Source organism: Dendrobates tinctorius, unplaced genomic scaffold (genome assembly GCF_039654945.1).
Source record: "Dendrobates tinctorius isolate UK_male_01 unplaced genomic scaffold, ASM3965494v1 ptg000099l, whole genome shotgun sequence".
Classification (NCBI taxonomy): Eukaryota; Metazoa; Chordata; class Amphibia; order Anura; family Dendrobatidae; genus Dendrobates; species Dendrobates tinctorius.
In genome coordinates this window covers 6,301,738-6,365,875 of record NW_027361767.1, presented here as the reverse complement: position 1 = coordinate 6,365,875, position 64,138 = coordinate 6,301,738, and the positions used below count along the sequence as shown (strand labels likewise).

The 64,138-nt window shown below is 46.0% G+C and overlaps 2 protein-coding genes across 3 annotated transcripts; both read right to left on the bottom strand.

Moving 5' to 3' along the window:
* Positions 1-4,704: 4,704 nt before the first annotated feature.
* Positions 4,705-26,916, bottom strand: SYCE2 (synaptonemal complex central element protein 2). Its single transcript, XM_073587585.1, has 4 exons — positions 26,897-26,916; positions 24,389-24,482; positions 23,019-23,229; positions 4,705-5,104 (listed from the first exon to the last, which is right to left on the bottom strand). Exons 2-4 carry the CDS (start codon positions 24,469-24,471, stop codon positions 4,910-4,912), a joined length of 489 nt encoding a protein of 162 aa, XP_073443686.1. The 5' UTR covers positions 24,472-24,482; positions 26,897-26,916; the 3' UTR covers positions 4,705-4,909.
* Positions 26,917-36,662: 9,746 nt separating this feature from the next.
* Positions 36,663-57,328, bottom strand: FARSA (phenylalanyl-tRNA synthetase subunit alpha). 2 transcript variants are annotated; one of them, XM_073587503.1, is made up of 13 exons: positions 57,088-57,328; positions 56,499-56,636; positions 56,231-56,329; positions 55,745-55,863; positions 48,699-48,791; positions 48,466-48,594; positions 48,259-48,374; positions 47,300-47,384; positions 47,048-47,147; positions 46,755-46,923; positions 45,968-46,045; positions 44,856-44,970; positions 36,663-37,427 (listed from the first exon to the last, which is right to left on the bottom strand). In XM_073587503.1, exons 1-13 carry the CDS (start codon positions 57,262-57,264, stop codon positions 37,322-37,324), a joined length of 1,524 nt encoding a protein of 507 aa, XP_073443604.1. In that variant the 5' UTR covers positions 57,265-57,328; the 3' UTR covers positions 36,663-37,321. The 2 variants fall into 2 exon arrangements, with proteins under 2 accessions (XP_073443604.1, XP_073443605.1); XM_073587504.1 differs by lacking the exon at positions 57,088-57,328 and having other exon boundaries at positions 56,456-56,593.
* Between the last annotated feature and the right edge of the window lie 6,810 nt (positions 57,329-64,138).

The following is a 64,138-nucleotide window of genomic DNA, read 5'->3' as shown; positions in this document are numbered from 1 at the left end:
AGAGTTCTGTAAAGAGTGGGCAGAATCTCCGATTGTGGATCCCCCAGTGTCATGCCTGGCTTCAAGATCGTTGTTGTCGGTGCCTAGTGGTTCTTCCATTAAGGACCCCACGGATCGGCTCATAGAGGGTCTAGCCCGCTCGGTGTATGAGGTATCGGGGTCGGCGCTTTTGCCTTCGTTCGCAGCAACATGGGTGGCCAAGGCCATGATGTCGTGGTCGGAGTCTTTGAACAAAGTCCTGCAGGACAGAGACTTGCCGATAGAGGTGTCTGAGATAGCAAATCAGATCTCGATGGCAGGAGACTATCTAATTAATGCATCCTTGGATGCGGCTAATTGCGCGGCGCTAGCCGCAGCAAACGCTATCGCCATTAGGAGAGCCTTGTGGCTAAGGCTATGGCGGGCCGATTCGATTTCTAAAAAGTCGTTAACATCTCTGCCTTATCAGGGTAATCGGCTTTTTGGAGAGAAGCTAGACAAGCTTATTTCAGATGCCACAGGGGGAAAGAGTAGCTTTCTCCCACAGCAGAAGAGCAGACCGCCCTTTCATCAGCCTCAGGCGCGCTTTCGAGCATTTCCCGCCCCAGGATGGGCATCAGCGGCCGGTTCTACTGCCCCGGCTCGTCACAACCAAGACAGAGAGCGCCAGGTCACGTATAGAGCCAACCCGCTGGGGAGGATGCGGGGCCGTCCACCCAGGTCAAGGGGAGCTAGGTCCCAAAGGCCCTCTACAAAATGACTTGAGGCATCAGGTACCCGAGGACAGCAGAGTAGGCGGTCGTCTGCTCAGGTTCCGCCACGTCTGGGTCAAGGTGGCACACGACGCATGGGTGGCGGAATTGGTGTCATTCGGGTACAAAATAGAGTTTATCGGACACCCTCCAAGGAGATTTTTTCAATCCCGTCTTCCCAAATTGCAATCCCGGGCAGATGCATTGCTAGGGGCCATCAGGATTCTTCGGTACAACAGGGTCATTATCCCGGTACCAGAGGGCGAAGAGGCCCAGGGATTTTATTCCAACCTGTTCGCAGTCCCCAAGAAGGACGGAACAGTAAGACCGGTTTTGGACCTAAAGCTCCTAAACAGGTTCATCAAGGTCAGGCACTTTCGGATGGAATCCCTCCAGTCAGTGATATCGGCCATGGAGCAGGGAGAGTATTTGGCCTCAATCGATGTTCAGGATGCCTACCTGCACATCCCTATTTTTCCTCCGCATCAGAAGTTCCTTCGTTTTGCGATAAATGGCCGGCATTTCCAGTTTGTGGCTCTGCCGTTCGGGTTGGCTACGGCACCCAGGGTTTTCACGAAGGTGATGGCGGTCGTTATGGCCATTCTTCATTCTCGGGGCATAGTAGTGCTGCCATACTTGGACGACCTGTTAGTGAAAGGACCGTCTTTTCAGGCATGCGAGGAGAATGTCGGCATCACGCTGGATACCCTATCCCGCCTGGGATGGTTAGTCAATGGGAAGAAGTCATGTCTTACCCCGGCTCAGAGGATTCCATTCCTAGGGATGATCTTCGACACTTCCCAAGGGTTGGTAATTCTCCCTCAAAACAAGGCCCAGGCGCTCCGGCGGGGGGTTCAGAGTCTTCAGCGGCCAGGCCCTTACACGATTCGATTTGGGATGAGGGTGCTAGGGAGGATGGTAGCAGCAATAGAAGCAATCCCGTTTGCGCAGTTTCATCTTCGCCCCCTGCAGCATGCTCTTTTAGCAGCATGGGACAGGAGTCCTTTCTCCCTGGATCATCAGTGCAGGTTGTCCCTTCAGGTCCGGCGGGCACTGAAATGGTGGACGCGCGACTCCTCTCTCCTTCAGGGGAAACCCTTTCCTCCAGATTAATGGCTGGTGGTTACAACCGACGCGAGTCTTATCGGTTGGGGAGCAGTGTTTCGTCATCACACAGCACAGGGGCAGTGGTCTCCCCAGGAGGCCCTTCTGCCGATCAACTTGTTGGAGATTCGGGCAGTGCGGTTGGCGTTGCAGCATTTTCAGCACTGGCTAGTGGGTCGCCCAGTCCGGGTCCAGTCAGACAACGCCACGGCAGTGGCGTATGTGAATCACCAGGGAGGCACGCGCAGCAGGGCAGCCATGCGCGAGATAGAACACGTACTCCGTTGGGCCGAGAGGCACCACTCAGTAATTTCAGCGGTCCATATACCAGGCGTGGAAAATTGGGCAGATTTCCTGAGTCGGCAGGGGGTCGTGGCCGGAGAATGGTCCCTGCACCCCGAGGTTTTCCAGCAGATTTACCAACGGTGGGGAACTCCGGACGTGGATCTGATGGCTTCCAGAGAGAACGCCAAGGTAGACAGGTTTGTTGCCCGGTCTCAGGACCCGCGAGCGATTGCAGCGGATGCGTTGGTTCTTCCATGGAGCCAGTTTCGGCTCCCGTACCTGTTTCCCTCTCTGCCTCTTCTCCCGAGGGTAATCAGGAAGATCAAGAGGGAGAGGGTTCCGGCAATTCTGCTGGCCCCAGACTGGCCCCGTCGAGCCTGGTACGCGGATCTGGTACAGCTCCTCGCAGACGTGCCATGGCGTCTACCGGAACGGCCAGACTTACTGTCCCAGGGGCCGATCTACCACCCGAACTTAGGGGCCCTGTGTTTGAAGGCATGGCCGTTGAGTCCTGGGTCCTGACCCAGGCGGGGTTTGGGCGTGAGGTGGTAGCCACGATGATTAACGCCAGGAAGCCGGCCTCGGCGAGGATCTATCATGGTACTTGGAAGGTTTTCTTTCTCTGGTGTCGAGAGCACGGGGTTGCGCCCTTGTCCTTCTCGGTTCCCAACATTCTGGCCTTTCTGCAGTCAGGCCTGGACGCAGGGTTGGCTCCGAGTTCCCTGAGGAGACAGGTCTCGGCTTTGTCTGTTCTGTTCCAGCGAAAGATCGCTAACATTATGCAGGTCAAAACTTTCATTCAGGGAGTCTCGCATCTAGTGCCCCCCTTTAGAGCTCCCTTAGACGCCTGGGACCTTAATCTGGTGCTGGGGGTCCTGCAGGAAGCTCCTTTTGAGCCATTGCAGGAGGTCGGATTGCCATACCTTACCAGGAAGGTCGTGTTTTTGGTAGCGATAACCTCTATTAGGCGGGTCTCGGAGCTGGCAGCCCTATCCTGTAGAGCACCGTTTCTGACCTTTTTTAAGGATAAGGTAGTCTTGAGACCACCTCCGCCGTTCCTGCCGAAGGTGGTGTCCTCGTTCCATATTAATGAGGACATCGTTTTGCCTTCATTTTGTCCAGCTCCAGTACACAGAGTTGAGAAGGTGCTCCACACGCTGGACCTGGTGAGGGCCCTCAGGAGGTATGTGTCGAGGACAGCGCCTTTTCGCCAGACAGATTCGTTGTTTGTGATCCCTGAAGGGCGCAGGAAGGGACTCGCAGCCTCACGGTCGACCATAGCCAGATGGATTCGCCTTACTATTCAAGAGGCTTACCGTATTAGAGGCACGCCGGTTCCACCTGGAATAAGGGCGCACTCGACTCGGGCAGTGGGCGCCTCTTGGGCGCTTCGGCATCAGGCTTCGGCAGAGCAGGTATGCAAGGCGGCAACGTGGTCAAGCCTGCACACGTTCTCTAAACATTACAACGTACATACTCAGGCTTCGTCGGATGTGAGCCTGGGTAGGAAAATTCTCCAGGCAGCGGTGGCACACCTTTAAACAGGTGGGCATGCGGTGTGGATTGGTGAGTTGCTCCCACCCAGGGACTGCTTTAGGACGTCCCACATGCTGTGTCCCCCAATGAGACGAAGGAGAAACATGGATTTTTGTGAGTACTCACCGTAAAATCCTTTTCTCCGAGACGCTCATTGGGGGACACAGCACCCACCCTGATAGCCAGTTGGCTCTTGTTTATTTAATTAGTATAATTCCTTATTTAATGTAGGGTGGTCCTTTTTCAGACATATAGTTTTCTGCATTAAGGCTAATTTATTGTTATGTTCTCCTACTGCTTTTGCACTAAACTGGTTTCCGCCCGCTGTCGGGGCGAGGGTGTATGCGGCGGAGGAGGAGCTAACTTGTTTTTTGTATACTTAGTGTCGGCCTCCAGACGGCAGTAGCACACACCCACAGTCTCTGTGTCCCCCAATGAGCGTCTCGGAGAAAAGGATTTTACGGTGAGTACTCACAAGAATCCATGTTTTTTAATGGTCAGGGAGAGACCTGTCTGTCAACTAGAGCAGAATGGGAGAAGCCCACCAGGGGCAGCGCTGGACTCGCCTCATCTCTCCCTATAGCCGCTACTGGATCTTCAAAGTATATGTCCTCTGAAACGCCTGATCGTTTCACAAAAGAGCTTACCTGGCTGCAGTTGTGCTGTCAGGCTCCGATTTATGCTGTCTGTAGTTTGGGCAGCATGAATCAAGTGACGAGTTCCCTTTAATGCACCCCAAGAATAATGTGCTAATAATGAACACATGGACCAAAAGACATGGATAACAATCAGATGCAGCCCTAAGCCATTTCTTCAATCTATCCCTATCTTCTGGTACCTTCCCCTCTGCCTTCAAACATGCTACCATAACACCCATCCTCAAAAAATCAAACCTTAACCCAACTGCTATGCCCAGCTATCGCCCCATATCACTGCTCCTGTTTGCTTCCAAACTCCTTGAACAGCATGTCCATGCTCAACTATCCTCCCACCTCTCATCTGCACCTTTACAAACCATATGAATGCACTTGTCTGATCCAGAGCATGATGAAATGTTTTCCTGAGAATTGCTGTCATTTATTCAGAAATTTTGCGAACGGTATTTCTAACTTAGAACAAAGAGTAATACAAAACATAAAATGTGTTCGTCAGAAAAAAAAACCCCTCACAATTGCAAAACATAAGCTGCTGTTAGATATTGATGGCAGGGATAATGTAACCTACTGGACACGGGGTCCCTACTGTCTGCGCACTCAGCCGTCGTGCTGTAAGCCCAGGTCTTTGTAGACGGTGACCACCGTCTGGCAGACTTGTTTGAGCTCAGCCTGCAGCTGCCCGATCCTTTCGATGATCTCCGTAAGCTCTTGCAACCGGACCTGGAGTTGTGTGTTGTTCTGTTCGTACATCTGGTACATCCTGTCCTCAAGACACTGAGATAATTCTGCCACCTGGGAAAACAAAAAAGTGATCACTTGACGGACTGCCCGGAAGTTCACATGAAATGTGCGCACCGCTATTTGCGTCAACCTTATAATAACCACATTTCATTCAGATACAAGGATAGGATTTACATTTTCGCCAGTGACCTGTGGTGACTTTTTTTCGGCTCTGCTCAAATTAGAAAATTACCATACACAAAATACAATGCCAATCGTGTCTTGGACTATAAAGCTCTCTAATTTTGTAACAGCTGGCGGTAAAATCAGAGGATGTTCTGTATTCCTTTTCTCACTAATTGCTCCCGCTACCTGCATCCTCCGGGGATTTAATGCAGTTACAATAATGTGCTCACAACTGATTACGTCAATATGTAAGGGAGGGAGAGGAAAAGCATCTACAGCCAGGATGCCAACAGTACAGCTCTGCCTTATTATCCCGGGATGGAGGGAGGATTTTATCATTTCATTACAAGAAAAAACAAAAACACATTTATACCATGAAATCCGTTTTAATCAGAATCAGGATTAAATCTGTCTACTGCTACAACCGGGGAATCTGGCAAAATATCAATGGATAATTTGCCGATGTCGCATACAATGTCACGACCCCCTGCAATATAATGTGTTGCCTGACGGTCCCCAAGTTCTACATCTCAATCGTTTTTTCACAAGATCTGTCAAGTGTCTGGAAGCAAATTATGCCACTGTGGCTAAGGCAGAAAAATGCATTTATGGTTGGCACACAGCTGTCTCATCTATATGATCAGCTGAAGGCCATCTCACCTCTATGGTCAGGTAAAGGCTATCTCGCCTATACAGTCAGCAGGCGCCTATTATATGTGTATTGTCAGGAGGTGGGTTTATCATTGATATGGTCAGCTGGCGGCTATCTCATTTGTAAGGTCAGTAGGCGACTACCACATGTGTATGTACAGTCATGAGTTGGCTACAGTGGAGAAAAAAAAAAGTATTTAGTCAGCCACCAATTGTGCAAGTTCTCCCACTTAAAAAGATCAGAGAGGCCTGTAATTGACAGCATATGTAGACCACAACTATGAGAGTCAAAATGAGAAAACAAATACAGAAAATCACCTTGTCTGATTTGGCAAGATTTATTTTGCAAATTATGGTGGAAAATAAGTATTTGGTCACCTAAAAATATTGCAAGATTTCTGGCTCTCACAGACTTGTAACATCTTTAAGAGGCTCCTCTGTCCTCCACTCATTACCTGTAGTAATGGCCCCTGTTTGAACTTGTTATCAGTATAAAAGACACCTGTCCACAACCTCAAACAGTCACACTCCAAACTCCACTATGGTGAAGACTAAAGAGCTGTCAAAGGACACCAGAAACAAAATTGTAGCCGTGCACCAGGCTGGGAAGACTGAATCTGCAATAGGCAAGCAGCTGGGTGTGATGAAATCAACTGTGGGAGCAATAATAAGAAAATGGAAGACATACAAGACCACTAATAATCTCCCTCGATCTGGGGCTCCACGCAAGATCTCACCCTGTGAGGTCAAAATGATCACAAAAACGGTGAGCAAAAATCCCAGAACCACACGGGGGGACCTAATGAATGACCTGCATAGACCTGGGACCACCGTAACAAAGGCTACCATCAGTAACACACTATGCCGCCAGGGACTCAGATCCTGCAGTGCCAGTTGTGTCTTAAGCCAGTACATGTTCAGGACTGTCTGAAGTTTGCTAGAGAGCATTTGGATTATCCAGAAGAGTATTGGGAGAATGTCATATGGTCTGATTCTACCAAACAATTCTACTTTGGTTTCAACAAAACTGGTCGTGTTTGGAGGAGACAGAATGTTGATTTGCATCCAAAGAACACCATACCTACTGTAAAGCATGGGGGTGGCAACATCTTGCTTTGGGGCTGTTTCTCTGCAAAGGGACCAGGACGACTGATCCGTGTACATGAAAGAATGAATGAGGCCATGTAGCGTGAGATTTTGAGTGCATACCTCCTTCCAACTGCATGAGCATTGAATATGAAACATGGATGGGTCTTTTAGCATGATAGTGATCCCAAGCATATCGCCAAGGCAATGAAAGGAGTAGCTTCGTAAGAAGCATATGAAGGTCCTGGAGTGACCTAGCCAGTCTCCAGATCTCAACCCCATAGAAAACCTTTGGAGGGATTTGAAAATCCATATTGCCCAGCGACAGGTCCAAAACATCACTGCTCTAGAGGAGATCTTGCATGAAGGAATGGGCCAACATACCACCAACAGTGTTTGCCAACATTGTGAAGACTTACAGAAAACGTTTGACCTCTGTCATTGCCAATAAAGGATATATAACAAAATACTGAGATGAACTTTTGTTAATGACCAAATACTTATTTTCCACCATAATTTGCAAAACAAATCTTGCCAAATCAGACAAGGTGATTTTCTTGATTTTGTTTTCTCATTTGCCTCTCATAGTTGTGGTCTACCTATGATGTCAATTACAGGCCTCTCTCACCTTTTTAAGTTGGAGAACTTGCACAATTGGTGGCTGACTAAATACTTTTTTTCCCCACTGTATATCACCTATACGGTGTCTAGTCACGTGTCTAGTCAGGAGGTGGCTGTATCACCTATACGGTCAGCTGGTGGCTGTCATCTGTAAGTGAAGCAGGTGAGTATTAGCACCTGTACGATCAGATGGCAGCTGTCTCACCTGTACGGTCAGCAAGTGGCTATCTTACATACTGTATGTGGTCAGCGGGCAGCTATCTTACTTGTACGGTCAAGGTGGCAGCTAGCTCACCTGTACAGTCAGTTGATGGCTGTCTCACTTGAAAAGTCAGTTGATGACTATCTTACATGTACGGTCAGTTGATGGCTATCTCACATGTATAGTTACAGTAGTTGATGACTATCTTACATGTAAGATCAGTTGATTGCCGTTCGGAAACTGACCAAAGACTAACATCCTCCCTAATTCGAACCTCTGTCTCCAAGACTTCTCCCGTGCTGCGCCAGTTCTCTCAAATGCACTACCCCACACGATTTGACTGTTACCTATCCTCCATGTTTTTAAGTGCACTTTACACTCACATATCTTTAAACAAGCCTATCACCTCACTTCACTATCCTAGCTCTTCCCTGTTCCCTCCTTCTAAACATTATTAAGAATCATCTCCCCCCTATTCATTTGTCTCCACACCCACCATGCACATGACAACTCTACTTGATAATTGCACTTAAACACAATGGCTAATGATTGGATAATGCAGCTTTATATGAAAATCGCTATTTATTTTTTTAACCATAAACTTTTTATTAAATTCAAATTAAGTCATATTAACAACCATTTAGCCTCCAGTCATGGTACATTGTTACAGAAATTTCCTCAAAACATTAATCGGCCAAATATAATAATACCGTAATTTAACATAGTTAAATATTGTAGGAAAAAGAAGGGGAAAGGGAAGGTGTGATGACAGACTATTACCGTATTTTTCGCTTTATAAGACGCTCCGGATTATAAGACGCACCCCAAATTTTGAGGAGAAAAATAGGAAAAAAACTTTATTTTTAATAAAATGGTGGTGCATCTTATAATCCATGCGTCTTATTGCTTTCCAGGGGTGGTGATGGAGGAGGCCGGAGTGGAACATTGCTGCTGGGATGAGGGGGTGTTTTGATGTGCAGCGTGCCGCTGCCGGTGTCTGTTACTGCCGCCGCCCTCTGTCCCCTGATGCTTGCCACCACCGCCACGCTCTGTCCCCCGGTGCCTGCTTGCCACCACCGCCGCACTCTGTCCCCCAGTGCTTGCCACCACCGCCACGCTGTCCCCCGGTGCCTGCTTGCCACCACCGCCGCGCTCTCCCCCGGTTCTTACCGCCACCACCGCGCTCTGTCCCCCCGGTGTTTGCCGCCATCGCCGCGCTCTGTCCCGTTCTGAGGGTACTTGCCGCGGCACTCTGTGCCCTGATGCTGCCGCTGCGCTGTCCGCCACCGCCGCGCTCCTGTCCCCCGGTGGTTTCTTCCGCCCCACCGCCGCGCTCTGTCCCGTTCAGCGTGGGGGGGGTCTCTGTCGCTCCATGCCTGCTTTCTTCCTGGAAAATGGCCGCCGCGCATGCGCAGACGGACATCTCGGCACTGAAATCTCGGGAGATGAGATTTCAGCGCTGAAATCTCATCTCCCGAGATTTCAGTGCCGAGATGTCCGTCTGCGCATGCGCGGCGGCCATTTTCCAGGAAGAAAGCAGGCATGGAGCGACAGAGACCCCCCCACGCTGAACGGGACAGAGCGCGGCGGCGGCGGTGGGGCGGAAGAAACCACCGGGGGACAGGAGCGCGGCGGTGGCGGACAGCGCAGCGGCAGCATCAGGGCACAGAGTGCCGCGGCAAGTACCCTCAGTGGCAGCGCAAATGTATATCCTCTTTGTAAGACGCACCCCCTTTTTCCCCTCAATTTTGGGGGGAAAAAAGTGCGTCTTACAAAGCGGAAAATACGGTATACCCATTCATTACCATAAATAGCTCTGTTACATCTCTAACCACAGTGTTTAGCCAGTTGTCCCATCTCCTGAGATATCATGTTGTATTATTGGTGGATGAAGCAATTATCCTCTCCGATAAACAACTGTCATTCACCAAAGCCACGATCTCAGTTAGTGACGGACATTTGGGGTTTTTCCAATATCCTGCAATTTTAATTCTAGTAGCTATGAGGATGTGTGTAATCACTGTCTTGAACTCGTGCGGAATTAAATCCAGGTCAATGGCCAGAAGCGCCTGTTCTCTCCCAATTTTCATTGGAATGCCACTAATTTGAGACACTAGATGGGAGATTGCGTCCCAGAGCCGCTCCTCCTTATGGCACTTCCACCAGACATGTAACATATCTGCACTGGTGTCTCCGCACCTCCAGCACACATATAGAGAGTTGCGGTAGATCTTAGACAATCTGTATGGTGTGAAGTACCACCTGTACAGCAGTTTTCTGGCGTTCTCCAGGTGATTGGTGCATTTAGAGTGGGTCCCTATGAAATCAAGAAAAATCTCATAAAATCCCCAAATGTTGTATCGTTTTTTTTTATTCACATATAATTGCCTTGCCTAACCCCAGAGATGATAAAAAATTGTGTCTGCCACCAACTGTGGAAGCGGCGTTGGGAGTGTGGAGCAATACCGATCAATAAACTACACATTATCAATTTGGTGCTCTCTAAAGCCCCCATAGAGACTTTGGAGATGTGTATTCCGGAACTCAAAATTCAAAACTGGAAATCCCTCAGAAAATCGCTATTTATTACAATTGCTGGATCTGAAATAACAAGCACTTTTCACCTACCGCCTTATTTCCTTGTAGATTGTAAGCTTGCAAGCAGGGACCTCACTCCTAATGTCACTGTTGATACTGTCTTATCTTGTATCAAATTTATTGTCTGTATATGTCCCAGCTTATTTGTAAAGTGCTGCGGAATATGTTAGCGCTATGTAAAATAATATATAATTATGTCAGGGATATTAATTTGTCAGGACTTTCTTAACCCTAGTGACCACCAATACGTCTTTTTACTGACCTGCGATATAAGAGACTAGTATCTCCATACAGGGGACAATCCAGCAGCTGTCGGCTGTAAACTATAGCTGACAACTTGCTGCATCAGCCACAATCAGTGTTGGCACCGATTATGGTCGTTTAACCCCTTAAAGGCTGTTGTCAATAGTGACTACGGCATCTAGATGGTTAACAGAGTGTGGCAGCTCCCTCTTTTACCCCATCGACACCCTGAGATATTGATCGTGAGGTCCTGATGTTTGCCATGGCAATTCATGACCGAATAACGGCCTTAAAATCTTCCAGCGATAGCGGCCTGTTCAGAAGTTATCATTTAGGTGGTAAAAGTAAACTTTTTCATTCCTGTCATGACACTTTGCATTAATTCCTGAAAAGCACCTGAAGGGTTAATGAAGTACCCAAAACCAATTTTGAATATATTGAGGGGTGCGGATTTTAAAATGGTATCACTTTTGGGGGTTTCCAATATATAGGACCCCCAAAGTCACTTCAAAACTGAACAGGTCCCTAAAAAAAATAGGTTTTGTAAATTTCCTTTAAAAAAAAAAAAAAAATTACTGCTATATTTTTAAACCTTCTAAAATGCTAACAAATTAAAACAACATTTTACAAATGGTGCTGATTAGTGATGAGCGAGCACTAAAATGCTCAGGTGCTCGTTGCTCTGGCCGAGCACATTGGAATACTCGGGTGCTCGGACAGAACAACGAGCCCAATGTAAGTCTCTGGGAGACCCGGGTCTAAGGCCTGTTTCACACATCCGTTTTTTGGCGTCCGCCAAAGTGTGAAAAAACGGATCCGTTTCCGTTTTGCCACAAACGGATGCTAACGGATCCGTTTTTTGGATGGATCCGCTTTAGTCACTAATGCAAGTCTATGGGAAATAAAAACGGATCCGCCAAAAAAAAAAAAGGCGGATCTGTTGTTTTTGCAAAACGGCGGATTTTGACGGACGTCTAAAAATGGATGTGTGATCCAGGCCTAAGGGGTAAGGTTTCTCCTTCTGGAGAGTGACATACCAGCTCTGGCTTGTCAAGGTAAGGAGACATTCGCTGTGCAATGCTCCTCCTGCGAGGCAATTTGCATATGGGAGACCCGAGCATTTTTACCGCGATCCCCCCGGGGGTCCGTTAAAGGTCTAAAAACGTCAGAAAATGCTGGAAACACTGCTCAAATGACACGGGGACGTCATGGGGATCGCCCCTGGAAACATTCCTGACTCCTATTTCACAGCTTTAAACAATGTTTTCCGAATTTCATGCCATTTTTACCTGTGCACAAAAAAACATACCAAAACGAAACCAAAATGGATTTTGCGGGCTGTGCGGGGCCTGTACCGGGCTGTGCGGGGCCTGTGCGGGCTGATTCTCACTGCTGACACCCGGCACTAAGTGCCAGGGGCGGTCACAGACCGCTTCCGGCAACTATAACCCCAGGCACACTGGGATCAAACATGATCGCAGTGTTCTGGTGCCGGCAGAGGCATCCGTAGAAGCATCGGCAGGGAGGGAGCTCCCTGTGTGCTTTCCTCAGAACCATGCAATGTGATCACATTGTTCCGAGGGCCTCCTCCCTGCCGGGCCCTGGCTCCAAGATGACTGCGGGGTCCTTCCGGGTTCTGCACTGAGGTGGCTTGCAAGCCTCCTTCACTGCCTGTCAGTTCGCTGATCTGACAGTGCAGTGCAAAGTGTCAGATCAGCAATCTGACTTTATATAATAATGTCCTACCCTGGGACAATGGAAAGAGTAAAAAAAAAAAAAAAGTGTAAAAATATTTTTTAAAAAATTCCTAAATAAATAAAAAAAATCCCTAATAAATACATTTCTTTATGTAAGAAAAAAGAAAAAAAAAAAAGTACATATATTTAGTATCGCCGCGTCCGTAATGACCCGGCCTATAAAACTGTCCCACTAGTTAACCCCTTTAGTGAACCCCATAAAAAAAACAAAAAAAAATACTTTATCATCATACCGCTAAACAAAAAGTGGAATAACACGCGATCAAAAAGACAGATACAAATAAACATGGTACACGGTCAGCTGGCAGCTATCTCACCAGGTACGGTCAGCCGGCGACTATCTCTCGAATAGTCAGCAGGCGGCTACCTCACCTGTACGGTAAACTGACCACTATCTCACCTGTATGGTCAGTAGGCGGCGATCTCACTTGTACGGTCAGCTGGCAGCTATCTCACCTTTACAGTCAGTTGATGGCTTGCTTAGGCCTGTTTCACACATCCGTTTTTGGTCATCAGTCAAAATCTGCCAATTTTATAAAAAAACGGATCTGTCAAAAAAGGGTGGATCTGTTTTTTCCCCCATTGATTTGCATTAGTGGCGAATTTTGACTGATGGTCGTTCGTTGGGTCCGTTATTTGACGGATCCGTGAGAATTTTAGCGGCTCCCGGGCGGACCCTGCAACATTTTTTTTTTGTTGACGGTCTGCTATTTTTAACTGCGCATGCCCAAAAGGTGAAAGCCGGGAGCAGTTTTAACCCTGAAATGCTGTCCCGGGAGCCGCTAAAATTCATTTTCTCTCTCTCTCCTCGTGATCCTCTTTGAGATGGTTCTACTCCTTCATTGGAGTCCAGCTGTGTTTAATTAAACTGCTAGGACTTGATTTGAAAAGGCACACAGCTGTCTATATAAGACCTCATAGTGCATGTCAGACCAAATGAGATTCATGAGGTCAAAGGAACTGGCCAAGGGGCTCAGAGATGGAATTGTGGCAAGGCACAGATCTGGCCAAGGTTACAAAAGAATTTCTGCAGTGCTCAAGGTTCCTAAGAGCACAGTGGCCTCCATAATCCTTAAATGGAAGAAGTTTGGGACCACAAGAAGTCTTCCTAGACCTGGCCGTTTGACCTCTGTCATTGCCAACAAAGGATATATAACAAAATATTGAGATGAACTTTTGTTAGGTGACCAAATACTTATTTTCCAGCATAGTTTGAAAAATAAATCTTGCCAAATCAGACAAGGTGATTTTCTGGATTTGTTTTCTCATTTTGACTCTCATAGTTGTGGTCTACCTATGATGTCAATTACAGGCCTCTCATCTTTTTTAGTGGGCGAACTTGCACAATTGGTGGCTGACTAAATACTTTTTCCCCCACTGTAGGTGCTGGTTCAGATAAGGTGAGTATACGGAGTAGGAAAAGAAAAGACACAGCAGGGTAGGGAAAGATCTAGGACTAGGATACTAACAGGTTCAGGGATAGGACTTAGTTCAGACAAGGACAGACACGGGAACAAGTTCAGGATACAGGATTCAGGCCTGGGTATACAGCCCCTATGGAGGAAGATACAAGAGCAGAAACGAGACAGGACTTGGCATCTCAGAAGGTGAACACAGACTGAGAGAGAATGTTTGTTTCTCAGGCATTTTCACATTGGTGGAGATGCCTTACGTATCAGGTGCTGCTTGGCAATAGGGTGGGAACACTTTAGAAATGCGCACACTGTCTATAAGAATCAGGAAAAGCAGGCGCCGCCGCCGCCCTAAGCATACAGCCAGGAAGTATGTGTCATGATCACGTGTGTCAGGACGCAGATGTTTCCGCAAGGCGAACCCATGTGACACACGTGACCCTGGATACACCGCCTCCAGTGGGGCGCATTTAAATAATAAAACGTGCAGGTGGATACGCCGCCTCCACCTGGCGAATTTGGGAATTACACGTTATACATAAAATCTGGAAACCCCGCCTCCAGAAAGGCGAATTTAAATAATAAAGGGGGAACCTGGGAAACTTTAACAATGGTGGGCCCTGCGATAGGGAATGGGGACATGGAGACCTCCTAAGCTCCCCTGAGCCAGTGTCCCTGCACTCCTTACATTCCCTAAACAGGCTCCGCACCTGTCGCCGCACGCGTACCTTAACGCCCTTGCTCACCCTGACCCTAAACCCTCACTAGGGAATGGGCCGGTGCGGAGACTAATCCCACCACTGCACTAGTAACACACATGAGGAAAGAGACAATACAGGGGAAACACCACTTAGCTTTGCTCTGCTGCGTGCGCTCCCAGCAACAGAGCCCACCACCTGCGTGCGTCTTCTCCTCCACCCGGATCCATCACCATAACAGGATCCTTCACCTTAGTGCAGCCTTGGAGCAGAGTCCACCACCAGTTGCAGCTGCTTAGAACCTGAGTCCCAAGGATGAGTTCAGCTTCTGACACGAAGTCGAGCATGCTTGAGTCCAGTTCAGCGGCGAAGTCCCACATGGTGAGTGCCACTCTCCATAGTCGCCACTCCACCAGCCCATGCAGACACTTCCCGCTGACACCATCACTGCGACTCCACCACGCCATGCCAGCCCTTCGTCCAGACACCATAGCTGAAACACGTCCCCCCTGGCTAAGCTGCGCAGGACTCCTAACCAGCTCCATCCTTCCTCCAGGCTCTCCAACTCAAAGTGAACCAATCTCACAATATCACAGGCAGTGATTGCACACCCCTAGCACACCTTTATAGGGTGTCACACCTGATCCATAATTAAGTGCACAAAAACCTAAAGTGCAATACCACTCACCACCACCGGGGACAGTCAAGACACCTTGGAACTTTCCAAAGTAAAAAAAAGTTCACCCAGTGCGATTTAAAACTGTCAGATCACTTCAGATCATGACAGTATGCAGACAGCAAGCAAAGTACACTTGGTTTTGTCACGCGGGGCTTAGTTCAACTAAGGCTGAAATACCCGGGGCCCCTGTGATGTCCCTTTAACTAGGGGAAACCCTGTCTGACCCTCAACCCAGGGTTTTTGCTGATGGTGCAAATGCCTGAGCCTCCAACCTTTCCTTATCTCCTGCTCAGCCCTGCACTTAACCCTCCACCCAGTGAGGAGACACACCACCAAAGCCCCCACACAAATTATGACAGACAGGGAGAACTTAAACTGCACTGCGCCGCACACACACAGGAATATACAGTAATGTGAACAGGGCACAACGAAACAAAAATATGGGAAGGAGAAAGGATAACAACGGATCATACGCCACCAGATACGAATCTCTCTCTCTTCAACACCTCCACTCCAGACCGGAACCACTTGGTATGAAACACAAGCTATAATCGGCGACGCCCATAGGCCAGCATGACTATTTAAAGACCGTGGGCGTGACTAAACATCCAACCTGGTCTCCAGCAAGATTAACCCCCGAGAGCCTGAAGATCAAGCCGGCGCCACTGAGGCTATAGTGGACAGAGGTGGAACTACCTCTGCCTGCCGGACGCTGTGGTGTGAATAGCGTCCGACATGACATTACCCCGTCTTCTACAAGGGACCCCCGGACCCTCAAGACTCATAGGACCCGGCTTGTCCAGATGACGATGGTGAAAGGAACTGACCAGCCGATTCGCATGTATGTCTGAGGCTGGAACCCAAGACCTCTCCTCCGGACCATACCCCCGCCAGTGCACCAAATACTGAAGAGTACGGCGTACTACTCGAGAGTCCACTACCTTGGCGACCTCAAACTCTAAATCGCCATCCACCATGACTGGAGGTGGCATCGGCGTCGTGTCCACCGAGCCTACCACCTTTTTCAATAAAGCCCTGTGAAACATTGTGTATCTTGTACACCGCAGGAATTTCCAACCGATAAGCCACTGGGTTAATGATGGCAGAAATCCTAAAAGGCCCAATAAACCTTGGACCCAGTTTTAAAGATGGAATTTTGAGTTTTATGTTCTTCGTAGCTAACCACACCCATTCACCCACACACAGGTCCGGACCTGGCACGCGTCTACTGTCAGCCACCCGTTTGTACCTAGCACTCATGCTCAACAAACGCTGTTTCACCCTCCTCCAGACCGATGACAATTGGGCTCCTAGCTGATGCTCCTCCGGGACACCCCCCCCCCCCGAGTCACCCTGACGTAAGGTACAAAACTGAGGATGTTGACCGTAAACACAAAAGAACGGAGACTCTCCCGATGACTCTTGGCGGTGATTATTTAACGCGAATTCGGCCAGAGGAAGGAAAGTAGACCACTCCTCCTGGTTGTCGGACACAAAGCATCGTAAATACTGCTCTAGATTTTGGTTCATGCGCTCAGTTTGTCCATTAGACTGTGGATGAAACGCCGATGAATGTGACAACTTGATCCCCAAACGTGAGCAAAAAGCTTTCCAAAACCTCGCCACAAATTGCGTACCCCTATCAGATACTATGTCCGACGGAACTCCGTGGAGTCTGACCACCTCCTGCACAAATACCTGAGCCAACGTCTTTGCATTGGGCAATGAAGACAACGCCACAAAATGCGCCATCTTTGAAAAACAGTCAACCACCACCAGGATGACCGTGTTCCCCGCCGAGGCTGGCAAGTCAGTTATGAAATCCATGGAGATTTCTGTCCATGGCCTATTGGGTACCCCCAGAGGCTGTAGCGTGCCAGCAGGACGGGTTCGGGGTGACTTAGCCCTAGCGCACGTGATGCAAGCTGCCACGTATGAGACCACGTCCTGCCGGATTTTGGGCCACCAGAAACGACGCGATACTAGCTCTAAGGTGCCCTTCACCCCTGGATGACCAGCCAGTACCGAGTCGTGGTGTTCCTTCAACACCTTAAGCCGAAGATGCAGGGGTACAAATGATTTGTTGGCGGGAAGTCCTGGCGGTACCTCCTCTTGGGCCTCGGCAATCTCCGCCTCTACCTCAGTCGTGAGAGCCGAGACCACTACGCCTTCCTGGAGGATGGGTACCGGCTCTTCCCGAGGTTCTCCCCCCGGAAAACACCTAGACAAAGCATCCGCCTTGGTGTTTTTAGCCCCGGGACGGTAAGTCACAAGAAAATTGAAACGAGTAAAAAACAATGCCCAGCGGGCCTGCCTAGGAGACAGACGCTTGGCCGACTCCAGATAGAGCAGATTCTTATGGTCGGTGATGACTGTGACCTGGTGAGCCACCCCCTCCAAGAAGTGTCGCCATTCCTCAAAAGCCAATTTGATGGCCAACAACTCCCTGTTGCCGATATCATAATTCCGTTCGGCCGGCGACAGCTTCTTGGAGAAGTAGGCGCATGGATGCATCTTGCTCAAGGACGAGCCTTGAGACAGTACTGCCCCCACTCCCACCTCCGACGCATCAACCTCCACCACAAAAGGTTTAGACACGTCTGGTTGCACAGAATGGGGGCTGAAGCAAAACTATTCTTCAGACGCTCAAATGCACGTATAGCCAGCTCGCCAGATCGGCACCTTTTTTTGTCATGTCCGTGAGCGGTTTGGCGATAGTCGAAAAGTGTTTTATAAATTTCCTATAATAATTCGCAAACCCAAGGAACCGCTGGAGTGCTTTCAGACTCTCCGGCCTCTCCCATTGCAGCACCGCTTGCACCTTCGCGGTGTCCATTTTTAACCCGACTGCGGACACAATATATCCCAAAAAGGGCAACTCCTGGACAAAAAATAAACATTTTTCCAGCTTAGCATAGAGCTGGTTCTCCCGGAGCAACTGTAACACCTGCCTGACATGCTCCAAATGAGTGTCCCGATCGCTAGAATAAATGAGGATATCATCCAGGTATACAATCACAAATCTCCCCAGGACATGAGCAAATACATCATTAATAAAATGTTGGAAAACGGCAGGCGCGGTTGTCAACCCAAACGGCATAACCAGACTCTCAAAATGACCCTCAGGAATGTTAAACGCCGTCTTCCACTCATCCCCCTGACGGACCCTTATGAGGTTATACGCCCCCCTGAGGTCCAGCTTGGAAAACCATTTCGCCCCCGCTACCTGGTTGAACAAATCCGGGATCAACGGCATTGGGTAGGGATCACGGATAGTAATCTGGTTTAACTCTCGGAAATCCAGACAGGGGCGTAACCCCCCATCTTTCTTCTTAATGAAGAAAAACCCCGCGGCTACAGGCGAAGACGAAGGCCGGATGTGTCCTTTGCTCAGAATCTCCGCGATGTAGTCTTTCAGAGCTTGTCTCTCAGGACCAGAAATATTAAACATCCTGGCCTTAGGTAATTTGGCCCCGGGTTTTAACCTAATCGCACAGTCATAGGCTCGATGTGGAGGCAGTTCTGAGCAACCCCTCTCAGAGAAAACATCCGCAAAATCCTGCAAAGCCTCCGGCAGGCTGGGCGTCACGGCGGACACACATGTGGCCATGCAATTGTCTTGGCAGAAACCACTCCACTGTACTATGTCCTGAGTTTTCCAATCAATTACCGGGTTGTGCCTGGACAACCATGGAAAACCCAGGACCATTTGTGCTGGGAGATTACGGAGGACCCTACATGTAACCGACTCAGAATGTAGGACCCCAATGTGGAGTTTCACCTCTGCCACAAACTCCGTAATCTCCCCTTGAGGGAGGGGAACAGCATTAATGGTAACCACCTGTATGGGGTGAGGAAGTCTTACGATCTTAAACCCGGCGGTGTGTGCAAACTCCTCATCTATGAGATTGGTGGCGGAACCGCTATCCACAAACACTGATATTGGTAGCTCTCTGTCCGCGATAATAACCTTGGCAGGGAGCATACATTGAGATACCATCATGGAGGATATGCATACGCTCAGTTGGGCCTCCTCCACACCCTCTGAGCTTAACAGTTTTCCGCCGGTGTGACCCTCTTAGGTAGTACAGGGCAAACGTTAACATAATGACCTTTTACCACAGTAGAAACATGCTCCGGGCTTCCGGGATCCCGGAACGCGACGCTTAACCTGTGCCACGCCAGCAATCTGCATAGGTTCAGTGGACTCATCTACTTCAACCACACTTGCACCTCTGCTTTCCCCCAGAGGTAGCGTCTCCTGTGCCCCCTGACGAAAACGGCGATCAATACGTATCACCAAACTCATGGCAGACTCCAACGATGCCGGAGTCTCATACATCAGGAGGGCTTGTTTAACCTTCCCTGATACCCCCTGAATAAACTGGCTCCGCAGTGCTGGGTCATTCCACTGTGTGTCTACGGCCCAACGGCGAAATTCCGAACAATAGTCCTCTGCCAGGCGCTCCCCCTGGCGGAGGGCGCGGATTTTAGATTCCGCTAGAGCCAGTCGGTCAGGATCATTGTAAATGAGCCCGAGGGCAGAAAAAACATTATCGACAGAATGAAATGTAGCAGAGTCAGCTGGTAAGGAAAATGCCCATGCTTGGGGGTCACCACTCAGTAATGACAACACCAGCCCTACCCGCTGAGCCTCATTACCTGAGGAGATAGGACGCATGCGGAAGTATAACTTGCAGGCCTCCCGAAATACGACAAATTTGCTGCGATCCCCTGAAAATCGTTCTGGCAGCGGGATCTTCTGCTCTGCACCGATACCTGCAGCTGCCGTTTGCACCTTTGCTACTACCAGGCCCTGCTGCTGAACAGCCCCTTTCAACTCAGAGACCTGTAAGGACAGCGCCAACTGGCGGGTTATGGAATCTAAAAGATCCATGGACTCCTGAAAAATGTGGGCCGATTATAATGTCACGCGGGGCTTAGTTCAACTAAGGCTGAAATACCCGGGGCCCCTGTGATGTCCCTTTAACTAGGGGAAACCCTGTCTGACCCTCAACCCAGGGTTTTTGCTGATGGTGCAAATGCCTGAGCCTCCAACCTTTCCTTATCTCCTGCTCAGCCCTGCACTTAACCCTCCACCCAGTGAGGAGACACACCACCAAAGCCCCCACACAAATTATGACAGACAGGGAGAACTTAAACTGCACTGCGCCGCACACACACAGGAATATACAGTAATGTGAACAGGGCACAACGAAACACAAATATGGGAAGGAGAAAGGATAACAACGGATCATACGCCACCAGATACGAATCTCTCTCTCTTCAACACATCCACTCCAGACCGGAACCACTTGGTATGAAACACAAGCTATAATCGGCGACGCCCATAGGCCAGCATGACTATTTAAAGACCGTGGGCGTGACTAAACATCCAACCTGGTCTCCAGCAAGATTAACCCCCGAGAGCCTGAAGATCAAGCCGGCGCCACTGAGGCTATAGTGGACGGGGGTGGAACTACCTCTGCCTGCCGGACGCTGTGGTGTGAATAGCGTCCGACATGACAGGTTTATAGCATGCAGCAAGCATATAACGGAACTCACTGCATGGCCCAGAGTTGTTAGTAAGTTGGTGTGTTTGCCCGGTGGGGGATGGGAAGCCATGCAGTGATGCCGGCATCACAATTCCAGAGTTTGCTAAATTTTTATGAAGGTCTTTTGCAGTCAAGTAGGGGTTCTGATTTGTCTCTCTAGCAATGCTACGAGCAGCTCTCACTGAAATTTTGCTAGGTCTTCTAGACCTTATCTTGACCTCCACTGGTCCTGTTAACTGTCGCTTCTTAACTACATTTCGAACTTAGGAAAGGGCAACATGAAAACGCTTTGCTATTTTCTTATAATTTTCTACTTCTTTGTGGGCCACCACCATTTTCAGAGTGATAGGCAGCTGCTTATGAGAACCCATTGATATTGTTATTTGGCACAAGGTTAGATGAGGATGGGATTTTAGAAAACTCGGAAATTTGTATCACCTGGCCTTTCCTAAAGATGATAGTGAACAAGCCATAACTTTAACAGGCTAATTAAGGTCTGGAACCTTTGTAAACGGTATCTGAGCACACAAATGTCTAAGGGAGTCCAAACTTTTGCATCTGCCCATTTTCTTTTTGTAATTTATGAAATGCAAAAAATAATTTTTTTTTGCTTGCCTAAAATACTAAGGAAGTGTGTCATCTTTAACTTTAGCCCTTTTAGAGATCGTGTCATATTCAACTTACTTAACTGTTCACAATAACAGTAATTTTGACCAGGGAAGCCCAAATTTTACATGCCACTGTACTGTATATCCATTGTGTATATACTGTTTTGTCTAGCGTGCCCTTGACGAAATATCCAGTTTAATCTTGGGCTGCTCTTTTATCTTGATCCACAAATCCACAAGTCCATTTTTTCGGTTTAATGTCGTATGCTACCGAGGCTGGTTTCTGGCCCGATATAATCCTGTTAACGAACCAGGCTATTATCTAACAAGGAACTGGGTGGCAGCCTTATCGGGCTGGCAAGGCTCTGTTTCAAAGGTGCTATTGAAAGGGGTCTCTCAGCCTGTCAGGATTATGAGCGAGTGTTGGGCCACGCCAGTGGTCACATGAGAGACCCTCTACTACTTCCTGTGCCTCCCTGTGCCCGTGTGGACAGGGAGTGTCTGTTTACAACAATTTTAACAAGCTGTCATTACTTATTCCCAGGGGAATGTTGCTGAAAGTGGGGAGACAGTACTGCGTGACCACTGACATATTAGTGACGTCAGGCCAGGCTAAGGCTAGTTTCACACTAGTGTTACCGGGTGCAGCACACGGCCGCCGCTAAGCTCCGCCCCTGGCCACGCCTCCTCCGGTCAGCTCCTCCTATGATCGCATGACGCTGCATGCGATCAGCGTACCCTATATTTAGAGTTGGGTACGCTGGCCGTGCGCTGGTACACTTTTGCCGGCGCATCCACGCTTTTGGCGGTGCGCCGAGCGCACAAAAATGCAACACAGTACGTTTGGCGCACGTCGATGTTGCGCCAAAAGGGCGGATGCGCCGGCAAAAGTGTACCAGCGCACGGCCAGCGTACCCAACGCTAAATATAGGGTACGCTGATCGCATTCAGCGTCATGCGTTCATAGGAGGAGCTGACCGGAGGAGGCTCGGCCAGGGGCGGAGCTTAGCGGCGGCCGTGTGCTGCACCCGGTAACGCTAGTGTGAAACTATCCTAAGAGGTGCAGTTTTTAACAACTTTTTTTCCATTGTTCTCAGCTTAACAAAAACTGGGTGACATTGCCTGCGACACTTTGCATGACCAAAGATTTCCCTATGCCACTGCTTCTTTGCAGCATAATGGAGGTGAATGGGGTTCACTGCAACCTGAAAGTACTGCAACCATGACACGCAAGTCGCAATAAATCCAACTGGTTCTAACTTTCTGCAAATGATCCGTAGTGGTACCTTGGGGGGTAGCTGGGTCACAACCTAAAGAGCGCAGCTATCACAGCTTCACAAGTGAGTTTTCTAGCTGAACGCCTTTCCCCAACTGAGTTCTTTTAACAAAGGTCATAACTAGTGAAGAGCGAGCATGCTCTGATAAGGTGTTATCCGAGCAGGCTCGTGTGCTTAGTATCTTCAGCGTGCTCGAGTAGTATGTTTGAGTCGCCGAGGCTGCATGTCTCGCAGCTGTTCAATAGCCTCAACGCATGCAGGAATTGCCTAACAAACAGGTACATAATAATCGAGCACGCTGAAGATAATCTTTTATCACTCGAGCATGCTGGAATAACACTTTATCCGAGCACATTCATTCATCACTAGCGTAATCTCTCAATCTTAAACTCTTGAAAATAAACCCTTATTACCTTGATATTGAGGTTTGTGTTAAAGTTTTTCATCATGGTTTGATCCTTGATGCGTCCTTCATTGATTGTATCGATTAGGCTCTGGGCACGGCTCTGCAGCGCCTCCACATTGGCATCTAAGGCAGTGAAATAGTTAGAAGTCTTCCCCTCAGAGGTGCTGGTGGTGGTGGATGTATCGTATCCAGGAGTGGAGAAGGAGGGACCCGACAGACTATAAATCAAAAGAAAACGTTAAGGCAGCTTGTTTGAGTGATCCTAATTACGACACTAGGCTTCATTCAGATGTCACGACTCAAGCTGCTAATGCACGGACTGGCCGCGGCTCTTCCGATGCTAGTGTGAAGGTCTCAAAGAAAAATATAAAGCTGTCACACTTGTGTGATCTGACAGATTTGCAGAGACATCTGCATGAGCCCTATACCTACATGTTTTTTTCTGGCATGTAATACCAGTTAAAGGTGAAAGACAAATTTGCACATGCTTTTATATACAGCCCGTTAATTTGGTCACAATATGGTGCTCGTATTTCGGGATAATTAGTTTTTACATTCTCATTGTGCCTAGCTTTTCTTAGAAAAAAAAATTATATTGATGTGTCTCATGTAAGCAAGTGAAAAATGTCCCAGACTAAATAATACACTGTAGACCTGAACTTGATGTGTTCTGTCTGCCGGAAAAGTCTCCTACAAAGCTTAGCATTTCTAACAGAATTACCCGGCACTCAGTTCATTAATTAATATAGAAGTCTCGCTCAATTAATGGAATCCCAAGTAACGTGGATCTGAAATCAGTGCTAAGTACTGTGGTGCTTATCTCTCTAGGTCTGGTGCAGGTCACAGAGAAAGATTTAGGCTGGGTTCACACGACTAAACTTCACGGCCTAAGTAGAAACAGAACCGTGGGTTTTCTGACCCTCATTTATGCCCATGCGACTCTTGGCAAGTTTGGATGAGGAGACCCACAGCCGACCCTGATATCACAGGCCATACTTATGCCGTGAATCTCAGATGTTTGAAACTTGCCTCCTGACTCAGTGTTTAGGTCTGCAGTTATTTTCAGACATTTTACAAATATATAAAAAGTGTATACAAAAAGTATATGACCCGCAGCAATCAAATAATTGCTAGACCTGCCTCACTAGAAAAAGTTATCTTCACGAGTCTACCCCATTAAAGCGACCCTCTACCCCGACATTGAATTTTAACATGTTTTTCAGCATTTTCACCCTGAAGACATGCCCATGAGTCAAAGAAGAGAGGACACCACATACATCAGAGAGTTTCTTTAAATTAAAACTTATGGAATGCTAACAATAAAGTAATTATGATTAGTAGTATCTAGGGAGGCATCTTGAATGGATCAAGTCTCACCCAGCGGAAGTTTGGCCATTATTAGTGCTTGGATTTACCGACTCCTCGCATGCTTCTCTGTCATCTGATGCGGAGTCAGCCATTTAGATTGTCACTAAGAAGAGGTAACAAATTAATATTACAACTCTGCAGATGCAGCCGTATGTTAAGCAGTCTCCATAGACTTCATTGGGGCATTTTCCATTTGCAGAACCACAACACACACATCCCTCTAATTGGTAAAGGGGGGTATTAACAGGATGAAAAGGTCCTGTATCCAAATCCTTCATCTCTGTTACAGACTTCACATTGAGATACAAGAACTTGAATTTACAACTCTGTTGGTATCAACTGAAAGCTAAAGGGCCCTGGCACCAAAAGCTAAGGTCAGGACAGAGCGGGCATTATTACAGTAAGGCCGGGGTCACACTTGCGAGAAACTCGCACGAGTCTCGCGTCTCAATACCCGGCACTGCCGCCGGCAAGTGTGACCCCGGCCTAAGGGGCCAGAAGGGAGACATTATAACTGGAAATGGCCCAGGATGTGGGACATTATACCAGGAAGGGGCCAGGATGGGGGACATAATACTAGAAAGGGGCAAGGATGGGAGACATGATACTAGGAATGGAAAGAAAGGGGCAAAGGATGGGGGACTTTGTTATAGGATGAGGGGGGAGGCATTATTATTAGAAAGGGCCTTGGATAGGGAACAATATACCAGAAAGGGGCCAAGGATGGGGTACATTATATGTGAAAGTGGCCAGGTTGGGGACTTTGTTATAGGATGGGGGACATTATTACTGGAATGAGCCCGGGAGGATATAATACCAGAAATGGGGACATTATACCAAGAAAGGGGCCCAGGATTGGGCACTTTATTAGAGGATGGGGGTTATGATCACTGGAAGGGGCCCAGAAAAGGAGACATTAATTTAGGAAAGGGCCAGGAGAAGGATATCATTCTCGTAAGGGCCCAGGACAGAAAACATTAGTACTGGAAGGGGCCAAGACTGGTGACATTATTAAGGGAAAGAGAAGCCATACATCTGACAAACATGCAGGTGGGGGCCCAGGTTCAAATTTTGCATCGGGGGTCCATGGGACTCTAGTTACACCACTGGCGGCAGCCACGCACTGTGCTCAACTTTTTTTCTGGCTGACCCACAGGGAATGGCGCATTGGTGGAGTATGCGCACTGCCACTCCATTCTAAGTGGGGATGATCAATGCGCGTCCTAGTGGTCGGATCCCCACCATTCTATACGTTAGATAGGTGACAACTTATCTTCAAAGCACAACCCTGGCCTTCATAGGAGATGGTTAAATCCATTATATACTGCATCACTATTGCAACAGACAAGCAACAAAATGATTGCAAATTCAAGCACCCTAGAGAGACTATATACACTCAAAATCATAATACTACTACTACTAGGACAACCTCTTATTGATCTAAATATTTGGCCCCGATAAAATGAAAAAGACTTAGGGTAAAGAAGCATATTCGGTCTTGTCATGTCTGTAAAAGTTCAACCTCAGAAAATATAAAATTAAAGGGTATTCCCATCTCCAAGATCCTATTCCAATATGTAGTAGGTGTAAGAATAATATTAAAATTAGCAAATACTTCCAATTAGAAATATAGTATAGTTCTTCTGATTCACTACGTCCCTTACCCTATGTGCAGGGCATTGCAGTAGATTAGGAGTCCATGGCTACGGCAACTGTCACTGTGTGAATGGTCATAACCATGGATACTTAAGTTACTGCAATGCCCTGCACATAAGGAAGCTATTTAATCAGAAGAACTATATTATATTTCTAATTAGAGGTATTTGCTAATATCATTATTGTTACACCTACTACATATTGGGATAGGATCTTGAGATGGGAATACTCCTTTAATGATCCTTTATAGTTAAAGGAGTAAACGTATAATAAAGGAAAAGCAATGAAAAAGGAATCAAAATGTGGTATTTAGGCCGAATTATTACTTATGAATACTACAGCTTGGCGTCGGCATTAAAAAAAAACAACCTCATAAAGTGCCATGAAAAATAGGTCTCAGAAAATGGTGACGCAAAACAATTTTTTTTTTTTTTTAACATTTTTTTTCCCCAAAATGTTGCCTCAAAAATGCAAAAATTGCCGTAATCCACTGACGCGTAGAATCAGATATTTTATGGTAAAATTAAATGTGATATTGAAAACTACAACTCGGCTCTCAGTAAAAAAAAAAATAAAAATCCAATGGCGATGTGGATGGAAGAGCAGAGAAAACCTGCTGGGGCTGCTAATATATGTGAGTCTCTGAGGCGCCCATAGCACTATAATGGGGACTGTCCCTTTTAATGTTTAGTGCTATGAAATAGCCTGAAACCTGCACAAACATATGAACTCTGACTATAGATCAGGCTTCACAGGGTAATGAGCGAATCTAAGTGTCTCACAGAACAGTTACATGAGAAGAACCACGAACATGAGGGATCAAACATGGCGGCCGGTTGTGTTTTTTTCTTATATATGTACCACAACCAGGTCGTTTTTTATTTCTCCTCACAGCTACAAAAGGCGGGAAATCAGAAGGGGCGGAGCTTCCGAGGTCTTCAAAATGGCTGACGAGACTGCGCAGTGCGAGGTCTGAAGAACAGGAGACAGTCACCTGAGGAGGCGTGGTTTCAGACTACTGCGGGTACTGGGAAGGGGCGTGGTTTCAGATTCCTGTGAAGGGACGTGTTTGAGACTACTGCGGGTAATATGATGGGGCGTGGTTTCATATTTGGTTAATGAGCAGGGGCGTGGTTTCAGGCTACTGCATGTATTGTGGAGGGGCGTGGTTTAATCTCTGCGGCTTTAGGCGGGAAATGAAAGCTGGAAGAGTCTAGTCTGAGGGAAAGTCTTGTTTTGAGGCAAATTTTCCACCATTGTAGTTCAGAAATTGATAAACTTAGGGCGTATTATGTAAAGGGACAAGAAGGGAAGCGACTGTACACTTAGAATGATTAATAATGGGAAAATTAAAATGGTGTAAAAAAATCGTGAAGAACTGCATCTAAATAAAACAATTGTTATGTAATTGATATATCTATATGCAGACAAGGAAGGAAATAAACTATATAAAACTAGGAAATACAAATATATAGCATTTATTAAAATTATTTTATGTAATCTCCTACCCTGTGTATGTAACTATAAGGCTAAGTGCACACGTACCGGAACTCTAGCGGAAATTACCGCGAGAATTCCGTAATTCCATTCCGCTGGAAAATCGCATTTTAAATTCCCGCGATTTTCCCGTGGAAAAACTAGCGTTTTGCAAGCGATCTGTAGCATCGCTTGGAGAACTGATTGACAGGTTGGTCACACTCGTCATACATAGTGTTTGACGAGTGTGACCAACTTTTTAGTACTGAGGCCGCCTATGCTGCGGCTCAGTGAAATGCAGGAAAAATAAGCTACCGCCTGGGACAGCGGGGCATGCAATCAAAAACGGGACTGTCCTGCCAAATCCGGGACACTTGGGAGCTATGGGATCAGTAAAGTATCCACATTTAATTTGGAGTGCTGCCTATTTTTTTTATTTTTATATATATAAAAGCCTTAAAATGTCTGTCATCCACTTCCATCTGGATGTCCCCGAATCCCACAATCCACTGCGCTGCACCGGAAGTGCGCCGACCGCCATTTTGGAACACCCAAGTGATGCCGCTTGGATCCAGGCCGCCGCTGCGATCACGAGGCTCAGAGGAGTGTAACGAGGGGATATAACGAGAGGGGTGTAATGAGAGGGGAGTAATGAGAGGGTGTAATGAGAGGGGAGTAATGAGAGGGTTGCCGCCACCGGTCCTCCGCCAGGACCCACCGCCTGAGTACATGCGCCGGATCCCGCCACTGCCTGCCCACCCACCTCCGTGCAGTCACAGCCAGCAGGAAAGACCGCGGCTTGAGGTCTCTGCTGGAGACTGGGTGCGGCCATCCTCTGGTGGCGCTGCACACCATCTCCAGCACAGGCCGCAAAACAACATCTTTCCTGCCAGTTATAAGTAAAATAGAAAAGAAACAGCCCAGTACTTATGTTCGGGTGCAAAGCCCCCAGGCAAGAAGTCCAATACTCGCCCCAGTATCCAATAGCAAATCAAAAATGAAGGCAGCACTCCATACCCCAGATGTTGAAAAAGGTAGTGAATTTATTCAGACCCACATGTCTGGGCAACGTTTCGGCTCTGAGCTTGAGAGTCGAAATGTTGCCCAGACATGTGGGTCTGAGTAAATTCACTACCTTTTTCAACATGTGGAGTATGGAGTGCTGCCCTCATTTTTTATTTACTATCTATCTATCTAGAGAAAAAAAAAACAAACGACCAGCACCTCCTAGTGTGAACACGTGCAAGCTGCAAAAACTGCACAATACAGAGAAAAAGAATACAGCAGCACATGTGCATGAATCTAGGCCATGTGAAAACACAGAAAAACATTAAAACCATTCAATTTAGATAATAATCCTCAAAAATATTTTTTTCAAAATTTTTTTTTTTTTACTTACGGTAAGATGAATAATGAAGGTTCCTAGTGCACAAATTGGCCAATTCATGTAAGCCCATCAACCACGGCAAGGTGACCTCCCCTGATGGGTCCCTGCTCTACCGTACATAAGCCACTTCTGGGCCACCAGCATACAATTTTGGACAAACATGTCACTACCGGGCTAAGCCTACAATTTATGGGCAGGTAGAGCTGATTGCGGCCACCTGCAAGGCCAATGGGAGGGGTGCAAGATCAGACTGGAGGCAGCTAGCATCCAGCAGCTATCTATCTATCTACTGTATCTATACATATATATATGTGTATATATATACAGCTTTGGCAACAAGTCAGAGACCACTTCCAAATGTTCAGTTTGTCTGATTTTTTCTCCTTATAGGCACACTGCTCAAAAAAATAAAGGGAACACTAAGATACCACATCATAGATATCACTGAATGAAATATCGCAGCTGCAAATCTTTATTCATTGCATAGTGGCATGTGTTGAGAACAAGAAAACATAAAAATGATCAATGTAAATCAAAATTAATATCCCAATCAAATTACAGGCTGATTCAAATTCAGTGGAAATGTCTCAAGACAAGGAAATGATGCTCAGTATTGTGTGTGTCCTTCACGTGCCTGTTTGACCTCCCAACGACACCTGGGCATGCTCCTGATGAGGCGGCGGATGGTCTCCTGAGGGATCTCCTCCCAGACCTGGAATAAAGCATCCGCCAACTCCTGGACAGTCTGTGGTGCAATGTGACATTGGTGGATGGTGAGACATGATGTCCCAGATGTGCTCAATTGGATTCAGGTCTGGGGAACGGGCGGGCCAGTCCATAGCTTCAATGCCTTCATCTTGCAGGAACTGTTGACACACTCCAGCCCCATGAGGTCTGGCATTGTCCTGCACTAGGAGGAACCCAGGGCCAACCGCACCAGCATATGGTTTCACAAGGGGTCTGAGGATCTCATCTCACTCAGTACCTAATGGCAGCCAGGCTACCACTGGCGAGTACATGGAGGGCTGTGCTGCCCTCCAAAGAAATGCCACCCCACACCATTACTGACCCACTGCCAAACCGGTCATGCTGAAGCATGTTGCAGGCAGCAGATCACTCTCCACGGCGTCTTCAGACTCTGTCACGTCTGTCACGTTCTCAGTGTGAACCTACTTTTATCTGTGAAGAGCACAGGGCGCCAGTGGCCAATTTGCCAATCCTCGTGTTCTGTGGCAAATGCCAAGCGTCCTGCACGGTGTTGAGCTGTGAGCACAACCCCCCTCTGTGGACGTCGGGCCCTCAGACCATCCTCATGGAGTCGGTTTCTAACCGTTTGTGCAGACACATGCACATTTGTGGCCTGCTGGAGGTCATTTTCCAGGGCTCTGGCAGTGCTCCTCCTGTTCCTCCTTGCACAAAGCAGAGATAGCGGTCCTGCTGCTGGGTTGTTGCCCTCCTACAGCCCCCTCCACGTCTCCTGGTGTACTGTCCTGTCTCCTGGTAGCGCCTCCAACCTCTAGACACTATGCCTGCAGACACAGCAAACCTTTCTGCCACAGCTCGCATTGATGTGCCATCCTGGATGAGCTGCACTACCTGAGCCACGTGTGGGTAGTAGAGTCCGTCTCATGCTACCACTAGTGTGAAATGAAAGCACAACCAACATTCAAAAGTGACCAAAACATCAGCCAGAAAGCATTGGTACTGCGATGTGGTCTGTGAAAGAAGTTACAGGTCTGTGAGACCCAGAAATCTTCCATGTTTTTAGGTGACCAAATACTTATTTTCCAGCATAATTTGCTGGCTTTGGTGGCTGAATAAATAAAAAAAATTATTATGGCTGCAGTGAAGACACCAAAAAAACGCTGCTCCTTGTTGAAATAGATCAAAATGTTGTCAGTCACAATGCAATACCGTGTTGGACAAATCAGGAAGCCATCTTGACAACCAGTTATCTGTATTTCTTAACTAATGTCTGTGTATATAAAACTTACACAACTTTCGTATCACCGTAATCATACTGATCTGAACAATCACATTATCGGGTCATTATGAGGGCCCAAAAACAAAAACCCCAATAACAATAGTTTAAATTTTTTTTAACCATTTCAAGGCACTTTGTTTTTACATTTTTCAGTACATTATATGGTAAATTAAATGGCGTCATTCAAAATGACAACTTGTCCTGTAAAAAAAAAAAAAAAACAACCCTCATACAGGTATGTCAACGGAAAAAAGAAAAACAAAACAAAAACTCACGGCTCTTAGAAGAAGAGGAGGACAATATTTAAAAAAAATTGCGAAAATGAAAAACTGCCTGGCCCTTAAGGGTTTAACTGCTGGGAGTATAATGGGAACATATTGCGATGTGACGTAGGGATTAGGCGGTGGTAACAGTTGGCATCATCTCTCCCGGAGGCTATTGCCCTGTAATCCTGAGTTATGTCAGCAGGCGAGCTGTGCCGGCGGCACACGGTAATGAAAAAGCAGTCATTATCTGCTTCATGAGCTGGAGGGTGCGGGAAATACACGGGTATAACAGAGGGAGCCTGCAGCTGCTGAACAGTGAGTACTATCCTCCTCCATACTTGGAAAGCAGACATCTAAAGTGGGTGTAGATAGAGGTAGCAATTGCCCCTGGGCCCAGTTTTCTGAGGGGGCATATGGCAGGTGGGAGCCCAAGAGCTTTGGGTTATACATCTGAGGTGATAGCACGTAGATCCTCTCGAAAGCTTGGAATCTTGTGCACTCTTGAGTTGTCACGGAACCCCTTGGGTTCTTCTGACGCCATGTAGAACCATACTGGGTTGTCCCTGCCGATGTCAGGTGTCCTGCTGCAGGGGGGCGGCTGGTCTTATCACCAAAATATTACTACGTGTAGTCTCTGAATCTTGTCATACGATTATCAAAAGTTTCTTGAAAGATTAAAGCATTATCGATGGTTGGATGGAAGGATGGATAGAGGAGATAGATGGATGGAAGATAAATCAATAATTAGATCAATAGATGATGGATAGATATTAGATATGAGATGATGGATAAACAGATATTAGATGTTGGAATCTTGGATTTAGGTTTCATCTACACATCCGTGTGACCTGTCCCGATGCTGGGACCCATAGAGTACAATGGAGGTATTCACAGATCTAACAGGAGTACCCGTAAGACTCAGAGCATGTCCTATTCTGATCCAGTTTTGAGGATGACACTCGGCTATTATCCCAGGGAACTTTTCGTTTTCCATTTTCGTGTAATTTTGCTTATCGCCTTCTTTCATGAGCCATAACCTTTTTATTTTTCCGTCGACCTAAACATGTGTTTTTTTTATTTTAATTTTAATCGGGACAAGTTGCCGTTTTGAATGGCATCACTCATTTTACCACGACGTAATGTTCTAAAGCATAGTGAAAGAATTCCAAATGTGATGAAATGGAGGGGGGGAATACAATTCCGACATTGTTTTTTTTGTTGTTGTATTTTTACTGCATTCATTTGTGCGGTAAAAATGATCTGGAAACATGATTGTTCACGTCAGTCAGATTATGGCGATACCAAACATGCATTGTTTGTTTTATATTTAAGTGCTGAAAAAAAAATTCTGAATATTGAAAAAAAAATAAAAAAATAAAAAAAAAATACATTTTTGCTCTATGTCCCTATTTTCACACAACAGTAAAATTGTGTTGCTGGGGCCACGAGGGCTTGTTTTTTTTGTACGCTGAGCTCACATGTTTATTGATACTGATTTTATGTACATGCAATGTCCTTATTGCTACATTTTTTAGGGCCGTGAAGTGACAAAAAAAGCGTGATTCTGGCATTTTTATTTATCTTTTTACTGCGTTTTCCTAATTGGGTTCATTAATTCCCATAATAGATCATACTAAAACAAACTCGGCGTTACTAAATAAGTTTAATTTTTTTTTAATTTTTTTATTTTTAACATTGTAAAATGAAGTAGATTTGAACTTTTATAAATTTTTTGACTTGATAACTTTTTTTCTTTTTACATTATTTATTAGGCCCTTTACGAGATTTCAACTTCAACACGTGATCAATTGATCGCTTATACTATATCCTGCAATAAATATCGCAGGGTATAGTGAAAATCTCCGTCAGACCAAAATGACTGCGACTGGGAGCCTTCAGCATCCCGTCACAGTGGGTCGATGGGAGCAGGTACGCTCGGGCACAGGCACACGTTCCGTTTAGATGCCACTGTCAGAGGTTTACAGCAGTATCTAAATGGTTAACAGTCACTGCCAGAACTCTTCTCCAGCCATGCCTGTCACGAGACAGATGCTGACTTTATAATATAGCCGGTATCTGTCCCTCGGGAAGGAAGAACAGCTCCTGAGCCCCCTCCACATGTGAAGACCTGTTCTGAATATGCCCTTTTGCTTTTGCAGAAAGGGGTTAAAGTCAATGGGATCAGTGTAAATCGTATGGATCACAGACTTTGGGCTTCAGCGTTCCATCCGAGTTCCATCCATTTTTAAAGGTTCCATTCCAAAGAGTGAATTGTTGAAAAAAATGTTCACACCGCTTATCTTCTTTGGTGAAAACAAAAATGGATGCAAGTGGGATGACACCTAAGGGGGAAAAAAAAAAAAATCAGTCCGTTTCTCTCAGATGGTAGCACTGCGTTATTGCGTGCATGCAGTCTGAAAAATAGTAGGACTTTTGGATACCGCCCCCCACACTAGGAGACATCTTTGTGTTGGGAACGCTCTGTGGAATATGTGTAATCGTGATGGTCAATGTACAATTATATACAGGATTTGGGTGGGATAGACCTGGAAAGACTAATTATGTCTTGTGTACAGGATATGGAGGTCGTCCCCGGTTCAACCCTCAACTTCACCGCCAGCCGCGCACAGGCACAGTCTTCATACCAATACTCTGCCTCCAGTGACAGCCACTCGTACGCCGACTACAAGCCTCTGGAAATGGAGCTCATCCCTCTTCCACGGGCGGTCGTCTACCTTCTCATGGCAGCTGTGGTGGTGGTAGCTGCCGTGTACGCCATAGTGGGACATCTCATCAAAGACTTGGCACACGACATTGCAGGTTTAGCCGGTCGTCTACCTTTTTTTTGTTGCTTATACTTAGTCGTCATCCTCATACATCCCATAAAACCGCCATATAATGTGTATAATGAGCTACCAGCTATAGAGAGAGTGACAGACTGTCCGCAGTGCCCTTATTCTGGCAGAAGATAAAACCTAATAGTCTCCATTACCAGTCAGTAGGATTGCTTGGGATTTGCTGGGATGCGTTGTCACACAGATCAGGTAAAGCGGACATGGCTTCATTAACACGGTATGGTCGTGTGGGGACAAAAAGTGAAAGGCAATTAAAAAAAAAAAAGTTTAAAAACACATATAAATATATATATATATATATATATATATATATATATAATAAAAATGGTCCTGAAAAATGAGTATATCCCAGCCATGTATCCAGTAGATTACTCTGCCGCTGAGGTCACCGTACATGTATTTATTTCATACTATGCCGCCATCTCTTCTACAGATTGTATCCTGGGACCGCAGACAGTCAGCAAGTCTTATCCCGCACATGACCTGCCGACCATGAGGAAATGTCTCATGCCTCTATCTGCAGAAAAGCTGAATATTTACTGCCTGCCGGAGCAGCCTGCCGTGTGCGTGCCTATCGGCACAGGCCACGAGATTCCCACCAGCCTCTCCTACCTACCATCATCATACGGCAGAGACTGCGGCCAGAGGAAGGCTTCCCTGCAAAGTGTATGACTGCAGCCGAGCACTAGTCACATCGGATGAGGTCCGTGTTGCCCGTCGGTTCTGCTGCCCTGCAGGCAGTGGGTGAGGGCATCAGGGCTTTACGTCATAGTCTACACCTGACTCTCAGTAGTCGTGGCGGTGTGAGTGAATGAGACCTTACCAGCGGGTGACATCCTAATAGAAAACTTGAGGAAGCCATATTAATTTTTCCTAACGTCTTCTAATTCCTAGCGATGAGGAAACCATTTTCTACTCCAGTGCCCACCCGCCCAAACATCGATGCTTCAGCCTTTTTTCCCTATGAATGGTTGGCTCTGGTGCCGTTAAAATGAATGGGCCGTAACGGAAACGAGGTGTCACTCCCATTCCCAAGATTAGGGGGTGTAATTACTGCAGCTACCCTGACCGTTTTCTCAAGGAAACACTCATCCATATATTTCAGAACAGACATGAACTACAGCTGCCCCTGGACAGAGGTCATGTAAGAAAGTGGCATCCATTTGGTTGCTATTAAGCCTGTCTGTAACTTGGACAACGTTCAGTATTTGGTGAGTATTTTACATCAGTATTAGTAAGCCAAAATCAGGACTATAACAATCAGAGGAAAAGTATAATAGAAACACGGCACCACTTCTATAGATATCACCCACTCCTGATTTTGAAAAACAAATACCAAGGTACAATACTGACCGAAAAATGAACGTGTGAATGCGGCCTTAGACATAGCCTACTTCGTGTCAGCCTGTAGAAACACGGGCAGACTCCAGTGCATGTAGCTCCTGCCTTACCTTGTGGTGAAAGGGGCAGACTCCAGTGCATACAGCTCCTCCCTCCTGTCACCTTGTGGTGGAAGGGGCAGTCTCCAGTGCATGTAGCTCCTCCCTCCCGTCACCTTGTGGTGAAAGGGGCAGTCTCCAGTGCATATAGCTCCTCCCTCTTGTCACCTTGTGGTGGAAGGGGCAGACTCCAGTTCATGTAGCTCCTCCCTCCCGTCACCTTGTGGTGAAAGGGGCAGTCTCCAGTGCATGTAGCTCCTCCCTCCCGTCACCTTGTGGTGAAAGGGGCAGTCTCCAGTGCATATAGCTCCTCCCTCCTGTCACCTTGTGGTGAAAGGGGCAGACTCCAGTGCATGTAGCTCCTGCCTCCTGTCACCTTGTGGTGGAAGGGGCAGTCTCCAGTGCATGTAGCTCCTCCCTCCCGTCACCTTGTGGTGAAAGGGGCAGTCTCCAGTGCATATAGCTCCTCCCTCTTGTCACCTTGTGGTGGAAGGGGCAGACTCCAGTGCATGTAGCTCCTCCCTCCCGTCACCTTGTGGTGAAAGGGGCAGTCTCCAGTGCATATAGCTCCTCCCTCCTGTCACCTTGTGGTGAAAGGGGCAGACTCCAGTGCATGTAGCTTCTCCCTTCTGCCTCACCTTGTGATGGAAAGGGCAGTCTCCAGTAAATATAGCTCCTCCCTCCTGTCACCTTGTGGTGGAAGGGGCAGACTCCAGTGCATGTAGCTCCTCCCTCTTGTCACCTTGTGGTGGAAGGGGCAGACTCCAGTGCATGTAGCTCCTCCCTCCTGTCACCTTGTGGTGGAAGGGGCAGATGCCAGGTCATGTAGCTCCTCCCCAGCAATCTGTGGTGGAGGAGCAGACTTCATGTCACATAGCTCCTCCCTCCTGTCACCCTATAGTGGGACAGGCAGACACATGTAGCTCCTCCCTCCACTGTCAACTTGTAGTGGGAAGAGCAGACTCCATATCACGTAGCTCCTCCCTCCCAAAAGTCACCTTGTAGTGGGATGGGCAGACTCCATATAACATAGCTCCACCCTCCTGTTACCGTGTAGTGGGAGGAGCATACTCCATGTCATAGCTCCTCCCTCCTGACTGTTACCCTTTGGTGGAGGGGGCAGCCTCCATGCCACGTGACCATTTTGTATACTAGACACATGGAACTTTTTATAAATCCCACAATGATGTATTGAATATGAATAAACAGAGAACTAATAATTGAATGTGATACATGTGATTTATTTCCATTAGAAGCTGATAATCTGCACATCAGAGGTCACGTCATCTCTCTAACATTCCTCTCTGTAATCGTACTGAAGCCTGATCCACCGTCCATGACAAAAAATAATCAAGGATGAGGTTCTAAGAAATGTCAATAAATAAAATATCCTGCACCCCCAGGTACGATCTATGTAGTTACTTATAAAATGCAGCATTTTCAGATTCGGCTCTTAAAAAGGAACACTAATAATAAAGACTAATACACAGCGGGGCAGATTTACTAATCAGCAAGACGGGGCGTGTCACCAACCCCAATACTTGATTTATACTATACGGGGTCTTAGCCCTTCTTAAACTCCTCTAGGACCACACACTGGGCAGAACAATACATCAGTTTTTCCTTGAGTGTTCCTTGAAAATAGAGAAATATAATATATATAGGAGTTTAACACTTTATCAAAATCTAACCATACAAACAAATTCTGGACATCTATACAAGTCCCCTTAAAATAAGAAGAGGCCCCATTACACACACACAGTAGTAGCTGTGCTCCGGAGTCATCATCAGGGGACAGTTCACACTGCAGGTACAGAGCCCGAAGATACCTACAGGTACTCTATAACACATACAAGCAAAATACAGGGCGGCTTTGTAATTAGGAGTCCAGGCGGCATATAGGGCTGTCGTAGACCATCTGCAGATTAACCTTATGTCCCACCAGTTCTCTGATGTTATTAATGCCGTACTTTATCATTGTCGGCCTGGAAAGGGAAAAAAAATTAATACAATTAATCAGGTTTATTTAGTGGAGAGGCAGATAACATACACAACGTTTAAAAGGAATATACAGTATATACTCATGTATAAGCCAACCCCCCTAATGTTGCCACAAAAAACTGGGAAAAACTTATTGACTCGCGTATAAATATATATAGCAATAGGAGGAATTAAAACAGACAGCATTGAGAGTAGGAGTATTCATGTCTCTCGAGTTTTAGCACTACGGCACTTTATAACAAGTTAGTCCCCTGAAGAGTTACTTGGATGAAACGCGTTGGGACACCCCTCTAAAGGAAAGTGCAGGGCATGTGCAATATAGGGTGAGCTGTGGACTGCCCTTGTCAGGGCGGGAGTTTGGGGATCAGATGATGGTTAGTTTGTAGGGATTTAACAGGGCATTGTCCTCCCATCGCCATCTTCCTGTGTGCATACAGAGAACCCTTGGAGACTCCCGGCCCTCTGCCTAAATCGGTGAGATCGATCCTTTATTATTTATATCTCACTTATTGATAATATTGTGGCCACAAATTTTGTTTGGTCTAGTCATGAACATATATGCACAATTGGCTACAGCATTGTATGCTAAACTGTCAACTAATGCTGTCTCCCTTAGATAAATTGTTGCCTGGTATAGAACAATAAGCAACATTTTTATATCCTGAATGACACATCTAGGTGGTCCCATTTTTTCCTTTAGGGACTAGTCACTTAATTAGCGTCTTTTTTGATATTTTAACCACTCTTTGGTGACACATTGTTTGGTTCTTTTAATTTGCATATTAAAAGCTATGTTTTAATTCCACCTATTGAATGAATATATATATATATATATATACACATATATATATATATATATATATATATATATATATATATATATATATATATATATATACACACACACACACATACACACAGTCATATGTAAAAGTTTGGGCACCCCTATTAATGTTAACCTTTTTTCTTTATAACAATTTTGGTTTTTGCAACATGTATTTCAGTTTCATATATCTAATAACTGATGGACTCAGTTATATTTCTGGATTCAAATGAGGTTTATTGTACTAACAGAAAATGTGCAATCTGCATTTAAACAAAATTTGACCGGTGCAAAAGTATGGGCACCCTTATTTTCTTGATTTGAACACTCCTAACTACTTTTTACTGACTTCTTGAAGCACTAAATTGGTTTTGTAACCTCATTGAGCTTTGAACTTCATAGCCAGGTGTATCAAATCATGAGAAAAGGTATTTAAAGTGGCCACTTGCAAGTAGTTCTCCTATTTGATTCTCCTATGAAGAGTGGCATCATGGGCTCCTCAAAACAACTCTCAAATGATCTGAAAACAAAGATTATTCAACATAGCTTTTCAGGGGAAGGATACAAAAAGTTGTCTCAGAGATTTAACCTGTCAGTTTCCACTGTGAGGAACATAGTAAGGAAATGGAAGAACACAGGTACAGTTCTTGTTAAGCCCAGAAGTGGCAGGCCAAGAAAAATATCAGAAAGGCAGAGAAGAAGAATGGTGAGAACAGTCAAGGACAATCCACAGACCACCTCCAAAGACCTGCAGCCTCATCTTGCTGCAGATGGTGTCACTGTGCATCGGTCAACAATACAGCGCACTTTGCACAAGGAGAAGCTGTATGGGAGAGTGATGGGAGAGTGATGCGAAAGAAGCAGTTTCTGCAAGCACGCCACAAACAGAGTCGCCTGAGGTATGCAAAAGCACATTAGGACAAGCCAGTTACATTTTGGAAGAAGGTCCTGTGGACTGATGAAGCAAAGATTGAGTTGTTTGGTCATACAAAAAGGCATTATGCATGCGCTGTATTGTTGACCGATTCACAGTGACACCATCTGCAGCAAGATGATGCTGCAGGTCTTTGGAGGTGGTCTGTGGATTGTCCTTGACTGTTCTCACCATTCTTCTTCTCTGCCTTTCTGATATTTTTCTTGGCCTGCCACTTCTGGGCTTAACAAGAACTGTACCTGTGTTCTTCCATTTCCTTACTATGTTCCTCACAGTGGAAACTGACAGGTTAAATCTCTGAGACAACTTTTTGTATCCTTCCCCTGAAAAGCTATGTTGAATAATCTTTGTTTTCAGATCATTTGAGAGTTGTTTTGAGGAGCCTATGATGCCACTCTTCATAGGAGAATCAAATAGGAGAACTACTTGCAAGTGGCCACTTTAAATACCTTTTCTCATGATTTGATACACCTGGCTATGAAGTTCAAAGCTCAATGAGGTTACAAAACCAATTTAGTGCTTCAGGAAGTCAGTAAAAAGTAGTTAGGAGTGTTCAAATCAAGAAAATAAGGGTGCCCATACTATTGCACCGGTCAAATTTTGTTTAAATGCAGATTGCATATTTTCTGTTAGTACAATAAACCTCATTTGAATCCAGAAATATAACTGAGTCCATCAGTTATTAGATATATGAAACTGAAATAGCTGTTGCAAAAACCAAAATTGTTATAAAGAAAAAAGGTTAACATTAATAGGGGTGCCCAAACTTTTACATATGACTGTGTATATATATATATATATATATATATATATATATATATATATATATATATATATATATATATATATATATATATATATATATATATAAAAAAAAAATCTGTATTTTGGCAATTTTTGACAGAAATTGGCCTTCTTGCTTTATTGACTCGCGTATAAGCCTAGGGTGAAAAATGCAGCAGCTACTGGTAAAATGTAAAAAAGTAAAAATAGATACCAATAAAAGTAAAATTAATTGAAACATCAGTAGGTTAAATGTTTTTGAATATCCATATTGAATCAGGAGCTCCATATAATGCTCCATACAAAATACTTCACATATAATGCTGCACAAAGGTTAATAATGCCCCATATATAATAACATAATAAAAATATTGGAGAAAGAGAAACCAATCACAAACTAAAATGTTTCTATACTAATGCACAAAGCATGGGCAACAAACAAGGAGAACTGGAACTACTAACGCAGGAAAAGAAATATGATGTCATTGGAATCACTGAAACTTGGTGGGACCATACACATGATTGGAATACAAGACTAGAAGGATACAACTTATTTGCAAGAAACAGACTTGATAAACGAGGGAGGAGGTGTCGCAGTGTATGTTAGAAACGCGTATATCTGCACAAAGATCCAAGCTTCAGAGACTGGGAGTTCTGTGGAAACTGTTTGGGTAAGAATACAAGGAGAGAACAATGGAAAGGACACCATTGTAGGCATTTACTACAGGCCGCCTGTGCAAGCTGAAGATATGGATGAACTCTTTATGCATCAAATGGCCAAGTTCTCCAAAAAATATGACATAGTTGTCATGGGAGATTTCAACTATCCAGACATTTGTTGGGAGTCTCTCTCAGGCAAAACTAACAGGTCAAGGAAATTCTTATCCTCTCTTGCTGACAACTTTATCTTCCAAAAGGTAGGGGAGAAAACAAGGGGATCTGCTACCTTGGATCTAATCCTCATAAACAGGGAGGAAATGGTTGAGGAGGTAAAAGTGGCTGGGATCCTAGGAGGTAGCGACCATGCTATTTTAGAATTTTGGATAACTAGAGGAGGAAGACCTGTGAAGACTCAGACGTCAAGGTTAGATTTCAGAAAGGAAGATTTTAAGGGACTCAGAAAGAGAATTGGAGGGATCCAATGGCTGGATATCCTTAAGGACTAAAATGTCCAGGAAGGATGGGAAATCTTCAGAAATGAAATTCTCAAAGCACAATTGTTAACAATTTCAAAAAGAGGGAAGAATAGGAAGCATTTAAGGAAACCAGGATGGATGAACACAGAACTTAAGCACATGCTAAAAAGGAAGAAAGAAATGTTTATAAAATGGAAAGAGGGAGGCATATCTAAAGAAGAATATAATGCTGTCTGCAGAACCTGCAGGGCACGAATCAGATTAGCTAAAGCTGACAATGAATTGAGGCTTGCAAGAGACGTCAAAAGCAATAATAAAGGATTTTGGGGATATGTCAAAAGTAAAAGAAAAGTCAAAGATACTATAGGATTTTTACAGGATGAAAATGATGAAATGGTAAGACATGTTGTTGAGAAGGCCGAACTATTAAATTCCTATTTTGCATCTGTTTTCCTCAGAAAGGAAATGTAACATCAACTGTTCTTCATTGTCCTATTAAGGGAATAGAAGAATCCAGGATATCTATAAACAGAAATACAGTGAGGAAACACTTAGTTAACCCTAAATGAATTCAAGTCTCCAGGTCCAGATGAATTACACCCCAGAGTACTGAAGGAGATAGCAGAAATTTTTGAACCCCTCTCCATAATCTTTGAAAATTCTTGGAAAACAGAAGAAGTCCCAGAAGACTGGAGAAGGGCAAATGTTGTTCCTATCTTCAAAAAGGGGAAGAAGGTGGACCCAGCCAACTATAGGCCGGTGAGTCTGACTTCTATACCAGGAAAGATATTTGAACAAATTATTAAACATGTATGTCAGTACCTGGATAAGAATGAAGTGATTAAACAGAGTCAGCATGGGTTTGTAACTAATAAGTCAGGTCAGACTAACTTAATTTCCTTCTATGACAGAATCACTGAGTGGGTGGATCAGGGAAATGCTGTAGATATAGTATATCTTGACTTCAGCAAAGCATTTGACAAAGTATCTCAAACAATCCTTAATGAAAAAAATGACTAAGTATGGAATGGACAAGGCAACTGTAAGGTGGATTCATAACTGGCTTAGTGATCGGACCCAAAGAGCGGTCGAAATTGGCTGCACATCCAGTTGGAAGAATGTCTCAAGTGGGGTACCACAGGGCTCTGTCCTGGGCCCTGTATTGTTCAACATCTTTATCAACGATTTAGATGAAGGAATTGAGGGTAAACTGATTAAATTTGCTGATGACAGAAAGCTAGGAGGGATAGCTAATACTAGAGAAGAGAGAGAGGATTCAAAAAGAAATAAATAAGCTGTAGCAGTGGGCAGCAACTAACAGAATGGTTTTTAACAGGGAAAAATGAAAAATACTACATCTGGGCAATAAAAATGAAAAAAGCATATACAGAATGGGAGGAATAGGGCTAAGCAACAGCACCTGTGAAAAAGACTTGGGTATACTAATAGATCACAGACTGAGTATGCGTCAACAGTGCGATGCAGCAGCAAAAAAGGCAAATGCAATTCTAGGATGTATTAACAGAAGCATACAGTCTAGATCACGTGAAGTCATTATTGCCCTCTACTCCTCTTTGGTCAGACCTGATCTGGAATACTGTGTCCAGTTTTGGGCACCACATTTTAAAAAAGACATCAACAAACTGGAGCAAGTTCAGAAAAGAGCGACCAGAATGGTGACCGGTCTGCAAACCCTGTCTTATGAGGAAAGGTTGCATGATTTGGGAATGTTTAGCCTGCAAAAGAGAAGACTGAGAGGAGACTTAATAGCTGTCTACAAATATCTCAAGGGCTGTCACATTGTAGAAGGATCATCTTTATTTTCATTTGCACAAGGAAAGACTAGAAGCAAGGGGATGAAACTGAATGGGAGGAGACAGATTAGATATTAGAAAATACTTTTTGACAGAGTGATCAACGAGTGGAACAGGCTGCCACGAGAGGTGGTGAGTTCTCCTTCAATAGAAGTCTTCACACAGAGGCTGGACATACATCTGTCTGGGATGATTTAGCAAATCCTGCTTTGAGCAGGGGGTTGGACCAGATGGCCCAGGAGGACCCTTCCAACTCTACCATTCTATGATTCTATATAGGTTATGGCCCCATAAGATATTCCATAGATTATGCCCCCATATATTGCTGCTCCATAGTTTATGCCCCCATATATTGCTGCTCCATAATTATGCCCCCATATATTGCTGCTCCATAATTATGCCCCCATATATTATTGCTGCTGCAGCTGCTAAATAAAATAAAAAAAATATGACATATCTCTCGTCGCTGGGGGTCCGGTGCCGGTGTCCTGAGCAGGTGGTGACAGGTTCTAATGTCACCGCTGGCTCAGGACCCCGGCACTGGCGATACTTACCAATTCTCCTTCCATCGCTGCGCGCTGCTCTGCTGTCTTCCGTCCTCTGTCAGTGACGTTCAGGCAGAGGGCGTGCACTGACTACATCATCACGCCCTCAGCCCGAACATCAATGACAGAGGACGGAAGACAACAGCGCAGCACGCAGCAATGGAGCAAGGACAGGTGAACATAGCATATACTTACCCCCTCCTGGCACGGTCTCTGCAGCCCCCCCTGCTTCTCCCGATCTCAGGCTCCTTCCTTCAGTGGTCACGTGGTACCGCTCAATAAAGTCATAAATATGCACATATTCATGACTTTAATGAGTGGTACCATGTGACCGCTACAGGAAGGAACCTGAGACCTGGGAGAAGCGGGAGGGTGGGGCTGTAGAGATCGCGCCAGGAGGGGGTAAGTATGACCTGACACCCCCGCTCCCCCTCCGACCCCCTGGTATATGACTCATGTATAAGCCGAGAGGGGGACTTTCAAAATCTCGGCTTATACGCGAGTATATAAGGTAAACATCTTTAATTGCTGCAAATTGCCATTCCCATAGTTCAAAATCCACATCTCCAGTGCGTCACAATGGTTACAGACTACAATCAGTGTAGTCTGATTCTGCCATCATGTAAGTTAGCCAAAAAAAAAAAAAAATGAGGAAAGAGGGAAGACTACGCCTGGGTAGTCCGTTATAATAATGGACACATAGCTCAGCAGAGGTGCTGCAAACACAAAACGGAGATTTTTTTTTTTTTAAATAAAGATTAGATTATAATTTTACATTCATTCTGCGGGGGAAAAAAAAAAAAAAAAAAGAAACTAATACATGAGCAAGCAGATCAGCATGGACTTTCCCTTGTCAGCGCCACAGGCGGTACATAACTGCACCTCTTCTATAATGCAGCATTTTGGATTGTGGCCCCAGCCATAATAAATGGGATTATTACAGGACGTTACAGAACAAAACACATTTCTATTGCTTCTCCTTATGCAGACATAACGCGGTCCAAAATGAGCACTGACTATATAAATTATCAGGTACGGTATTATTTATGAACGAGTTTGACAAGAATCAGTGCAGAAACCCCAAATGGTGCACGTATAGCCAGAGCCCGACCGCATAACATCCCACCTACACATATAAATCCCACTACCCCCCCAGATGGAGCTGAAGAAAGGGTCACATGATGATAAAAGCATGTTTACGCATCCGGAGGTGAAGCATATGGCGGTAGACGGAAAACATTTACACTAAAGGGATTAACAAGGGAACAGGCTAAAGACTGACGAGGCAATCAGACCGCGGGTAATCCATCCGGCCGTCTGCGGCAGGTCGATTACACTACTGACGTCATTACTGCCATTATTGACCCCCTTACTCACCGCTCCAGCGACAGACCCCAGGCGATGACAGACACGTCCTCAGGTAGACCCATAGGAAGGAGCATTTCTGGACGGAAAACTCCAGAGTTCCCAACTTCCACCCATTTCTTCAAACCTGCAACAATTTTTATTTCTATTAAAGATGCAAACCGGACAAACCCCAAATCACCAACAATCCCCTACTGATCCCGATATAGATGCGAGACATCATAAAGGGATGATCTGCGGACCTGAGGCAGGCTCCTTTCATTAAGGTATCGGTGTAATGCCTATTCAACTTAAGAAAATGGCGGCAATAACAATGAATAAATGCCCATCCCTCATCCAAAACAAATTACCTGATGCACCCCATCATTGCTTTCCATAAAAACGAAAGTCTGGACCAAGAGGCGACACTTGCAAAACCTAATCCAGCTTGCCGTTGTAATCTGCTTTGGATTTTAGCTGTGCAAATGTGTAGCTAAAATCCGCAAAAATTCCAATCCATATGGATTGGACCTTCTCGTTAATTTATTTTCTAGGTGTACTGTTCCTTTAAGATGCCAACCTATAACATTATGTCCATATTACAGTTTTGAGACTTCCGCCATTTTCAAGAACTCTGCTTGCCTTTATCGAATGGAAACAGCCAGTGTACTGAGTGTACTGCAGCTGCCCCTGATCCAGATAAAGCCCCGCAATGACTTCACGTCCGAGCTGCTGTGTTGGCTTCATGACAGATCCCGGCGCTTACACATGTTATTTCCTGTGGGCGGCTTAGTATTATATAACAGGGCCTAATCCTCCAATCACACGAGGAACGCAGCGAGCATAATGCCTGGAAAGCATACAACACGTGTGGTATAATCCTGGGGATGAGTTACAGATGTGCCCATATAATGTGCGCCCGGGAACATGCAGTAATACACTAATAAGAGAGCCATCTAAAGCGGATTACTAAAGAATAATCGAAAAAAGAAGTGCATTGTGAAATTGTGCAGCGGCAGATGCGTGCACTGCAAGGTTTTGCATCATCACTTGCAGAAGCATAATTCTGGAGCAGAGACCAGTGAGGGGCATGCTTCAGTGAATACAATGTATACACGTCATCTTTTCATTTGCTGGATCCTGACCTTCATGATAGCTGAAGACTTCCATGCTGGGCTCTGTGTAAGGATTATATGCAGGCTTGAAACGCAATTTAGTGATTCCTGGAAGAAAACCACAGTTAGTTTCTGACACTGATAAGCTAAAATATTTTCCCAAACCAAATGTGTCATAGGAGCAGTATTATAGTAGTTATATTCTTGTATATAGGGGCAGTATTATAGTAGTTACATTCTTGTACATAGGAGCAGTATTATAGTAGTTATATTCTTGTACATAGGGGGCAGTATTATAGTAGTTACATTCTTGTATATAGGGGCAGTATTATAGTAGTTATATTCTTGTACATAAGAGCAGTATTATAGTAGTTACATTCTTGTACATAGGGGACAGTATTATAGTAATTATATCCTTGTACATAGGGAGCAGTATTATAGTAGTTATATTCTTGTACATAGGGGCAGTATTATAGTAGTTATATTCTTGCACATAGGGGGCAGTATTATAGTAGTTATATTCTTGCACATAGGGGGCAGTATTATAGTAGTTATATTCTTGTACATAGGGGGCAGTATTATAGTAGTTATATTCTTGTACATGGAGCAGTATTATAGTAGTTATATTCTTGCACATAGGGGGCAGTATTATAGTAGTTATATTCTTGCACATAGGGGGCAGTATTATAGTAGTTATATTCTTGTATATAGGGGGCAGTATTATAGTAGCTATATTCCTGTACATAGGGGGCAGAATTATAGTAGTGTGATAAGACACATCAAAGCAAATGTGTTTTGCTCTTAGTTTTCTGCATACCAAGTTTCGTGAAGAATTCCTTCAGGACACCCATGAGGTCTCCTAGGGTGAGTCCAACATCAGCCACTACACCTTCTATTTGGTGAAATTCTGCTAGATGGGTAGCATCCAGAGTTTCATTCCTGAATACTCTGTCAATGGAGAAATATTTGACTGGTGTGAACTCCTTCTACATAACAGAGAAAGAAAAACATATTATAAACTAGACAAATCTGTCTTGTGACAATGGGAGGGAGGGCCACGTCATACCCCAGACCACCTGTCACCCACGGCTCTCCTGCACCTGAACGTACCTGCTGAGCAAGTTTGTAGAGCATCCGAGCACTGACCGCCGTGGTGTGGGTCCGCAGGAGATTCTTCTTGGCCTCATTTATGCTCCAATCATATTTATACCTGCAAAGGGTTGATTCGTTACATACGCATGACATCATAAAAAAAAATCTGCTCCTTCCACCAGAGGGTGACACAGCCAAGAGGGAGGAGCTATGTCACATTGATTGTGTCTCTACATCACAATGACAGAAGAAAATACCCCAGTCTCTCACCCTTGTGATCCATAGCCTCCCTCAGAATGAACTTTTTTCACCCGCTCTAGATAATCCATGGGAAAGTCTGACGCCATCGCTGGATCTGAAAGAAACAGAACTTTATCATAAACTGCCTAGAAAAACAATGCTATACTAACGGGGAGCAGTCTATGGGATTGAGTGGCTGTGGCGCTTGACAGCTGCTGGGGTCGGAGTTGCAGCGCTTGACGGCCACCGGGTGGGACGGGGCAGGGTTGGAGGGCTCTTGAGGCTGAAGCTGCTGCGCTCGTCAACTGCTAAGGCAGGAAGCTGGAGTGGATGCTGCGGCGGCGCTCCTCGGCTGCCAGGGGAGAAGGCTGGAGCGGATGCTGCAGTGGAGCTCGTTGGCTGCCAGGGGGAAGGAGGTTGGAGCGGTGTCTGCCGGAGGAGAAGGCTGGAGCGGATGCTGCGGCGGCGCTCGTCGGCTGCAGGGGGGGAGGAAGCTGGAGCAGATGCTGCGGTGGTGCTCGTCGGCTGCTGAGGTCAGGAAGCTGGAGCAGATGCTGTGGCGGCGCTCGTCGGCTGCAGGGGGGGGGGGGGGGAGGAAGCTGGAGCAGATGCTGCCGGTGGTGCTCGTCGGCTGCTGAGGTCAGGAAGCTGGAGCAGATGCTGCGGCGGTGCTTGTCGGCTGCCGGGGGGGGTGGGAGCTGGAGCGGATGCTGCAGTGGAGCTCGTTGGCTGCCAGGGGGAAGGAGGCTGGAGTGGTGGCTGCCGGAGGAGAAGGCTGGAGCGGATGCTGCGGCGGCGCTCGTGGCTGCCGGGGGGGAGGCAGCTGGAGCAGATGCTGCGGTGGCGCTCGTCAGCTGCTGAGGTCAGGAAGCTGGAGCAGATGCTGCGGCGGCGCTTGTCAGCTGCCGGGGGGGAAGCTGGAGCGGATGCTGCGGCGCTCAGATGCCCCCTGGGGACTATGAATATACATTTATCGCTTTGGTACGGACCCTGCAGGAAGAAGGTGTCGTGTTGATCTCTGGCCGGATGCTGTTGAGGCTGGAACAAGGCGTCGAAGTTCCAGAAGGAGCTCTCTATGAAGTTATTCGTCGGCATCTCTGTAAATCTGGAAGAACAAAGTAAGACGGAGTCTCCAGACGGCAGACGCACAGAATAACTATGATGGATGCTCCAGGGGGGCTACGGAGGACACTTACCCCATCTCCAAGAAGATCTGTCTAAACTGTGTGCGGACTTTCATCAGTGGGTGCAGGTGCCCACATTCGGGCATCACTCCCAACGCGTTGAAGTTGTAGGCCTTTAATTTCTTGTCTCTCCAAGAACCGCTGCAAAACGGGAAACCAGGGAAGAATGAGGAAGGCAAGAGGGGGAGGAGGGAGACGCAGCTTCAGGCATCCATCCGTGGAGGACCATGATGAATTGCACTGACCTGGCAATCATTTCTGGAGTCAGGTCCGTCTCCTGTTTGGTAATACTCGTGCTGAAGCCGTTACCCTTCGTTACCCAGTAGGTTTTAACAGTCCTGGAAAGAGATTAAAAAAAAAAGTATATAAATTATCGTCGGGTCACCACCCTAATTATAGCAAGATCAATAAAAAAAAACAAAAAACCCACCTGATTGTAACAAAATCACAGCAAGGTCCAGTGGGCAAAGAAGTTAGTTAATACCTTTAGACAGATGCATAAATCTCCTCCAGACTGATTTTCTGTCATTCCACCATGCTTTATACTGCAGTACTGCTCACTTAGATCAGCTGCATCATCCAAGTACGGGCTCAGCAGAAAGTTTATACACAGAGATAATTTCCACCAAAACCAGGATAAAACCATTAGAAAGTACAAGGAACGGCTGCAAATAACCTAAACCGAATGAGCCATAAACAAGTGGGAGCAGCCAAGAGCTCTGCTTTAACCCTTTACAGCAAGTTAACTAAAGGCAATTACAAAATAAAGTACACTTAAGCTGTAATCAGCGGCTTCACTCGATGACTGACCACAAACACTGGCAGGAAACGTAGGCTGACCCCATCAGTGAAAAGCATACAGTGGCTTGTGAAAGTATTCACCCATTTGGCTTTTTATATTATTTTGTTACATTACAACCTGTGTGTAAATATTTTTCGAATACGATTTGTGTGTGATGCATCAGCTAAAGGAGAAACGCGCGTCGGGGTGTGGGCGGGCACGCAGTCCATTTCCTTGTACAGATTTTCGCTCCTGTTTTAGTGTGACACTTTGGTCACATATGTTTAGGATACCGTTTAACATTGTAATCTTGTACACTACACATGAAGACCCCCCACAGGCCGCCCCGGAGCATGAGCATATCATTAACTCAAAACTGAAAATAAAGATTACACAATAACCACAAGACGGATTTCATCACCAGGTATCTTTGTAATCAGTATAATGACGGCCACCTGACACTGCCTGTAGGTTACTGACCACAATCCTGCTGTCAGGTTCACTTTAACCCCTTAATGTTCAATGACGGGCAGGGTCCGTCATTGGACGCCTCCCCCTGTCCGCACCTTTTCCGGCACACGACAGCTGATCTGATCAGCTGACATGTGCCCCTAACAGCCGAGGGTGAATCGCGATTCACCCACAGCTGTTAACATGTTAAATGCCGCTGTCAAACTCTTGGTGAAAAGAAAACGGAGGGAGATATCACTAATGCGCTGCTGAGAAGGAATATCATTAAAAGCAAAACATTTATTTAGACTTATAATAATAATAATTTTTATTTCTATAGCGCCGACATATTCCGCAGCACTTTACATTTCAGAGGGGATTTGTACAGACAATAGACATTACAGCATAACAATAATCACATAGATTATAACAGATACCAAGAGGAGTGAGGGCCCTGCTCGCAAGCTTACAGTCTATGAGGAAAGAGGGAGACATGAAAGGTGGGTGGTAACAGTGGCCCTGATTGTATGGACCTGCCATAATGTTAAGTGTGTAACAGTACAAACACAGAGGGCTAATGGATGCATAAAGCATGTGGGAAACCTGGTTATGGTAAAACTTTTGACTGGGCCACCCAGGTATAGTTAGGTTAATGTGTTGAGGCGGTAGGCCAGTCTGAATAAATGTGTTTTCAGGGCACGCTTAAAATTGTGGGGATTGGGGACTAATCGTATTGACCTGGGAAGTGCATTCCAAAGAATTGGCGCAGCACGTGCATAGTCTTGAAGACGGGAGTGGGAGGTTCTGACTATTGAGGATGCTAACCTCAGGTCATCAGCAGAACGGAGGGCATGGGTAGGATGGTATACTGAAACAAGGGAGGAGATGTAGGGTGGTGCTGAGCAATGAAGAGCTTTGTGGGTGAGGGTAATAAGTTTGTACTGGATTCTGGAGTGGATGGGTAGCCAGTGTAATGACTGGCACAAGGTAGAGGCATCGGTGTAACGATTGGTGAGGAATATGATCCTGGCTGCAGCATTCAAGACAGATTGGAGAGGGGAGAGTTTGGTAAGAGGGAGACCGATTAGAAGAGAGTTACAATAGTCGAGACGAGAATGAATAAGAGAAACAGTAAGAGTTTTTGCAGAATCAAAAGTAAGAAAAGGTCGAATTCTAGAAATGTTTTTGAGGTGCAGATGACAAGAGCGAGCCAGTGATCGAATGTGGGGGGCAAAGGAAAGCTCGGAGTCAAGTATGACCCCAAGACAGCGGACATGTTGCTGGGGAGTAATAGTGGAACCACACACAGAAATGGCAATGTCGGGTATAGGTACATTAGTAGAGGGAGGAAACACCAGGAGTTCAGTCTTTGACAGGTTCAGTTTCAGATATAGTGAGGACATGATATTAGACACAGCGTTTAGACAATCGCCGGTGTTTTCTAGAAAGGCTGGTGTGATGTCAGGAGAAGAAGTGTATAATTGGGTGTCATCAGCATAGAGATGGTACTGGAAACCAAATCTACTGATTGTTTGACCAATAGGGGCAGTGTACAAGGAGAAGAGGAGGGGACCTAGAACCGATCCTTGGGGGACCCCAACAGTAAGGGGAAAATGAGAGGAGGAGGAACCGGCAACAGATACAGTAAAGGAGCGGTCGGAGAGATAGGAGGAGAACCAGGAGAGAACGGTGTCCTTGAGGCCAATGGAACGGAGCATAGTGAAGAGGAGCTGATGATCCACAGTGTCGAATGCTGCAGAGAGATCCAAGAGAATTAGCATGGAGTAATGACCATTTGATTTAGACTTATGAACCAGTTACACGTTTCGAGGATGATAGCAGCTTCTAGTCTCCCATGGAAGCTAATGAAGCAAGTAAAAGAAAAAAATATTTTAAAAATATTAAAAAAAAAAAAAAAAAAAAAAAAAAAGATAAATAAGAGTTCAAATCACCCCCCTTTCGCCCTATTCAAAATAAGACAATTAAAAAAATCAAATATACATATATTTGGTATCACCGTGTTCAGAATTGTCCGATCAATAAAAAAAAAAAAAAAAAAAAAAAAAAGAATTAATCCAATCGGTAAACGGCATAGCGAGAATAAAAATCAAAACGCCAGAACTACTTTTTTCGGTCGCTGCAACATTACAATAAAATGCAATAACGGGAGATCAAAAGATCATAACTACAACAAAATGATATCAATAAAAACGACAGCTTGGTGCACAAAAAATAAGCCCTCACCCAACCCCAGATCCTGAAAAATGGAGACGCTACGGGTCTCAGAAAATGGCCTTTTTTTTTTTTTTTTTTTTTTTTTTAAGCAACCTTTGGAATTTTTTTTCACCACTTAAATGGAATCTGTCACCCCTTTTTTTTGGCTTTCAGCTGCCGGCATAGACATCGGGGACTTATCTACAGCATTCTGTAATGCTGTAGATAATCCTCCGATGTAACCTGAAAGAGAAGAAAAACACGTTATATTATACTCACAGGGGTGGGCAGTCTGGTCCGGTGGGCGTTGCGGTCCGATGCCTCCCTTCATGCGATGCCATCCGTCCTGTAATGGCTGCGGCGCAGGCGCACTGCTCTGCCCTGTTGAGGGCAGAGCAGAATTCTGCAGTGCGCAGGCACCGGACCTCTCCCGACACCTGCGCACTGCAGGACTCTGCTCTGCCCTCAACAGGGCAGAGAAGTGCGCTCGCGCCGCAGCCATTACAGGACGGGAGAAGAGGACGTCATCGCATGAAGAAGGGAGGCGTCGGACCGGACCGCCCACCCCGGTGAGTATAACGTGTCTTTCTTCTCTTTCAGGTTACATCGGAGGCTTATCTGCAGCATTACAGAATGCCGTACATAAGCCCCCCGATGTCTATGCCGGCAGCTGCAAGCCGAAAAAAAAGGGTGACAGATTGCCTTTAAAAAAAAAAAAAAAAAAAAAAAAAAAAAAGGAACCTAGACACGTTTGGTGTCTGTGATCTCTTAATGACCTGGAGAATCATAATGGCAGGGCAGTTTTAGGATTTAGTGAACATGGTAAAATAAAATCCAAAATAACTATTGTGGAATTGCACTTTTTTTTTTATGCAATTTCACCGCATTTGGAATCTTTTACCCCGTTTTTCAGTACATGATATAGTAAAACCAATGGTGATGTTCAAAAGTACAACTCGTCCCACAAAAAACAAGCCCTCACATGGCCATATTGATGGAAAAGTAAAAACGTTATGGCTCTGGGAAGGAGGGGAGCGAAAAATGGAAACGGAAATAACCCTGGTCCTTAAGGGGTTAAAGGGAAAACGTGTAAATGTTTGGAGTGGCCTAGTCACCGCCCAGACCTTAACACAATGGACAATCTGTGGTCAGACTGATTGCTGGTCACCAAAGGAAACATCTAACCTGAAGGAGCAAGAATCTTAGTGGCAAGACAGAGACTTATCCAAAGCGACCTGCAGCTGTAATTGCCGCAAAGGAGGCTCTACACCAGGGGTCCTCAAACTACGGCCCGCGGTCCACATGCGGCCCGCCAAGGACTTTCATCCGGCCCCCCGCCAGGCCGACATTGAACTCATGAACTGCACTGCAGTTCAATGCTGGCGGGCCCTGTAATCGCGGGCGGGACGAGGCGCCGAGGAAAGGCGTTATGCAGCCCTCCGTATGCAGCAGAGCACAGTGCACACAGACGGCCTGATTATCATCACGCCGCCTGCGCGGCCTGATGACGTCACGCCGCCTGTGTGCCTGTGCAGGAAGAAGACTGAGATGAGCGGGCGCCTCTTCAGAGCAGCGGGGGACATAGGCGAGTACTTTTTTTTTTTTTTTTTTAACGCCGGGTCCTATTGGGGTCATTTACCTGCCTAATGGGGACCTGTGCTGCCTAATGGGGACCTGTGCTGCCTAATGGGGACATTTACCTGCCTATTGGGGACCTGTGCTGCCTAATGGGGACATTTACCTGCCTAATGGGGACATTTACCTGCCTAATGGGGGACATTTTGCTGCCTAGTGGGGGACATTTTGCTGCCTAATGGGGGACATTGTGCTGCCTAATGGGGACCTGTGCTGCCTAATGGGGACCTGTGCTGCCTAATGGGGACATTTATCTGCCTAATGGGGACATTTACCTGCCTAATGGGGACCTGTGCTGCCTAATGGGGACATTTATCTGCCTAATGGGGACATTTACCTGCCTATTGGGGACATGTGCTGCCTAATGGGGACATGTGCTGCCTAATGGGGACATTTATCTGCCTAATGGGGACATTTACCTGCCTAATGGGGACATGTGCTGCCTATTGGGGACATTTACCTGCCTATTGGGGACATTTACCTGCCTATTGGGGACCTGTGCTGCATATTGGGGACATTTACCTGCCTATTGGGGACCTGTGCTGCATATTGGGGACATTTACCTGCCTATTGGGGACCTGTGCTGCCTAATGGGGACCTGTGCTGCATATTGGGGACATTTACCTGCCTATTGGGGACCTGTGCTGCCTAATGGGGACCTGTGCTGCCTAATGGGGACATTTACCTGCCTAATGGGGACATTTACCTGCCTAATGGGGACATTTACCTGCCTAATGGGGACCAATGTTGCCTATTGGGGATTCTTGCACCACACCAGTCTGAGCCTGAGGTAAAAGTGGAGTTCCACCAATATGGGCGCTGATCAGGCCGCGCTGATGGGCGCTGATCAGGCCGCGCTGATCAGGCCGCGCTGATGGGCGCTGATCAGGCCGCGCTGATGGGCGCTGATCAGGCCGCGCTGATGGGCGCTGATCAGGCCGCGCTGATGGGCACTGATCAGGCCGCATTGATGGGCACTGATCAGGCCGCGCTGATGGGCGCTGATCAGGCTGCATTGATGGGCACTGATCAGGCTGCATTGATGGGCGCTGATCAGGCCGCGCTGATGGGCGCTGATCAGGCCGCGCTGATGGGCGCTGATCAGGCCGCGCTGATGGGCGCTGATCAGGCCGCGCTGATGGGCGCTGATCAGGCCGCGCTGATCAGGCCGCGCTGATGGGCACTGATCAGGCCGCGCTGATCAGGCCGCGCTGATGGGCACTGATCAGGCCGCGCTGATGGGCACTGATCAGGCCGCGCTGATGGGCACTGATCAGGCTGCATTGATGTGGGCAGTTTTATTGCTGGTATATTGTTTTTGTAGCGCTGTGTATGTATGTTGGTATTTTACTAATAGCAATTTTGAATCCCTAGGAAACAATGATATCAAGAAAGAGAAAAAATTGACTCGAAGTGTAGGATATTCGAAGAACCCAAAAGAATCGGTAAGTTTGATGATTTAACTTCATTTTTAATATTGTATTTGTTCCTATTTTTGTTTTATTACCTCTAAATAAGATATGTGCAGTGTGCACAGGAATTTATTCATAATTTTTTTTAAACTATATTCCGGCCCTCCAATGGTCCGAGGTACCGTGATCTGGCACCCTGTTTAAAAAGTTTGAGGACCCCTGCTCTACACAGTACTGACTTTAGGGGGTGAATAGTTATGCACACTGAAGTTTTCAGTTATTTTGTCCTATTTGTTGTTTGCTTCACAACAAAAAGAAAACCAAATGTTCACAGTTGTCGCCATGTTCTTTACATGAACTGAAACATGCCCTCCCCCCCCCCCCCCCCCTCCAAAGAAAAAAAAACAGTGAAATTTCAGGTTGTGAGGTAACAAAACACAAAAAATGCCAAAGGGGGAACACTTTCACACACCATTGTAGATCTACGTGATGCTCTCCAACCACAATTAGTTGTTGCTGTGACAGAAATCTGCTCTGTGAAGACCAACTTCCTGGTGAGCTACTGCTTCTACATTGGAGTCAATCTAAAAAAGCTAAGCTGCAGTGTAAAGCATGGAAGACGGGGTGAAGAGAAAACAAACAAACAAAAAAAAAAAAAAAAAAGGATGGACAGCCTGAAGCTATAGCTGAAATGGGAATAGCTGGAGCAGAGATGTACATCCAGCACTGAAGGAACGATGGGTAACATTACCTACAGAGGGCGGTCTCACAGTAATGGTCGCCCGCTCCGGGCACTTACACTTCATTAAGGAGCCTCCTCTTCTTCAGCTCGTTCTTGTCCTTCTCGTTCACACTGTCAGACTTTCCTTGCAGGATGAGCTGCAGCTTTTCCTTAACCGTGTCCTCTACAGAATCTACCTGCGAAGGCAGAGAACAGTATTAGCAGGTTAGTAGCGCCACCATGTGATGCCGCATTGGGAGAGCTGACGTGATTGCCTGCAGTGGTCACGTGTCCCTGTGTTGTTAAGTGGTCGCCCCTTTAAAGGGGTTAAAGGGTTCATCCTATTCCACATCGACACTTCAGCAGAACAGGTAACATCATGGTTACTGACTCCCGAGTGCGTGATCGATAGGCGCGGGACCACCCCCCTTTTACACGAGGGGCGCGGGACCACCCCCCCTTTACACGAGGGGCGCGGGACCACCCCTTTAATAACCATTGCTATAGATATGCATTACACACAACTCTTCACATCACCAGGAAATGATAAAAGATGCGACTCACCGTCCTGAACACACGGGGGCCGCCCTCTGCCCCTTTATCCAGCCGGACCCAGCGATTGGACATGGCCTTACTGAAGCCCACCTTTGCGATGGGGAGTTTCTGTAGGGAACACACAGGGTGGAGGAGCTCAGGTATGAATCACAGGGACTTCCTCTATGACAGACAGTCTGGACCCGCCCAGCGGACACTTTAGCCTTTATTTGCAAGCACTGCTGTCCTACTCACTGTTTCCCTCTTCAGCTGCATTTTCAGGGGGCTCCACACTCACCGTCAGCTCGCTCTGCAGCAGACCCTCTTTTGGTAAGCTCTGGAACACCCGGACCTCGTGACTGCCGCTGTCAGCGATCTCCTGCCCCTCGGCGCTCAGCTCCCACTTCTTGCTGGATCTTTGCTGCGCCTCGATGATCTGGAGGGACATGAGACGGCCAGCTGGAACGCAGATCACAGTCTGCCCAATACTTCAACAGGATGGGAATCCTCAGACCCACATCCAGCTGGTGGATTGCGGTGCAGAGACCCGCCGGTCCGTGCGCTACCATACGCGGTGCCGACCAATCAGCAGTCAGCAGCTGAGGTCAGCACTCCGGCTGCACACCTACGGCCGAGCACTGTGCACCATGGCGGCCCTGCGGGACGTGACGTCGGGATATAGGGCTACATATACTAATTTTAAAGACAAAATATAAGAAATTAAACCAATAGAGAAAACTTTATGTAGAAGCTGCACAGACTGGATAGTGCTGACGATTCCTTGCACAGCACTCACTACCCTGCACGCTGGGACTTGTAGTCCCACAGCAGCCATATGCTTCCCATACACACACCCTGCGCTATTGCATCATCCGGGAAGTGCTCACCTCTCCCAGGGACTGCAGACTCTTCACTGCACCCACCACTTGCTGGTGGTCCACTCCCAGAGCCCCCGCCAGCTCCAGGCTGTCCAGACCCCCGCAGGCTCCATCCCGCAGCTTCTGGAGCAGCAGCTCCGCAACTGTGTTATCAGCCATGCTGCCGCCGGCTTCTCTGCTGCGCATGTGCCGGAAACGTCAATCAGCGAATCCAGAATGCTTTGCGACTCTGCGCCATCTTGGTACTCTACGTTCTAGATCCTGGTGTCCGCCATCTTGCTCCTCTTTTCTACGTTTCCTAGTGGGGAAAGGAATAATAAACAATGTCCTATGCGCACAGCGCCCTCTGGCGGTGTCCGGCTGCATAGAGAACAACACGAGGGATTTGTTGAATGGAGTGATCGGTTGTGATCGCTGCTTGCTGTCACTGAATGAAATTGTTCTGGATTTTGTATACAAGCTTCAATTTTGAACACCTAGCATCTGATTTCAATTCGATTTTAACATCAGCTTTTATATAGAGCAATTCTCTTCCAAGGAAATATTGAGAGAGAGACAGAAAAAAAAATAGATGTCCAGATATAAAAATGTGAGTGAGCTATATAATCAGTGCTTTGTGTGTATAATTTACAGCACATTTTTTTATTACATAGCTTCCTTTAAGAAAACAAAATGGGGTAAGATCCCCCAACCTTTTTATTAACCATCCAACAAAGAAAAAGAAGCAAAGCCTAAAATTACAATGCTTTATTAGAAACGTTATAAAATGTCACAAAATCCATTAATAGACATGATTATGGGGGAACAGACACACAAAAACCCGCACGTAGGGTAAATAGAAATGCTGTGTACAAAATAGTCTCATGATTTCCCAGGCTAACAATAAAGCCACGGGAATGCGCAAATTTTATTATATGAAAAAGTGCAAGAAAGATAATATATGAAAGCGCTAAATACAATGAGGCATATGGAGAGGCAAAGATTAGCCAAGCTCGGGATACTGGGTGACATAACAAGTATGAGCACTAATAACAGTGTGGATGTAAACCCAGCATATACCCAGGCATTAAATGCAAAGTAGTTGCTACAGCATATTTACCTAAAGTGCGGACAGGAGACCCCTGACGCGCGTTTCGCGTTAGCTTTCGAAAGCTAACGCGAAACGCGCGTCAGGGGTCTCCTGTCCGCACTTTAGGTAAATATGCTGTAGCAACTACTTTGCATTTAATGCCTGGGTATATGCTGGGTTTATATCCACACTGTTATTAGTGCTCATACTTGTTATGTCACCCAGTATCCCGAGCTTGGCTAATCTTTGCCTCTCCATATGCCTCATTGTATTTAGCGCTTTCATATATTATCTTTCTTGCACTTTTTCATATAATAAAATTTGCGCATTCCCGTGGCTTTATTGTTAGCCTGGGAAATCATGAGACTATTTTGTACACAGCATTTCTATTTACCCTACGTGCGGGTTTTTGTGTGTCTGTTCCCCCATAATCATGTCTATTAATGGATTTTGTGACATTTTATAACGTTTCTAATAAAGCATTGTAATTTTAGGCTTTGCTTCTTTTTCTTTGTTGCATGGTCTCTTTATGGAGCGTTTTGCCTATTAGGCTTTTTTCTTTTGGATAATTACTTTTTATTAACCAGCAGAGGGAAAGCCGACAGCTGGGGGCTGATGTTTATAGCCTGGGAAGGGGGTAATACCCATGGAGCTTCGCAGGCTATTAATATCAGCTCACAGCTGTATACTTAGTCTTTACTGGCTATTAAAATGGGGGACCCCCCCTCCTAAAATTAATAATCAGCAAATGCTATACAGACAGCTTGAGGCCTGATATTAATAGCCTAGGAAGGTGCTGTTGATATTAACCCCCTCCCAGACTAAAAACATCAGCTCTCAGCTGCCGCAGAAAAGGCGTATCTGTAAGATATGCCAATTCTGACACTTAGCCTCGCTATTCCCATTTGTCCTGGTGCGGTGGGAAGTGGGGTGATAGTATTGTGGTTGATGTCACTCTTTTATTGTCAGGGGACATCAAGCCCAGGGGTTAGTAATGGAGAGGTGTCTATAAGACGCCCTCATTACTAAGCCCATAATGATATTATTAAAAAAATGCACACACCCTGAATAAAGTCCTTTATTTGAAATAATGACACAGACTCCTTTAATAAACCTACATTTACCCAAAACACGTATACTCAGGTCAACGCCCAATTCACTGAAGTCAATGTCTCCTGAAACAGAATTAAAATAATAACCATATTCCTCACTTGTCCGCAGAGAAGATAATCCTTTTGTCCCGTGACGGGTTTAGCTCTGTAACATCTAGGTGGCAGGCTGCTTTGTTGCATGAAACTGGATGCCATAAGAGGTGGTGAGTTCTCCTTCAACGGACAGCGACAGCTTCAAACAGAGGTTGGACAGACATCTGTCGGAGATGGTTTAGTGAATCCTGCATTGAGCAGGGGGTTGGACACGATGACCCTTGAGGTCCCTTCTAATGATAACATTCTATGATTCTATAATGTGACTATACAGCCTGCATATGCTTGCTCAGCGCCTCGCTGTGAACTCCTTTCACCTCACTGACGTCACCGTGAGCGTAAGAAAGTTCTAACGCTCACGGTGCCATCAGAAAGGTCCTGGGAGTTCACAGCCAATGAACTCAGCTCAACGCATTGACGTCAGTGTGAGAGCCATTAGAAATTTTCCGACCACGCTTGCGCTGGTGTGAATGAGGTGAAAGGAGTTCATCATGAGGCACGGAGATGAGCAAGCATGCACTACTCAGTGTCTCTGTTGAATGGCAGACTGTATAGTCGCATTGTGCAACAATGCAGCCTGCCACCTAGATGTTACAGAGCTAGACATATCGCAGGACAAATGGATTATTATCTTCTCTGCGGACAGGTGAGGACTATGGTTTTTTATTAGTTTAATTCTGTTACAGGAGACATTGACTTCAGTGGATTGGCTGTTTACATGAGTACAGTATATGTGTTTGTGGTAAATGTAGGTTCATTAAAGGAGGCTGTGTCATTATTTCAAATAAAGGACTTTATTCAGGGGATGTGTATTTTTAAATAATATCACTATGGGGTTAGTAATGGGGGTGTCTTATAAACGCCTCGCCATTACTAACCTTTGGGCTTGATGTCACCTAACAATATGAAGGTGACATCAATTCCCCCACCTATCACTGCACCAGGGCAATTGGGAAGAGCAAGGCTAAGTGCCAGAGTTGGCATATCTTATGGATGTATAAGAGGAGAAAACAGTTTGATGCAGTGAGTAACCGCAGACAGAGAAGGGTTAACAAGTTTTTTCTAAACAATCAATAACAGTAATATTTGCAGGGAGGTAAAGGCAATGGCAAAGAGAATATACAATTTAAACGGGACACTTATGAGTTGAAGTTCTGACAAGGGGAAAGCTGGAATATCTCCCGGCGGCGTCTCAAATGATGCACAAAGTCTCTGGCTCTGCTCCGAAGAAATGAGTAACACTGCCACCCGACAGTGCTGAAGGATTCAGCCCTCTTCGTCTTTGGTACGCTGGAACGTGGAAACAGTCCTTTGCATGAATGTCCCAGGGATGGCGTCGGGCACGGGTTGCGAGCACGTGCGCTAGCCACAACAATCTGCGGTCTCTCGGAGTAGTCTCTCGGCTGTCACAACGGGTTCTCGGGTGAAGCAGAGGTATTCAGTGGTTTGGATACAGACGGTAACTCAATAGCCTAAGGGGTAATCTCTAAGTCAGCACACGGAGGTCTGGAAACAGGGGAGTCATCGGTAGGAGCTGCGGAGAGGGAGTCAATCGTCTCCTGCCGCCAAGTCTGACCCGTTCCCGCCCTCAGGCCCCCTTAAGTACCCCGCGCCCCCTGCTGTCTGACTGGATGATCTCTCCCTCTCAGAGGAAATCTCCTCCGCTAGCATTGGTGACAGCCCAGATAGTTCTGGCCTTAAAGGGCACCGCATACCGCTGACTCCGTCTTGTCTCATCTTCTTACAGATGCACCTTTTCTGGGGTGGCTGAGAGTTGATGTTTTCAGACTGGGATGGGGCCAATATCCAAGGCCTCTTCCTTGGCTATTAATGTCAGCCTGCAGCTGCCTGCCTAGCCTTTGCTGGTTATTAATTATAGGTGGACCCTACTTCAATTTTTTTTGAGGGGGTCCTCCATTTTAATAACTAGTAAAGGCTTTGTATACAGTTGTGAGCTGATATTAATAGCCTAGGAAGTGCCATGGGTATTACCCCCTTCCCTGGCTATAGACATCTGCCACCCAGCTGTCTGCTATCCCTCTTCTAGTTAAAAATTGGGGGGTTCCCACACCATTTTTTATCAGAAAATGATTTAGTAAGTAATAAAATACATGTACAATAAGCTGCACACACACTGTACTAATTATATATGTCACTGACATCTTTATTGCTATCTATTCTATGTGAATATATCTATTCCATCTATTCTATTCTAACCTGTCGCTGTGATTTTACTGTACGCGGCAGATGAATTGCCGGCTTTTCAAAGGACATCGGTGTGTAAAAAAATCAGACAGCACTCGCATGGTCTGAGTGATGTGCAATTTTTTTTCTCGCACCCATTGACTTGCATTGGCGAGTTTCTTCCGAGATACGAGGACAATCACAGCATGCTGCAACTTTTTTCTCAGTCTGATTTCGGCTGAGAAAAAAAAAATCGTAGATGAGCAGGAAATCATAGATTAACATTGGTCAGAGTGCAATCTTATTTTTTTATCGGATTGCACTCATCCATTTTCCTCGCAGATGAGTATGAGTCCTTAGACACACAGCAGCCCAACGGTCCTCAATGACTATAATGAGCTCTGACACCTTTTTGCCAAGTGTTTCATTTTACTCCCAAGGTCTTATTCCTAGAAATCCACTCTCAGGCCGTCTGCTCCGCGCTTCTCACTGCCCTCAGACCGCCTCCTCAGAGTTCTCCTCTGCCCTCAGGCTGTCTCCTCAGTGCTCCTCTCTGTCCTCAGGCCATCTCCTCAGAGTTCCCTTCTGCCCCCTGCTTGTCTCCTCAGTGCTCCTGTCTGTGCTCAGGCCATCTCCACAGCGTTCATTTGTGCACTCAGGCTCTCCTCCACGCTTCTCTTTGCCCTCAGGTCTTCTCCTCGATGCTCTTAGGCCATCTCCTCAGCGTTTGTCTATGTCCTCAGTACTCATTGTGATGACTCCTGGAGTGAACGCTCTGGGTCGTGATACCAACCCACCCAGGGTGAGCTGACCTAGTGAGGACTACCCCCGATACAGGGAGTGTCAGGGGCAGACCCAGGGGGGTAAAGTACCATGACTGCTGGAACCAGGTGGCCGGCTCACAGAAGACGCGAGAGAGTGTGTCTAGTAAGGTGCAGGCGGGGACATGTTGGGTACAGGAGTGTGTAAAGTGTGGACACGGGAACATGCAGGGTACAGGATAGTGCTAAGCATATACATGGAGACTTGCAGGTACAGGAGTGCGTATAGCGTGCACAGAGAAGCAGCATACCTCCCAACTTTTGAAGAAGGAAAAGAGGGACAAAGGATGGGGCAAATGTTTAGGCCACACCCCCCCACCACACCCATTTCACAACTAGTCACATTGATGTCCATGCCCAACTGCACCCATTTAGCACTGCTGATCACACTGACTAGTACTTAGGGCACAGTGGCTGGCATTATGGGCACAGTGGCTGGTACTGTGGGCACACCGACAGGTACTGAGGAAAAGAAAGAAAGAAAACAGAGAGAGAGAGAAAAAAGAAAACAGAGAGAAAGAAAGGAGAGTGAGAGAGAAAGAAAGAACAGAGAGGAAGAACAGTAAAAGAAAGGATAGAGAGAGAAAGAAGAAAGAACAGAGAGAAAGAAAGAGGGGAAAGAAAGAACAGAGAACGAAAGAGAGAGAGAAAGAAAGAGGGGAAAGAAAGAAAGAACAGAGAGTGAAAGAAAGAACAGAGAGAAAGAAAGGGGAAAGAAAGAACACAGAGAGAAAGAAAGAGGGGACAGAAAAAAAGAACAAAGAGAGAGAAAGAAAGAGGGGAAGAAAGAACAGAGAGAGAACAGATAAAAAGAAAGAACAGAGAGACAGAGAAAGGAAGAACAGAGAGAGAAAGAAAGAGAAGAAAGAAAGAACAGAGAGAGAAAGAAAGGGGAAAGAAAGAACAGAGAAAGAAAAAAAAAGAACAGCGAGAAAGAAAGAGGGGACAGAAAAAAGAACAGAGGGAGAGGGAAAGAAAGAAAGAGGGGAAAGAAAGAACAGAGAGAGAAAGAAAGAGGGGAAAGAAAGAAGAGGAAGACAGAAAGAAAGAAGAAAAGAAAGAAAGAAAGACAAAGAACAGAGAGAAAGAAAGAAAGAGGGGAAAGAAATACAAAGAAAGAAAGAGGGGAAAAACAGAAAGGAAAAAAGAGCGGAAAGAACAGAGAGAAAGAAAAAACAGAGAGAGAAAGAAAGAACAGAGAGAGAATGAAAAAAAGATTAGAGAGAGAAAGAAAGAACAGAGAGAGGGAAATAAAGAAAGAACAGAGAGAAAGAAAGAGGGAAAAGAAAGAAAGAACATAGAGAAAGAAAGAACAGAGACAAAGAAAGAGGGGACAGTAAAAAAAGAACAGATAGAGGAGAAAGAAAGAAAGAGGGGAAAGGAAGAACAGGGAGAGAGAGAACGAAAGAACAGGGAGAGAGAGAAAGAAAGATGGGACAGAAAAAAAGAACAGAGGGAGAGCAAAAGAAACAAAGAGGGGAAAGAAAGAACAGAGAGAGAAAGGAAGGGGAAAGAAAGAAAGAATAGAGAGAGAGAAAGAAAGAGAAAAAAGGAAAGAAAGAACAGAGAGAGAAAGAGAAAGAAAAAGAAAGAAAGAGGGGAAAGAAAGAACAGAGCGATAGAGAGAAGGAAAGAGGGGAAAGAAAGAACAGAGAGAGAAAGAACAGAGTGAGAAAGAGGGAAAAGAAAGAACAGAGATAGAGAGAAAGAACAGAGAGAGAGAAAGAAGGAAGGAAAGAAAGTACAGAGAGAAAGAAAGAGGAAAGAAAAAGAAGAAAAGA

Bases quoted from the DNA above. Each gene is read 5' to 3' on its own strand.
- SYCE2 (XM_073587585.1), bottom strand. From the start codon at position 24,471: ATGGCTGACTCCGCATCAGATGACAGAGAAGCATGCGAGGAGTCGGTA. The intron at 23,230-24,388 runs GTGAGACTTGAT...TTTGATTTATAG, and splicing joins AATGGCCAAACTTCCGCTGG to TCTGTCGGGTCCCTCCTTCT. The intron at 5,105-23,018 runs GTAATAAGGGTT...TTGTTTTCCCAG, and splicing joins ACACAAACCTCAATATCAAG to GTGGCAGAATTATCTCAGTG.
- FARSA (XM_073587503.1), bottom strand. From the start codon at position 57,264: ATGCGCAGCAGAGAAGCCGGCGGCAGCATGGCTGATAACACAGTTGCG. The intron at 47,148-47,299 runs GTGAGAGACTGG...AACCCTTTGCAG, and splicing joins GGAGGCTATGGATCACAAGG to GTATAAATATGATTGGAGCA. The intron at 46,924-47,047 runs GTACGTTCAGGT...TCTGTTATGTAG, and splicing joins TCTACAAACTTGCTCAGCAG to AAGGAGTTCACACCAGTCAA.